General features: G+C 42.8%; 1 protein-coding gene across 1 annotated transcript; it reads right to left on the bottom strand.

The window, feature by feature from the left end:
- Positions 1–40,062: 40,062 nt before the first annotated feature.
- LOC136863326 (uncharacterized) lies at positions 40,063–71,477 on the bottom strand. The gene is made up of 2 exons (XM_067139713.2): positions 70,903–71,477; positions 40,063–40,225 (listed from the first exon to the last, which is right to left on the bottom strand). Exons 1-2 carry the CDS (start codon positions 71,460–71,462, stop codon positions 40,156–40,158), a joined length of 630 nt encoding a protein of 209 aa, XP_066995814.1. The 5' UTR covers positions 71,463–71,477; the 3' UTR covers positions 40,063–40,155.
- Between the last annotated feature and the right edge of the window lie 612 nt (positions 71,478–72,089).

The following is a 72,089-nucleotide window of genomic DNA, read 5'->3' as shown; positions in this document are numbered from 1 at the left end:
GTGCTGGCCGTTGTTCACTGGGGTCCCGGGTTGGATTCCCGGTAGGGTCGGGAATTTTACCCATCATTGGTTAATTTCTCTGCCACGGGGGCTGGGTGTATGTGTTGTCTTCATCATCATTTCATCATCATCACGATGCACAGATCGCCTACGGGAGTCAAACCAAAAGACCTGCACCTGGCGAGCCGAACCCGTCCTGGGATCTCCCTGCACTAAGATTCATACGCCATTTCATTTCAACTAAAATTGTTAAAGACGTGAACATTGGTATTTGGAATCTCGTTTAAAAATGAAGAAACACGCACCTTTGGGGAGGGGGAATCAACTTAACGGGTAGGAAGGGGGTGAAAAAGGTGTTGAATTACTTTTTATTTGCTCTTTGTTTTACGTCGCACCGACACAGATAGGTCTTTTGGCGACGATGGGATAGGAACGGCCCAGGAAGTGGAAGGAAGCTTTTTTTGTTTTGCTATTTGCTTTACGTCGCACCGACACAGATATGTCTTATGGCGACGGTGGGATAGGAAAGGCCTAGGAAGTGGAAGGAAGCGGCCGTGGCCTTAATTAAGGTACAACCCCGGCATTTGCCTGGCGTGGAAATGGGAAACCATGGAAAAACATCTCCAGGGATGCCGACAGTGGGGCTCGAACCCACTATCTCCCGATTACTGGATACTGGCCGAACGTAAGCGACTGCAGCTATCGAGCTCGGTAGTTGAATTACTTTTGTTGGTATAATTATATCTCAAAAACTGAAGATGTTACAGACGTGAAAATTAGTATTTGGAATCTCCTTTAAAAATAAAGAAACACGCATTTGTTTATTTTCGAAAAATCGACGTAAGGGGTGTGGGTTTGAAAATAAGTAAATAAAGCGTTGAAATATGTTTATGAGGATACTTTATCTCAAAAGGTAGGTAAAGGTTATTCTGCCCGAAGGCAGGTCCGAACCTCCGCAGAGGTGTTCCTGAACCGGAGTTCACGTGCGGTAGGGTGGCCAGTTCCTTTCCGCTCCTCCATTCCCTTACCCCCAACCAACAGCGCGTGGCAACCCATCCGACTCCTGACCACGCCCAATGTTGCTTAACTTCGGAGATCTCACGGGATCCGGTGTTTCAATACGGCTACGGCCGTTGGTCTTATCTCAAAAAATGCAGGTTTTAAAGACGTACAGGCATGAAACCTGGTATTTGAATATCCTTCAAAAATAATGAAACATGTATTTTTTCGGAAAATCCAATTGAGGGGCTGAAAAGAATTGGAAAAGCGGGTGAATTTTTAAAATGTGTACCGGTATATCTACATTATACCGTATGTCGTCCGGCTCCATGGCTAAATGGTTAGCATGCTGGCCTTTGGTCACAGGGGTCCCGGATTCGATTCCCGGCAGGGTCGGGAATTTTAACCATCATTGGTTAATTTCCCTGGCACGGAGGCTGGGTGTATGTGTTGTCTTCATCATCATATCATCCTCATCATCACCACGACGCGCAGGTCGGCTATGGGTGCCAAATCAAAAGACCTGCACCTCGCGAGCCGAACACGACCTGGGATCTCCCGGCACTAACAGCCATACGCCATTCCATTTTACATTATATGCCAAAACGTTAACATCCTAGAGACAAGAAACTTGGTATTTGGAAGGTCTTTTATAAATAGAGGAATCTGTACCTTTTTGTTTTCGGAGAGGGCACTTAACAGGGGGTGAAAGGTAGTGAAAAATAGTTTAATTATTTTTTATGAGGATACTCATATCTTAAAAACTGAAAATGTTACAGACGTGAAAAATTGATATTTGGAATCTCCTTTAAAAATAAGGAAACATGTATTTTTGTTTTCGTAAAATACACTTAGATGGGGGTAGGGGGAGTACTGATCAAGGGGTTGAATTCTTTCTATGGGGATGCTAATTTATATCTCAAAAACTGAATATGTTACAGATGTGGGAATAGGTATTTGGAATCTCCTTTAAAAATATAGAACCGAGCTCGATAACTGCAGTCGCTTAATTGCGGCTAGTATCCAGTATTCGGGAGATAGTAGGTTCGAACCCCACTGTCGGCAGCCCTGAAGATGGTTTTCCGTGGTTTCCTATTTTCACGCCAGGCAAATGCTGGGGCTGTACCTTAATTAAGGCCACGGTCACCTCCTTCCCAGTCCTAGCTCTTTCCTGTCCCATCATCGCCATAAGACATATCTGTGTCGCTGAGACGTAAAACCAATAGCAAAAAGGAAATATAGAAATATGTATTTATTTTTTGACTTAAGAGAAGACTGTTTCTCACATGTAGAGTTGTATGTCGCATGGTCGTCTTAGCCCCATTTCTGGGGTAAATGAAACTCAATTTTTGGGTGAGTTTTCATACTTTAGGAATTTTCAGATAGTCTCTTAGTACAATGCCGATGAGCGATTCCTCTGACCAAATTGCGAAATCCACGCGAGCAAAGCCGCGGGTAATTGCTAGTCTTCTAATATAATTAATAGTAGTGATTATTATTTTAATAGGAAGTACAACTGTACCTCTCTGTTTCTTTATTCTTACAATATGACATTCAATTAAGAACTGTGATGCGTGTTCACGTTCGAGCTTACATCTATCCACTATTAATGATGGTAGTGATTATTGTTTTCTTCAAAGGTAAGTGTATGTATATTTTCTTCAATATAATCTACGATTAAAATGTGTTCTATGATCGTAGTATTTTTCTGTGTTCTGTGCCTTTCGATTTATAGCCAGGTCAGAGCTGTTTTTCCACGGTATCCCTAAAGCGAATCGGCCACGTGGTTATGTGTTAATGCCATTGCAACACATCTATACCGAGCGCATTGGCTACGCGGTTAGGGATGTGTAGCTGTATGCTTTGCAATTAGAGTAATAAGAAACATATTTTTATAATGTAAAGTTCTAATAGCATTGTGTGTTAGTGCCAATCCAATACACTTATTTTAAGCGAATTGGCCACTCGGTTAGGGATGTGTAGATGTAATCTTTGCAATTAGAGTAATAATAAACCTATTTTATGCTGTACAGTTCTAGTAACATTATGTGTTAATGCCATTCCAACACACCTATACCGAGCGAATTGACCACGCGGTTAGGGATGTGTAGCTGTAAGCTTTACATTTAGAGTAATGATAAACATATTTTTATACGTAAAGTTCTAGTAGCATTATGTGATAATGTTGATAATTGGCTATGCGGTTAGGGACTTTTAGAAAATACTTTAACAAACACACGTCCATTCCTCTTCCTTTTCCGTTTAATTATGTTTTTATATAAAAACTAGATTATGAATATGTAAAAAATTGTGCTACACATATAAAATCCATCACCTCCTTCTGATCGAACCTTCTACACTCATCCTCCACTCCCTTCTCTTCTTTTGTCTGTTAAAAAAAGATAAATAGAAAAAAGGTAAGTAAAAAATCAATGCACATGTATAAACAGGAGGTGAAAAAGGACAAGAGGACATCTCTACACCATGCTCACCAGATTAATAACATAACAATAAAGTAAGTATATCAGGTATGAAAATTCCGAAAAACAAGAGCACGTAGTCTTGTTGACAACTCTGTTAAACAAGAGCACGTAGTCTGAGTAAAGGTAGACACGTTTTCTGTAAGGTTAGTCTTGCTCTCTTTTTCAAACAACACACCTGTCAAAAGCACATGGAGTGAGGTTCCCTCCAAGGTGGTGTCGGGGAAGGAGGGATGTTGAGAAGCGCAGCTAGCCTTAAACTATGGTCCTTAGGCGCCCTCCAAGATGGTAACGGGAAGGGGCATGTAGAGAAGGGCAGCTAGGAGGAGGAGGGATTAAGCTGTCCTCCGTGACGTCACGCTGTCGGATACAGAACTCTAAGGAGGAGGAGGGAGCCATAAAACTAAGGTCCTTAGGCCCCTCCAATATAGTATCGTGAGGGGCATCTTGCCATAAAACTACGACCCTGTGAGGTTATGCCCCTCCAAGATGGTGTCTAGCAGGGGATCTGGCAAGATGGCATTGGGAAGGAAATCTAGCTGTAAATCTAGATTAGGCCCCTCCAGTCGACATAGCTAAGTCCCTGTCAGGATAACAGTTGTGAGGTTTACTTTTTCAAAATTCCAAGCACGCGGCTAAGTCCCATCAAGATAACAGCCATAATGTTAGGGGTCGTTTCAAAATGTCGTGCCTGTACATGGTTAAGTCCTGTCAAGATAACTGCAGTAAGGTTAGATTCAAATTCCGTGCCTAACAACTGTCAAAAGCACGTGGTTAGCGTTAGCCACGTTCAAAATTCCACGCCTGCACGTGGCTAAGTCCCGTCAAGATGACAGCAGTGAGGTTAGGAATCGTCCAAACTTCCGCGCCACATAAAAGCACGTGGCTAAGTTCCGTCAAGATGACAGCAGCAAGGATAGAGTCGTTCTCTGTTTCAAAATTCCGCGCCGCATACCTGTTAAAAGCATGTGATGTGTGGCTAAGTCCCGTCAAGATGCGCGCGCATCGACATTCGAAAAAATGACGAAATGAGCTTACATTCTCTTTTACCAGAGTGTGCAACTATTGTTTTTTTTTTGTTTTGCTAGTTGTTTTACGTCGCACCGACACAGGTAGGTCTTATGGCGACGATGGGACAGGAAAGGGCTAGGAGTGGGAAGGACGCGGCCGTGGCCTTAATTAAGGTACAGCCCCAGCATTTGCCTGGTGTGAAAATGGGAAACCACGGAAAACCATTTTCAGGGCTGCCGACAGGCAACTATTGTTAGTCGATGCAATACAATCGAAAAATTTCGAGATGAGCTTATATTTTCTTTTATCAGAGTGCGCAGCTATCGTCAGTCGATGTACATGCATCGACAATCGAAACGTTTCGAGATGAGTTTATATTTCCTTTTACCAGAGTGCACAAAACTCGCCAGTCGATGAGCTTGCATCGACAATCGAAAAGTTTCGAGATGAGTTTATATTTTTTTTTACAGCTGTTAAAAGCACGTGAATTTTAAATTCCGCACCCCTACTTGGTTGAGATGGCAGCAGCGAGGTTAGGCCCCGTCAAGATGGCAACAGTGAGTTTAGCGACGTTCACTTGTTCAAAATTCCGCTGCCATCTTGACGGCTGTCACTTATTTCGAATTCCGCGCCCCCATGTAGTTAAGATGGCAGCAGTGAGGTTAGGGCCTGTCAAGTTGGCAGCAGTGAGGTTAGCGACGTTCTCTTGTCCAAAAAAGTGCGGTTAGGCTCCGTCAAGATGACAGCTGTCAAAATCACGTGGCTTTGTTTACAAACAAGGCCACGTGCTCGTGACGTCATGGGGTCAATGAATTTGGCCGGGGTCAAACACCTCGGGTGCTGACTCAGCACAAAATTTCTGACGCCAGTGATTTAGAACCCGTATAGCTCTACTACTGTCATGCGGACAGACGTCTAAGTTCTTCCGATTTGTTCGGAAATAGGCAGTCTCTTGCACGAACCGGATACTCTCAAAAGTGTCGTCAATCATTCCAAGAAATTCTTGGCAGTTCTAGCTAGGTGTCTTTACTTCTATCGTACTTCCTCAGCCTCATCCGTACGTAGTTTGCGAATGGCTGTATTGACGAAAGTTCGACAGCGAGTCCACATGTGTCGAAGGACTGGATAGTATTCATCTGTAAACCTAGCGATGAGTCCACAGATATCGAAGGACTGGATAGTATTCGTCTGTGAACCTAGGGATGAGTCCACATATATCGAAGGGCTGGATAGTATTCGTCTGTGAACCTAGGGATGAGTCCACGTATGTCGAAGGACTGGATAGTCTGTGGACCTAGGGATGAGTCCACATATGTCGAAGGACTGGATAGTATTAGTCTGTGAACCTAGGGATGAGTCCACGTATGTCGAAGGACTGGATAGTATTCATCTGTGAACCTAGGGATGAGTCCACATATGTCGAAGGCCTGGATAGTATTCGTCTGTGGATTTAGGGGTGAGTCCACATATGCCGAAGGACTGGATAGTATTCGTCTGTAAACCTGGGGATGAGTCCACATATGCGGATGGGCTGTACAGTTCGTCTGTGAACATATACATGAGTCCATACGAGCGAGTCCACATATGTGAATGAATGATGAGTCCATCCTGTACGCCATATTTTTTAACTTCTCACCCAGTGCGATGACAAAAAGGCAAGCGCTTCTGGTTACTCTGCTCTAATAAGTTTCAACCTGTCAAAAACACGCCAGTCTCTCTAGCACGTGCTCTTTGTTTGTCAGATTCAAAACGCGCGCTCTCACTCTTAAACGCATGACCATCTTATACTATATGTCATTTACAGAGCTCTCTTTTCCATGTGACAGATGTTAACATTCAAAACATGCGCTCTTATCTAAAAACATAAAACCTGTAACCACTGAGCGAGAGTGGTGGTCTCTATATTCCTAGCACTTTTCCTTACCGCCGTTTTGTACTAGTAGCACCATCTAATTAACCCCATCACGTCCCATGCCACCGTCCTGTTCTACTAGTGCCGTCTATATCCCTGCAATCTTCCAATTTCGCTGTCTTACACTAATATTGGCATCTATATCGCACCACTAGCTTGCCATACCGCCAACTTTTATTAGTAGCTCATCTCTATCCCTACCACTTACACATATTACCATGTTGTACTAGTAGTGCCATCTATATCCACATCAAATTCACATACCACCATGTTGTACTAGTAGCGCCATCTATATCCCTACCACTTTCGCATACCACCATGTTGTACTAGAAGCGCCATCTATGTTCCCACCACCTTCACATACCACCATGTTGTACTATTAGCGCCATCTATATCCACACCGCTTTCACATACCACGATGTTGTACTAGTAGCGCCATCTCTATCCCTACCACTTACGCATACCACCATGTTGTGCTAGTAGTGCCATCTATGTTCCCACCACCTTCTCATACCACCATGTTGTACTATTAGCGCCATCTATATCCACACCGCTTTCACATACCACGATGATGTACTAGTAGCGCCATCTCTATCCCTACCACTTACGCATACCACCATGTTGTACTAGTAGTGCCATCTATATCCACATCAAATTCACATACCACCATGTTGTACTAGTAGCGCCATCTATATCCCTACCACTTTCGCATACCACCATGTTGTACTAGTAGCGCCATTAATATCCCTACCACTTTCGCATACCACCATGTTGTACTAGTAGCGCCATCTATATCCACACCACCTTCACATACCACGATGTTTTACTAGTAGCGCCATGTATGTCCCTCCCACGATCTTCTAGATTCTTCACTAATTCTGTTCCTGGACCTGTTAGTAAGTCACTGTTCCTTGAGGCTGGTAACATATTATAACCTCTTCTGTTTCCATTCCATTGACCACATTAGAAGATTTTTTCCCTTTCTTGTTCTCCAGACAAAGAACATTTGAGCACTGATTTTTCTCTACTTGAACACTTACAACATTTTCCACTTTCGCGATCTTTCCTATTAACATCAAAGTTCCACTTTCAACCCTCTTTTCTTTTCCCTTTCAACGGATGCCCTATTTCACGAGCTTTCTTTTTGTCGTTTTATGTCCAGATTCTCTCATCTACATGATGCCGCTTTCTTCTAGTTCATTGTTTTTCCTGAGGTCGTCCGAATTCTTCCTGGTTAATCTATATATATATAAAATAAGAGTTTTGTTTGTACATTGCTCAGAATTTGAAAACAAGGGTATTTCTGTATCGGTCATGTCCATAGTAACAAGGAAATGCACTTTTTACTTTTCCGTAATGTCTGTCTGTCTGTCTGTCTGTCTGTATGTATGTATGTATGTATGTATGTACACGCATTACGAGAAAACGGTTGAAGAGAACTTAATGAAAGTCGGTATATAGAGTCGGGAAATAAGAAACTACAGTGTAAGTTATAAACAATTTTATTCGGCCTGTATGAAATTGTAGTTTAGGGGAAGGCGCCTAAAATGTAATTTTTAAATACCTTCGTTATTGGTCCTATCGAAAAGTTACATCACAAAAGTTATAGAGAATACAATTTCTGACCATTTATGTTTTATTCAATTTTACCGTACAGACTATGATAAGAGTGGTATTTCAGAGTCGGAATATACTAAATGTGAAGGCATACAATATTGAAAGCGCATAACATTGATCAACAATAACATTACATTGACCATTGTTTGTGGTGATGTTCTTTGTCTCTTATGCTGCCGCTCAACTCCGATAGATGGGATTACTGCTGAGTACCGAGTATAACAGCCTGACTGAATATTGGCGGGAAATAGCTGGGGAGTTAGAAAACTTTCTCCTTTAGGATGTCATTCCTCTGGTTCATACATTTTCTGATACCGTACTGCTGGTACGTAACTCACTGGTTCATCATAGTATTCCAGCTATTCGATCCCTACTCTGAAGCGCTGTTTTGAATGAGCAGTGTGCACTCTTAAGGCAGAGGCTCATTTAATAGTAGTAGTAGTAGCAGTAGTAGTAGACACCGAGCTCGATAGCTGCAGTCGCATAAGTGCGACCAGTATCCAGTAACCGGGAGATAGTGGGTTCGAGCCCCACTGTCGGCAGCTCTGAAGATGGTTTTCCGTGGCTTCCCATTTTCACACCAGACAAATGCCGATGATGTACCTTAATTAAGGCCACGGCCGCTTCCTTCCAATTGCTAGGCCTTTCCTATCCCACCGTCGCCATAAGACCTATCTGTGTCGGTGCGACGTAAAACAAATAGCAAAAATGTAGTAGTAGTAGTAGTAGTAGTAGTCGTAGTAGTAGTAGTATTAGTAGTAGTAGTAGTATGACCTGGTCTAGAATTACAATTTAGGCATATTCCAAATTATAGCACCACATTTCACTAAATAACTCAAATTTCAACCCTGAAAAGAGCCGTTTCTTAACACAATGCGGACCGATCCCGAGAAAACTCGTGTTTGCCTAGCCGAACGTTGCGGACCGGTTCCGAGTTATCTCGTGTTAGCAGCAGACCCAGCAGACTGAACTTTAGTGCCATCTTTTGAGATATACGGGAACTTTTTGGAGGTCAAGGGTGATAGAACTATGTTATGTATGCTTCTACAAAATCGATAGTCGCATTTCTTTTCGAGTATTCTTCATTTCATAGATTTTCTTTGCATTTCTTGACAACATGTTTACAAAGTTCGAAGAGCCATGCAAAATGGCAGAGCCCAGGGATCGCACGTGTTTAGACAAAGATGAAATTATTCGGGAATTATGTGCTGATACAGGCTCCGAATATCTAAGTGATGCTGAATATTTAGAGTTCGATGATGAAATATCTTCTAACGGAAATGTTTCAAGTGATGACGAGGATATAGCTTTATCTTCAAGGTGTGGAACTCAAGTAGCGCAGAACGAGTCTGATAATTGTGTTACGGGTGTAAATATTCTAAATATTGTAAATAATGTAGTGTTTTCTGACAACTGGGTTATGGACAACAGTGAGGTGCTCCTGGTATAAAGGTATGGCCTAATGAATCTGGAAACATAGTACAAGTAGCAGGACTTATGTTTGGTGAGGAATTTTTTCAGTATGTAGCTGAACAGACAAACATATACTATGAGCAGAATTCACATTCTCATAACGTATCCCGTAAAACACTAAAGTGGATTAATGTCACTAGCAGGGAAATTAAAAAAAAAATGCTCTGTGCATATTTTTAGGGCAGGTGAAGAAATTATGTCTGAAAGATTACTGGCCAACCGATGCCCTAATAAAACACCCATATTTCCGAAAACTATGAGCCGAAATAGATTTCAAGAAATACCCTGCATTTCAACAACTATGCAGGAAGGCCACTAGAAAAATACACAGTAGTCCTTCAAAAGCTAATGAAGTTCTGACAGTTTATTTGAATGCATGTACTCCAGCTTAGAGGTAGTTAGAAAGCGGCCGGGAACAGGGGTGTGCATGGGATGAAGGACACCCGGTCCGCAATGTGTGAAAGAGCTTCTACCTCCTCACTTTTATTAAATTTTACATTCATTTTATTCAAAATTAGCAGCGAAGAGGGGGTTTCTCCTCTGGCTTGGAGGAAAAAATTGCCTTTAAGTCACATTTTTCCGCCTCCAGTATAGTGAATTGAGATGTTCCGACTCACCGGGTACTCCTAGGAAACAGATTAGTAAAAGGGCACAGTTTCTGCCCTGGGACTCTCCACTGTTCGATCCACCCTCCTCCGAAGAAAGACTAAGAGTGTTCAAGAATCACGGCTGTCTGCGGCCTGGTTATTCCTGCTCTGGAACTTTGGACTGTTAAATCGGCAGCGTAGTACTGTTCGTTAAAAGTGAGAGAATGTGTGGCTTTTCATTTGACCGAGTATTTCATGTGAATCATTGCTTTTACTCGCACCATTCCTACTGACGTCATTGTAATGACCTAAGTTCATTTCAGCTGGAAAAACAACTAAGACAGTCTTTCTGAAGATGTAAAAACGCAGGTGGAGAGTGAGTGTCTGCCATTATAATGCAATTCCCCAACCTGATTGTGACTGATGGTAGTCAAGCGGGCCTAACATTACATTGAAAATTCCCTAACGCAGTCTTCATATGAGAAAAGACGTTTGGTGATTTATCCATCGGGTTTCCAAGGTAACGCTAAGAGCTATGCAATTTAATACAGTCTTGCTCACAACGTGTACTCTACCTAACCTACAATTCTGTATACAATATAGAATTCCGTAGCGAAGCACGGGTACATCAGCTAGTAGCTAATAAATCCGTATTTTCTGTTTCATTTATAGTTACCAAATTTTCATTTGCCGTCTCACTGTTCTGCTCAGTAGTTTTTCCAAATTCTTAAGCTCTCACAATATATTCTTCAGTTCTGTGAAGAGAGATTAATCTTCCTGTGTAATTTCATCATGATTTTGTCAACTACTACAATTGTTATCTTTCATGTCTAATAAGCTGTTTTCTAACCTGTCGAACTTATCTGGTTGCTATTAATTGATCAAGTAGGATCTGTGCAATCATTATATTATGGGACATTGTCACTTTGCCATCATGTTCCTCCGGAAGCTGTTTTAGCGCCAACTCAACAAGATTTTTCCCTCACGACGTTATTATCTGTAACACCCCACTGTAGTAATTAAAGTCAACTTCATTATATTCTTAGCTTTTCCTTTATTACTAAATGCAGTGAATTATGTCGTCTTATTAATTAATATTCAATTAGTATCAATGTACTTACAAAGAAAACTAAGACTTGATGCTAAACACACAAACTCCAACAATTAACTGACCAATAATTGCATTATTGCATTGTTAGAAAGTTACAAAGTTAAGCAAATTTCACATTCAACGTTTGCTAACGTATTTCTCCTAACAGGACTTACGAGGTAATCCAATCTAATGTTACTTACGAGGTTTGCTGTTATTGAAATTCATGGAGGGATTTATTTTTCTCGATTTTAAATAAATTACCAACAGGTATCCCTGTGTCTTTCAACCATGGCAAGAACACATTATATATTTTGAGACGACATCAAAATCTCAAAATTGACAAATAGTTTTGCGAATTAAGCCATCGATAAACTCTGCACCACACCCCTCCCTTACCGATCATATACTACATAATACAATGCGCACATCGGGAGATTCGAGGCGTGGACCGCAACTAGGAAAGGCTAAAACACAGCCCTGAACTGGGAACGTCCCTCATTAACAATGCACAATATGGATGAGACTAACTACTAGCAATAAAATTCAAATTAAATTTAAATGAGGGTTTTTTAATATAATAAGATTTCAAAGAAAAATAAAATGAAGCCAACAATAAAAAATAAAAAGGATACAAACTTGTGTTCATTTGGTTCAGTCGAAGTAGTAACATAAAAGCGTGAGCACGGCATTTATCCAACACCAAAATTAATATTTAATTTACGACGTGCTCACCGTCTCAATTATAATTACACTACATAATTAGTTAATCTGAAAAACAACCCACACTGATTTGTTTGGTCGTTCTTTCCACGAGATTAATTACATTGTTTTACATATGCGTCCATCAAACTCCATCATCATCTCGACAACAATAGCTATAGAAGGATAAGATCCCCCGAGCATCCGAGAGAAGAAACACAGAGCAGATATAACAAAGGAATGTAGGAATCGGGATGGCCGGGAGAGAAAACATCACTCGACCAAAGAACAATAGTCAAATCCAAAGAGAAACACAGGCATGCGCATCACCTGAATTTAAGTAAACGAATATGGCGGCCTCGTGGGCAAGCAAACGGTCAAAACAGAGACAAAGGCAAAATAATTAACCAAACCAAACCCCATGGCACTACAGCCCTTGAAGGGCCTTGGCCTACCAAGCGACCGCTGCTCAGCCCGAAGGCCTGCAGATTACGAGGTGTCGTGTGGTTAGCACGACGAACCCTCTCGGCCGTTATTCTTGGCTTTCTAGACCTCGGCCGCTATCTCACCGTCAGATAGCTCCTCAATTCTAATCACGTAGGCTGAGTGGACCTCGAACCAGCCCTTAGGTCCAGGTAAAAATCCCTGACCTGGCCGGGAATCGAACCCGGCGCCTCCGGGTAAGAGGCAGGTACGCTAAAATAATTAACACCGTACCGAAAAAACAAACACAAGGTACGGAAACAAGATCAAAAGGAAAAATTAAACTGACCGATACGTCATCTTTTTACTCCGCACACTCACGAACACACACCCAAACATTCAGACATTGCCGGTAACGGCCAACAATGTGAGCAGTAGCTCCATTCAATAAGTTGGTCACAAACTCATGTAGTATGACTCTCATGATCACAAAGAAAGGTCTCACATATGTCAGAATAACGTGCACGACGCAAATATTTCATCAGCAGGATAATAGGTACCCATTGGTCACGCATAAGTCCACCAGCATATGCACTCCGTACAACGCGAATGGATCTCCGCGTCGACACGCAGGGCATACATTCATTTGATGGCAAAATACATTAGAATGCAGTGCGCATAAATAGAATTGATCAGAGACCCAGTTACCCACATCTCACCATCACAACAACAGCAACAAACACGCGGTCCATTCAAGCCGCAGAGCAGAAAGGCGCATATCAATCAGCTATGATTAAAAGCACAAGAAAACCACGAGATAATCATGGGACCAATATAAATACAAGGATCACCATACCTGCAATATCAGCCGTCAAATTAAAAAGAAGGATGGCAGTATAGGCTGAGTTTAAATCGACTAAATACCCATCTGTAGCTCAGAAAAGCCACTCCGATCTGCGGGGAGTCCATTTTATATTCCTCTTTCATAACCACAACAAACATTCGAGTCAAAGAGATAAAGTTACAGACTTGCCGGAAAGAATGACCCTCCGTGTTCACAACTGAGGGTGCTGCCCTCTGTAGTACAAACTTGGAAGTAGTTAAGTCAATCAAGCTAAAGCTGATACAAGCTCTTAGCAATACGGGAAACATCGCTTTTTACGAACATGCAATATTAGCATATTTCAGTTCTTGGATTGAAAATGTGCTGAACAGTGCTTCACTTTATCTAGAAGCATCTAAACGTTACGAACACAAGAAAACTATCAGATCTCCATAAGTGTCTTGCAACGCCATTATGGTGGAAAGGAAATTCCCTCATGTTTCCTAACATGGACAGCAGACGAGGTATTAAAATAATCTCAAAACTCTGATTAATTAAAGCTTTTTGCTATTTGTTTTACGTCGCACCGAGACAGATAGGTCTTATAACGACGATCGGATAGAAAAAGCCTAAGAATGGGAAGGAAGCGGTCGTGGCCTAAATTAAGGTATAGTCTCAGTATTTGCCTGGTGTGAAAAAGGGAAACCACGGAAAACCATCTTCAGGGCAGCCGACAGTGGGGTTCGAACCCACTATCTCCCGGATGCAAGCTCACAGATGCGCACCCCTAACCTCACGGCCAACTCGCCCGGTAATCAAAGTTTTATTGAAGCCAATGACCGTATACATGGAGTGTTTAGTGACACAATGAACTATATAGATGTACAGATACTTGTGCACATATTTAATCTTTGCTTAGTTCAGTCAGAGAAAACTTCAATTTCTTGCTTCTAAGGCCATGGTCCCCGTGGTGTAGGAGTAGCGTGCCTGTCTCTCACCCGGAAGCCCCGGGTTCGATTCCCGATCAGGTCAGGGTTTTTACTTGGACCTGAGGGCTGGTTCGAGGTCCACTCAGCCTACGTGATTAGAATTGAGGAGCTATCTGTCGGTGAGATAGCAGTCCCGGTCTAGCAAGCTAAGAATAACGGCCGAGAGGACCACACACAACCTCGTAAACTGCAGGCCTTCGGGCTGAGCAGGGGTCGCTTGGTAGGCCAAGGCCCTTCAAGGGCTGTAGGGCCATGGAGGGAGAGAGGCCATGGCATCTGTCACACTGCCGATTACACCACATACATATACACTGACTGACAGAGCAAATGCAACACCAAGAAGGAGTGGTCAGAACTTTATGCCAATTGCAGGGTAGACTGACGTCACTGAGGTATGCTCATGATGTGAAATGCGCCGCTGTGCTGCGCACGTAGCGAACGATAAATGGGACACGGCGTTGGCGAATGGCCCACTTCGTACCGTGATTTCTCAGCCGACAGTCATTGTAGAACGTGTTGTCGTGTGCCACAGGACACGTGTATAGCTAAGAATGCCAGGCCGCCGTCAACGGAGGCATTTCCAGCAGACAGACGACTTTACGAGGGGTATGGTGATCGGGCTGAGAAGGGCAGGTTGGTCGCTTCGTCAAATCGCAGCCGATACCCATAGGGATGTGTCCACGGTGCAGCGCCTGTGGTGAAGATGGTTGGCGCAGGGACATGTGGCACGTGCGAGGGGTCCAGGCGCAGCCCGAGTGACGTCAGCACGCGAGGATCGGCGCATCCGCCGCCAAGCGGTGGCAGCCCCGCACGCCAAGTCAACCGCCATTCTTCAGCATGTGCAAGACACCCTGGCTGTTCCAATATCGACCAGAACAATTTCCCGTCGATTGGTTGAAGGAGGCCTACACTCCCGGCGTCCGCTCAGAAGACTACCATTGACTCCACAGCATAGACGTGCACGCCTGGCATGGTGCCGGGCTAGAGCGACTTGGATGAGGGAATGGCGGAACGTCGTGTTCTCCGATGAGTCACGCTTCTGTTCTGTCAGTGATAGTCACCGCAGACGAGTGTGGCGTCGGCGTGGAGAAAGGTCAAATCCGGCAGTAACTGTGGAGCGCCCTACCGCTAGACAACGCGGCATCATGGTTTGGGGAGCTATTGCATATGATTCCACGTCACCTCTAGTGCGTATTCAAGGCACGTTAAATGCCCACCGCTACGTGCAGCATGTGCTGCGGCCGGTGGCACTCCCGTATCTTCAGGGGCTGTCCAATGCTCTGTTTCAGCAGGATAATGCCCGCCCACACACTGCTCGCATCTCCCAACAGGCTCTACGAGGTGTACAGATGCTTCCGTGGCCAGCGTACTCTCCGGATCTCTCACCAATCGAACACGTGTGGGATCTCATTGGACGCCGTTTGCAAACTCTGCCCCAGCCTCGTACGGACGACCAACTGTGGCAAATGGTTGACAGAGAATGGAGAACCATCCCTCAGGACATCATCCGCACTCTTATTGACTCTGTACCTCGACGTGTTTCTGCGTGCATCACCGCTCGCGGTGGTCCTACATCCTACTGAGTCGATGCCGTGCGCATTGTGTAACCTGCATATCGGTTTGAAATAAACATCAATTATTCATCCGTGCCGTCTCTGTGTTTTCCCCAACTTTCATCCCTTTCGAACCACTCCTTCTTGGTGTTGCATTTGCTCTGTCAGTCAGTGTACTTTGTGAAACCGGTACTTGTGATGAAATCCATGTATGGCAAAACGAGTTACTGCGTGTCTCAGTTTGTATCCGCTATTTGTCCACTCCACCGTCTGTTAGAGCATCAGTGACATAAAAGTCATCCCATATTTCGTATTTCTTGCGCTTCATTGCATTCAAGAGTTCCCCATAGCCCGTTGTATAGAACAACGTTAGTTGAGTTCGTACGTTCAAATTTCACATACACGGTTTGCCAACTTATTTCGTAGGTCTTCAATAAAGTACGTCTCTTTTTCTATTTCATATAACAATCACTGCTGATCTTTCCGGCTCCATGGCTAAATGGTTAGCGTTCTGACCTTTGGTTACTGCAGTTCCGGGTTCGATTGCCGGCAGAGTCGGGCAGTCGCCCAGGTGGCAAATTCCCCATCTGTAGTTTTCCGACCCTTTTCTTAAACGATTTAAACAAAATTGGAAAATTATTCCAATCGCTAACTCCCCTTCCTAGAAACGAATATTTGCCCAAGTTTGTCCTCTCGAATTCCAACGTTATCTTCATACTGTGATCTTTCCTACTTTTAAAGACACCACTCAAACTTATTCGTCTGCTAATGGCATTCCACGCCATCTCTCCAGTGACACCTCGAAACATACCACTTAGTCGAGCAGCTCGTCTCCTTTTTCCCAAGTCTTCCCAACCCAAACTTTGCAACATTTTTGTAACGCTACTCTTCTTCTTCTTGTTTATCTGTTTACCCCCCAGGGTCGGTTCTTCCCTCGGACTCAGCGAGGGATCCCACCTCTACTACCTCAAGGGCAGTGTCCTGGAGCTGCAGACACTAGGTCGGGGATACAACTGAGGATGATGACCAGTACCTCGCCCAGGCGGCCTCACCTGCTATGCTGAACAGGGACATTGGGGGGGGGATGAGAAAGTTGGAAGGGCTAGACAAGGAAGAGGGAAGGAAGCGGCCGTGGCCTTAATTTAGGTACCATCCCGGCATTTGCCTGGAGGAGAAGTGAGAAACCACGGAAAACCACTTCAAGGATGGCTGAAGTGGAAATTGAACCCACCTCTACTCAGATGACCTACCGAGGATGAGTAAACCCCGTTCCAGCCCTCGTACCACTTTTCAAATTTCGTGGCAGAGCCGGGAATCGAACCCTGGACTCCGGGCGTGGCAGCTAACCACACTAACCACTACAGCACAGAGGCGGACGTAACGCTACTCTTTTGTCGGAAATCACCCAGAAAAAATCGAGCTGCTTTTCTTTGGATTTTTCCAGTTCATGAATCAAGTAATCCTGGTGAGGGTCCCATACACTGGAACCATACTCTAGTTGGGGTCTTACCAGCGACTTATATGCTCTCTGCCTTTACATCCTTACTACAACCCCTAAACACCCTCATTACCATGTGCAGAGATCTGTATCCTTTATTTACTGTTCCATTTATGTGATTACCCCAATGAAGATCTTTCCTTATATTAACACCTAGGTACTTCCAGTGATTCCCATAAGGACTTTCACCCCATCGACGCAGTAATTAAAACTGAGAGAACTTTTCCTAATTGTGAAACTCACAACCTGACTTTTAACCCCGTTTATCATCATACTATTGCCAGCTGTCCATCCCACAATATTATCGAGGTCATTTTGCAGTTTCCTATAATCTTGTAACTTATTTATTACTCTATACAGAATAACATAACCCGCAAAAAGCCTTATCTCTGATTCCACTTCTTTACTCATATCATTTATATGCCGGGTGGTGCACCAGCCCTTTGCGATCTAGTTTTATGCATCTCTTCATATGTACTACAATTCTGAAAGACATCGGTCCCCCTCCCTAAACCGGGGTAATATAACGTGATGTGTGTTTGACGGCTATTAGACAGCAGGACTCGTGAGCACCACTGTTAATTTATTGTGGGCACCTTGACTGAACCCGTAAAACGAGTACAGATACGCATAACACGTACTTTAAAACAGGAGGTGGACGCAGACACAGGGAGCACGGTAATGTATGTGCTGGGAAGAGGGCGCCGTTGGTCAAGTGTCGCAGTAGCGCACATGGCTAACGCGCCGTAGGATGTGTGATAGTTGACAGTGCTCGAGGGTTAGAAGGTTCAAGTCACATGCAAGTATTTCTTTTTAAGCCACTAACCTAGAATGTCGCAAGGTTGCATACTTAGTCATCATCATCATCATCTGTTTACCCTCCAGGTTCGGTTTTTCCCTCGGACTCGGCGAGGGATCCCACCTCTACCGCCTCAAGGGCAGTGTCCTGGAGCTTCAGACTCTTGGTCGGGAGGATACAATTGGGGAGAATGACCAGTACCTCGCCCAGGCGGCCTCACCTGCTATGCTGAACAGGGGCCTTGTGGAGGGATGGGAAGATTGGAAGGGATAGGCAAGGAAGAGGGAAGGAAGCGGCCGTGGCCTTAAGTTAGGTACCATCCCGGCATTCGCCTGGAGGAGAAGTGGGAAACCACGGAAAACCACTTCCAGGATGGCTGAGGTGGGAATCGAACCCACCTCTACTCAGTTGACCTCCGGAGGCTGAGTGGACCCCGTTCCAGCCCTCGTACCACTTTTCAAATTTCGTGGCAGAGCCAGGAATCGAACCCGGGCCTCCGGGGGTGGCAGTTAATCACGCTAACCACTACACCACAGAGGCGGACTTAATACTTAGTACTGGTATTTTTCGCAGGTCCGCCTCAGTGGTGTAGTGGTTAGTGTGATTAGCTGCCTCCCCCGGAGGCCCGGGTTTGATTCCCGGCTCTGCCCCGAAATTTGAAAAGTGTTACGAGGGCTGGAACGAGGTCCACTCAGCCTCGGGAGGTCAGCTGAGTAGAGGTGGGTTCGAACCCCACTGTCGGCAGCCGTGAAGATGGTTTTCCGTGGTTTCCCATTTGCACACCAGGCAAATGCTGGGGCTGTACCTTAATTAAGGCCACGGCCGCTTCCTTCCCATTCCTAGGCCTTTCCTGTCCCATCGTCACCATAAAACCTATCTGTGTCGGTGCGACGTAAAGCAACTAGCAAAAAAAAAAAAAAGATTCCCACCTCATCCATCCTGCAAGTGGTTTTCCGTGGTTTCCCACTTCTTCTCCAGGGAAATGCGGAGATGGTACCTAACTTAAGGCCACGGCCGCTTCCTTCCCTCTTCCTTGTCTGTCCCTTCCAATCTTCCCATACCCCACCAAGGCCCCTGTTCAGAATAGCAGGTGAGGCCACCTGGGCCAGTTGTATCCCCCGAACCAATGTCTCACGCTCCAGGATACTGCCCTAGAGGCGGTAGAGGTGGGATCCCTCGCTGAGTCCGAGGGAAAAACCAACCCTTAGGGTAAACAGATTAAGAAAGAAGAGAAGAAAGATTTTTCATGGACTGATTTGTTTATTTGGCCTGGAAAATGGCCGTTGGTATGGAGTTGGGTTGATAGAGGCTAGGAAACATGTGACAGGATTTCAGTTATCCACGTCATTTAACACAGCACCTGCTCGAACTGTCGACCTCCGTGGTGGATAGAGAGCTGCGCGCAATGTTGTAAGGACCTTCTGGCCCGTTGCAACATCTCTGGCTAAGGTGACATGGACAGGACGGCTCCTGTGCATACACCAGTTGTTTTACATGGCCCCACAGAAAAAACATTCCAGGGGAGTAAGATCGGGCGATCTGGTTGGCCAGGGGACAGGTCCTCCCCTTCCTATCCATTTATCAGGATACGTCGCATAGAGATGGTTCCGGACGACCACCGCCGCGTGCGGTGGAGCTCCGTCATGTTGAAACCACATCCTTCAGCGGTCAAGGAGTGGCACATGTTCCAAAAACGGTGGTAGTTCATCTTGGAGAAACTGCAAATAGTGTTGGCTGGTCAGATTGCCCTTAAAGAAATGGAGACCGATGAGGTGATCACCCATGATTCCACACCATACATTCACGCCCCACTGTACCTGAAAAGCTGGCTGTCGCACCCAATGGGGATTATCCACGCTCCAGTAATGTATATTATGGCTATTAACGGGTCCATTGTTGTGGAATCGTGCTTCGTCCGTAAATAAGAAAATCGCTATAAAAGCAGAATCAGTGTCCACATGCTGTAGGTCCCATTGATAGAACGCCACCGGGGCATCGAAATCATTACCATGGAGCTCCTGGTGTAAGTGCAGATGGTACGGGTGAAACAGGTGGGAATGCAATGTCCGCATAAGAGACGCTCGGCTGATGTTCATCTCCTGTACAATGACCCGTGTGCTAGTATGAGGGTTACGCCGGATAGCGTCAAACACGACCTCTTCATTGTCAGCTGACGTCACGGGATGATCTCGAATAGGCCGTGTCATTCCCAGGGTGCAGTATCTCGCAGGCGTCTTTCCACACTCCGAAATGTCATGCTCGTCGGTTGTCGTCTATCCGGATAGCCTTCTTGGTAGAGGCGTTGTGCCTGGTATGCTTTCTGTCTAGCTTCTCCATAGATAAGTAATATATCCACATACTCGTCTCTGGAATACGTCTCGAGGCAGTGAACAAACTTTGTGTTGTGAATTGCTTCGAAGGAAGGGAGTTCGCGCTCTACATACTTACCTGTCATCGCATGTTGTTATCGTTCCAATGGGGCATAGCTTGCCCTACCTGTGGTCTACGACGCTTGGAACATCTACGACGTAGCTAACTGGCCACAGACCACCATCTCCTCATCCTCGTCCAACCCAGCACCAAAACCAATGCAACGATACATACGGTTTTTTACAGGGTCAAATAAACAAATCCTTCCTTGGAAGCTACCAAGTATATAACCTTACCACATTCCAGGCAACTGGCTCTTAAAAGAAGTTCTTATGTGTGATTCGAACTTCCTACCTCGGGCACTGTACACTATCACATATTTGCCCACCCGCTTGCCATGTGAGCTACTGCGACGTTTGACTTACGGCACCCACTGCCCAGCATTATACAAAACCGTGCCCCCGGGCTGTGCGTCCACCTCCTCTTTTAAAGTACGTTTTATGCTTATCTGTTCTCAGTTTACGGGTTCATTCGAGGTACCCATAGTGATTTAGTGGCGCTCACGATTCCTGCTGTCTTCTAGCCCGTAAACACACATCTCGTTATATTACCCCGGTTTAGGGAGAGCGACCAATGTGTTTCAGAATCGTAGTAAACTTGAAGGGATGCATAAAACTGGATCGCAAGGGGCTGATAGACCACCTAGTATATAACAAAATACAGAGGTTCAATAATACCGCCTTTAGGAATTCCCCTTTTAATTATTATAGGGTCAGATAAAGCTTCGCCTAATCTAATTCTCTGAGATCTATTTTCCAGAATTATAGCAACCCATTCAATCACTCTCTTGAAGCCTCTGTGGCTCAGGCGGCAGCGCTTCGCGCTCTCAACGCTGGGTTCCCTGGTTCAAATCCCGGTCACTCCATGTGAGATTTGTGCTGGACAAAGCGGAGGCGGGACGGAACTTTCTTCGGGTACTCCGGTTTTCCTTGTCATCTTCCATTCCAGCAACATTCTCCTCTATCACTTTATTTCATCTGTCAGTCATTAATCATTGCCCCAGAGGAGTGCGACAGGCTTCGGCAGCCGGCACAATTCATATCCTCACCGCAAGATGGGGCTTCATTAATTCCATCCATGACCCAGTCACTGACTGGAAAACAGGTTGTTGGTTTTCTTTTTCAGTCACTCTTTTGTCTAGTCCAATTGCACTCATTTTTGCCAGTGGCCTCCCATGATCCACCCCATCAAATACTTTCGACAGGAGGTCAATCGCGATACAGTCCATTTGACCTCCTGAATCCTAGATATCAGCTATAACTTGCTGGAATCCTACAAGTTGAGCTTCAGTGGAATAACCTTTCTTAAACACGAACTGCCTTCTATCGAACTAGTTATTAAGTTTGCAAACATGTCTAATTTAATCAGAAATAATGCTTTCCCAAAGCTTACACACAATGCATGTCAAACTGACTGGCCTGTAATTTACAGGTTTTTTTTTTTTTTTGCTAATTGCTTTACGTCGCACCGACACACATAGGTCTTATGGCGACGATGGGACAGGAAAGGGCTAGGATTGGGAAGGAAGCGGCCGTGGCCTGAATTAAGGTACAGCCCCAGCATTCGCCTGGTGTGAAAATGGGAAACCACGGAAAACCATCTTCAGGGCTGCCGATAGTGGGGTTCGAACCTACTATCTCCCGAATACTGGATACTGGCCGCACTTAAGCGACTGCAGATATCGAGCTCGGTAATTTACAGGTTTATGTCTATCACACTTTCCTTTATACACAGGGGCTACTATAGCAACTCGCCATTCATTTGGTGTAGCTCATTCATGCAAACAATAGTGTAACGCGATGGAGCGAATTTGGACACACCCAACTCTCGTCTCAAGTAAGTTGTCTTGACCTTCTCTGGTTCCTTCAAGTCCTGTTTATGGAGATATTGCTAGATGAGGTCTAGTCCATAAGTAGCCATAAGTCATGGTTGTTTTTAGGAAATCTGGTTTATGTATCTTCTATCTATCTATCTTAATCTGTTTTCCCTCCAGGGTTGGCTTTTCCCTCGGACTCAGCGAGGGATCCCACCTCTACCGCCTCAAGGGCAGTGTCCTGGAGCTTCAGACTTTGGGTCGCTGGATACAACCGGGGAGAATGACCAGTACCTCGCCCAGGCGGCCTCACCTGCCATGCTGAGCAGGGGCCTTGCGGGGGGATGGGAAGAGTGGAAGGGATAGACAAGGAAGAGGGAAGGAAGCGGCCGTGGCCTTAAGTGAGGTACCATCCCGGAATTCGCCTGGAGGAGAAGTGGGAAACCACGGAAAACCACTTCCAGGATGGCTGAGATGGGAATCGAACCCACCTCTACTCAGTTGACCTCCCGAGGCTGAGTGGACCCCGTTCCAGCCCTCGTACCACTTTTCAAATTTCATGGCAGAGCCGGGAATCGAACCCGGACCTTCGGGGGTGGCAGCTAATCACGCTAACCACTACACCACAGAGGCGGACGGTTTATGTATCTAATGTCGTTAATTACCATTAATCCAGCTTTGCTTGTATCTTTAATGAGCTGCAAGGTAACTCCCAAATATTTACATTTGTTGACTATGTTAATGTTTATGTCATCACATGTGAAACTCTGATGGTATGGTCAAAATCGAATGACCGTAATGTTGTTTTGGTTGTTGACTGTGAGAGATTCCGCCTCTGTGGTGTACTGTGATTAACGGCCACCCGCGGAGGCTCTGCCGCGAAATTTGAAAAGTGGTACGAAGGCTGGAACGGGGTTCACTCACCCTCGGGAGGTCATCTGAGTAGAGGTGTGTTCGATTCCCACCTCAGTCATACTGGAAGTGGTTTTCCGTTGTTTCCCACTTCTCCTCCAATCAAATGCCGGGATGGTACCTAACTTAAGGCCACGGCCGCTTCCTTCCCTCTTTCTTGTCTATCCCTTCCAATCTTTCCATCCTCCACCAAGGCCCCTGTTCAGCACAGCAGGTGAGGCCGCCTGGGCGAGGTACTTGTCATTATCCCCGATTGTATCCCCCAACCCAAAGTCGCACGCTTTAGGACACTGCCCTTGAGGCAGTAGAGGTGGGATCCCTCGCTGAGTAGAAGGGAATAACCAACCCTGGAGGCTAAACAGACTAAGAAGAAGAAGAATAAGATTAAGCGAGAAAACCTGAAAGATAAACATTAAAATAAATACTTAAGTGCCACACGCGCTTGGAATTTGATAGCAAGTATAACGTAATGGATAGAACGACAAAGAAAAAAGTAGACGCGTAGAACGATTCGATAAATTTTGTCAAGCAAAGTCGATAAGACAGTACAGTGGTCTGAAGAAGAAGCTAACGGATTTTTCGAAATTTCAGCAGCCTTATTGTCAGTGTCTACTCCTTATTTATGAACAGCACACGGGGCTCTGATAGTTAAAATGTCAATTTTCTAAAACAGTTCACCTCCAAGTGCGAAGAGAGAATGTAGAGCATTACAACTGTAAATAATTTCTCTTATTTGTTCGAAGAAACAAACAATGCCAACTTAATTTACTTTTAAATATTATCAGAGTTCGAGTCCGACATCATGGCATTTAGTCCAAGGCGTCCCGAGTTCGATTTCCGGGTTGGTTGGGGATATTACCTTTCATTGATTAGTTCCTCTACTTCAAATATTAAATTTCATCTTAGGTAGGGCTCCATCATGACGCCTATAGGGCGTCAACTCAAAAGACCTGCAGGCCACTCACCATTGTTATCAGAGATCGAAAGAGACCCGTCAGTAAATTATTACAGTGGGCACCATAAGAATTGCGAGATTAGTTAGCAAACTTGCCGCACCAGAAGTAAATTGCTGACTTTCCCACTGAATTTAACATTTATGTTATGGACAGAAGTCTCAATGTCTTATTTAACGTTATTCTACGTTATTTATCTTTCTTTCTTAATCTGTTTACCCTCCAGGGCTGGTTTTTCCCTCGGACTCAGAGAGGGATCCCACCTTTACCGCATCAAGGGCAGTGACCTGGAGCTTCAGACTCTGGGTCGAGGGCTGAAACTGTGGAGGATGACCAGTACCTCGCCCAGGCGGCCTTACCTGCTATGCTGAACAGGAGCCTTGGTGGAGGATGGGAAGATTGGAAGAAATAGACAAGGAAGAGGGAAGGAAGCGGCCGTGGCCTTAAGTTAGGTACCATCCCGGCATTTGCCTGGAGGAGAAGTGGGAAACCACGGAAAACCACTTCCAGGATAGTTGAGGTGGGAATCAAACCCTCCTCTACTCAGTTGACCTCCCGAGGCTGAGTGGACCACGTTCCAGCCTTCGTACCACCTTTCAAATTTCGTGGCAGAGCCGGGAATCGAACCCGGGCCTCCGGGGGAGGCAGCTAACCACACTAACCACTACACCACAGAGGTGGACTACGTTATTTATCTTCTTCTTCTCTTCTTCTTAATCTGTTTACCCTCCAGGGTTGGCTTTTCCCTCGGACACGGCGAGGGATCCCACCTCTACCGCCTCAAGGGCAGTGTACTGGAGTTTCAGACTTTGGGTCGGGGATACAACTGGGGAGAATGACCAGTACCTTGCCCAGGCGGCCTCACCTGCTATGCTGAACAGGGGACTAGTGGAGGGATGGGAAGATTGGAAGGGATAGACAAGGAAGAGGGAAGGAAGCGGCCGTGGCCTTAAGTGAGGTACCATCCCGGCATTTGCCTGGAGGAGAAGTGGGAAACCACGGAAAACCACTTCCAGGATGGCTGAGGTGGGAATCGAACCCACCTCTACTCAGTTGACCTCCCGAGGCTGAGTGGACCCCGTTCCAGCCCTCGTACCACTTTTCAAATTTCATGGCAGAACCGGGAATCGAACCCGGACCTCCGGGGGTGGCAGCTAATCACGCTAACCACTACACCACAGAGGTGGACTACGTTATTTATCACCAGTGCATAACTTTGTAGTTATTATATTTGTATCAAGAACATATAGTTTAAAATTCTTTAACGAGTCATTGTATTAAATACATTTTATTTAATAGCAATGAAAACAGCATTTCGTCTGAAACATCTGAATTGGAGCATCTCCTGGGAGTTTCCCCATCCAAAGATGATACTTGGTGCATGTTTTGTGACAGCAATTTTTTTGGAGATTCCAAAGGGGAACTTTGGGTAATGTGCGTTATGTGCTCGCTGCAGGCCCATGTGGACTGTGCTGGGTATGAAAACGACGTGTGCATTTGCGATTTTTGTCGCTGAATGATTTAATTATGCTATATATTTTTTGTGGTCCGCCTCTGTGGTGTAGTGGTTAGCGTGATTAGCTGCCACCCCCGGAGGCCGGGGTTCGATTCCCGGCTCTGCCACGAAATTTGAAAAGTGGTATGAGGGCTGGAACGGGGTCCACTCAGCCTCGGGAGGTCAACTGATTAGAGGTGGGTTCGATTCCCACCTCAGCCATCCTGGAAGTGGTTTTCCGTGGTTTCCCACTTCTCCTCCAGGCGAATGCCGGGATGGTACCTAACATAAGGCCACGGCCGCTTCTTTCCCTCTTCCTTGCCTATCCCTTCCAATCTTCCCATCCCTCTACAAGGCCCCTGTTCAGCATAGCAGGTGAGGCCGCCTGGGCGAGGTACTGGTCATTCTCCCCAGTTGTATCCCCGACCAAGATTCTGAAGCTCCAGGACACTGCCCTTGAGGCGGCAGAGGTGGGATCCCTCGCTGAGTCCGAGGGAAAAGCCGACCCTGGAGGGTAAACAGATGATGATGATGATGATGATGATGATTTTTTGTGTCTATTTTGAATACATTATGCATATTTTATACTGAAATTTGTAATAGTTACATTATAATTTGAAAATTGATTAGGCTATGTTTAATACGTTTTCCTAATTTTTTAAATGTTATTTTGATTATTTTTTACAAGGGGTCCGACTTCGGCAACTTTTTTTCGAATCGCCAAAGTGTAGGATTTTAGGAAATATTTTTTAAATTATTAATTTTTAAGTTATATTTTCTAAAAGTAAAATGTAAATATTACATACCCTTAAAACATAATTTCTTAATATTTTCTATTTTTTCTTCATCAGAAACAAAATGGGAGTCCTGTTTTGGCACTTTCCTCTACTAATCACAAGTAGTCTCATGGTTCTAATTTCATCATTCCTTGGTCTCCATTACGACAGGCAGGGGGTTGGACATGAAGCAACATATCACTTACGATGCAATAGTTCTCGGGTAGAGATTTGTTTACAATTTTTTTACGTCGCTCCGACGATGGGATAGGAAAGGCATGGGATTGGGAAGGAAGCGACCATGGCCTTAATTAAGGTACAGTCCCAGCATTTGCCTAGTGTGAAAATGGGAAACCACGGAAAACCATGGTAGAGAATTATTTAGGCCACGGTCGATTCCGTCCTAGTCGCAGCCATCGTTGCCAAAAGGGAACCACCAATAAAATTACGTATTCTTCCCGGTCCACTCCTTACTTGGTTCTTGTACATATTTCTGAAAATTCTTTCTTCTTGATTCCAAGCACCTCCAGTATTTAGTGCAGGAAAGTATGTGGTTGAACTATTCTACGAAGAAGAAACGAACTTCCTGTTTGGTTTCCCAACAGGTTCTTGCTGTTGTGCCCTCTGGCGCGGATATCTTCACGGCCACGAACGGCAAAAACTTGCTCAGGGTCACGCTGCACCTCTATAGCTCACATCCTCTACGTACGAGGAACCTATTTCACTATGAGGTTGATTTCCGTTGAAAGCGACACATGCCATGTCGTGCTCTGGCTCCGTTCATACCAACACGCTCTCTTTTCAAAAAATGTACTTCTTGTTGTCAGTGGAAGTGCCCTAGAACTCCTTGTAATCAGTATCGAACGACAGGGGCGTACTCGGAGAGGGGGGGGGGGGCGGGGAATAAGTACGCCCTCCCAGAAATTTTGAAGTTTAGAACTAGTTATTAATTGTGGCAACCATGTAAATGAAGATTTTAGCCGGCTCATTTTGCTTTTAATTAGAACTACGTATTTGCCAACAATGTGTTGATGCTTCGATTAATAACTATAAATAAATACATGTCCACCTCTGTGGTGTAGTGGTTAGCGTGATTAGCTGCCACCCCTGAGGCACGGGTTCGATTCCCGGTGGTAGGAGGGGCTGGAACGCGGTCCAACCTCCTTCAGGCAAATGCCGGGATGGTACCTAACTTAAAGCCACGGCCGCTTCCTCCCGTCTTCCTTGTCTACCCCTTCCAATATTCACACCACCCCCACAAGGCCCCTGTTCAGCATAGCAGGTGAGGCCGCATGGGCGAGGTACTGGTCCTCCTCTCCAGTTCTTACCCCCGACCCGAAGTCTCATGCTCCAGGACACTGCCTTTGAGGCGGCAGAGGTGGGATTCTTCGCTGAGTCCAAGGGAAAACCAACCCTGGAGGGTAAACAGCTTAAGATAGAAAGAAAGAAATATATACGTTTTTCTTCTAAAAGCAACCATCCTGAAACATTGAACTTCATTTCTGCACTTCAAATTTTGCGACAGTGATATTTATTTTCCATACAATGGCTACACAGAGTACTAAAACTTTTTATTGTCTTACTGGTAACCACTGTCACATCAGAGCACTCTTTTTCATCCCTGAAATATTTTTTTGCTACTGGCTTTACGTCGCACCGACACAGACAGGTCTTATGGCGACGATGGGACAGGAAAGGGTTAGGAGTTGGAAGGAAGCGGCCGTGCCCTTAATTAAAGCACAGCCCCATCATTTGCCTGATGTGAAAATGGGAAACCACGGAGAACCATCTTCATGGCTACCGACAGTGGAAATCGAACCCACTATTTCCCGGATGCAAGCTCACAGCCGCGCGCCCCTAACCACTCGGAAAAATCGCCCGATCCCTGAAATATTTAAGAGGTTATTTGCAGAATTTGACTGCACAGGAAAGACTGAACGTGTTCGCTCTTTTGTATACATCAAAGAAGAATATGTGAACATAGAAAATATAATCCATGAGCTGGTAAAAAAACAGGAGACATCTGCTACTGTAAATATCAACATGAATACAAATTCGCTTAATTGAATAATTGTATTATTCTGAAAGTTTTAATTTAGTGTTTCTAATTACACAATATGTACCCCACATTTTTTTTTTGCTAGTTGCTTTACGTCGCACCGACACAGATAGGTCTTATGGCGACGATGGGACAGGGAAGGGCTAGGAGTGGGAAGTAAGCTTCCGTGGCCTTAATTAAGGTACAGCCCCATCATTTTCCTGGTGTGAAAATGGGAAACCACGGGAAACCTTCTTCAGGACTGCCGACAGTGGGGTTTGAACCCACCATCTCCCGTATACTGGATACTGGCCACACTTAAGCGACTATAGCTATCGGGCTCGGTCACCTGTGTTTTAGTGGGTACTCAAGGAAGATAAAGAAGTCTGGATATCATCAGTTCTAGATTTATTATGTTCTCATGCTCCATTCATATTAATTATGTAACTTTGTCGCATTAGCGCCAGACTAGATTTTCCTTTCTTAAATTTTATTATTTGTAAATGACCCTTATGCCAGGTGTGATCAAGGATATTAATAATCAAGTCCAAAGGACTGTGGATGACATTTGGTCATTACGGTGAATTACTTTCAAAATGAATAAAAATCAAATTTTGTTAATTATATGAAGATCTTAATTAATATTTAATACTAAATATTTCAGTTGGTTTCTGAGTGTGGAAGCGTATGAGGGCAATTCTAATATGAAGTTATTACATAAATGGCTACTTTTACGGTTTTCGGAGACGCCGAGTTGCCGGAATTTTGTCTCGTGGGAGTTCTTTTAAATGCCAGTATACAGTATTTCTGCTTTACAATGTGATGTACGACACATTCAGGGCCCGAGAATGTGATCGCTGGCAGTCTAAGACGAATATTTTCTGGTGGTTCTCCTTGTAATTTTGATCCTGAGGAGAGTACTCCCACGCTGTTTTCTGTAAATTCTATGATGAATGCCATTCTTTCCGATGCTCCTATTTTTATCATGATATCCTGAAGATCCTATGCTTGCTTCTATTATCAAGATCCTTTCTTCTGGGGAGCGTGTCGTCCGTTATGTTCTGAGGAATGGTGTTTTGTGTTGTCCTTCTCTTCATGATCAGATGATAAAAATTCCCATCCCCTCTTTATTAGTGCCCATGATTTTTAAATATTATCATGAAAGGCCACTCGGCGGGAATCTGGGTGTCTTCAAGACCAGAGAAAAGATCAGGGAGTTTTTTATCTGGAAGTCTATGGACGGCGACATTAAGGAACTTTGAAAAAGCGTGTAAGACTTGCTGGGTTACCAAGCCTCCGTTGAACACCAAGGCTGGTCTTTTGCCCTCTCATCAAGCCTCCTACCATATGGAGCGGGTGTATATTGACTACGTGGGACCATTTTCACAATCCGAAGAAAATGGAAAATTAGTTCATACTGGCGTGCGTAGACGGGTACACCCGTTTTTCTTGGTTATTCCCTACTAAACTTACCATTGCTCAAACTACTGTTTCTTGTTTAAATTCCATTTCCTCTTGTTTTGGACCTTGCCAATATTTAGCTCCCGATAACGCTATAGCTTTCACTTCTAATCTCCTTCGGAATTCTTTTTCAGCATTCTATTTCTCATGTCACCACTTCTGCCTACTATCCACAGCTTTCCTCGGATGAGCGTGTTAATCGCAATCTCCATTCGGAACTCATTTCCTTTCATCATGAGTACCATTCCCGCTAGGATACGTCACTTCACTGGTTGGCGTTTGCTTTAAACTCTGATGCTCAAGAATCCCACAAGTTTTCAACTCTCTCGTTAATGTTTAAGTTCATACCGAACTCCGGCTCTGGCTAACTGATGAACTATTAATGAAATTCTGCCCGAGACAATAGATCCTGAAAAGTCCACGATCTGTGGAAAAAGGCTAGGGATAATCTTAAGGCCTCTCATACGAGAGTGAAGGCGAGGTATGGTCGTGGACGGCGACCCACCAATTTGAAGTTTGGAGATCAGGTATATGTTAAGGACTTCGTTCCATCTGGTAAACATGCTCCTAGATTTCGTGGGCCATGCATTCTTTTAGATTTCCTTACTCATGTAACCTTATTGGTCAGTAATCCGGAGAATGAGATAATAGTTAGGGTTCACTTGTCTCAAGTGAAATCTGCTTAAGGTGATCTTTGCTGTCTCCATCGTCTTTCTTTTGGTCATATTATTGTCGTATCTTTCTCTCTGTGCGTCCTGTGCAGTTAGTTTTTGGATATTTTTTCTCTTGCCGTCCTCCCTTGCTTCTGAGATATGTTTGGTATCTTGTCTTCTGTAATGTTTTCTCCTCCGCCGGAGACCTCTTCATAAAATTTGTCATTGGTCATCCGTGTGTGGAGAGTGGTGTCTTTATTCTTACTTTGGTATAGGAACGCGTTGCCTGGATTTCTCCAGTGTTGTTTGATCTGCCCCTGCCTTCCTTTGCGAACCGTGGTTGTGGTTAAATGTCCCTTGTTTTCTGAGGATCCAGCGGATTTTAGCCTTATGTGTTGTTTTCTTGTTTGGTGGATCCTCGCGCTTTGTTGGTACTCATTTCGATTTTAATCTCTTGGTGTTTGTTTGGTTGAGCCCTACCCCTTTAGGGGACCTCGGGTTATCCCACTTCCGTGAGTTTTTGGCTCTTTCCGCCACTGTTCTTCTTCTACTCCTTTAGTCTTCTTTCTGGCTAGGGAATGTGTTCGGTCGTTGTTACTTTTACTTTTTTCCCTTTTCGAGCGTATTCATTCCACTTGTGTTCCGTGTGTTTTCCTCTTCTGACATATGACGATTGTCAGAGCTGGTTGTCCTTGTTTCCTCTTTTGTCTACTCCGCGGTCTTTTATTGTTTGTCTTATTGTGTGTCTTGGGGTATTTTTCTTTCCGCTCTTGGTTGGGCACGTGGTGTTTTGATATCTCCTTATCCTTGCCTGTATATTTTGGGTTTTTGGATTCTCTTATGATTCAGACGTGTGGGACCTAGCTCCGTATCTTTTTTACTCCTCTGAGATAGTGTTTGTCTACGTTGGACTCCAATTGTTCATCATTATTGGTGTCCGTCTTAGTCTTGGTTCAAGTGTTTAGCGGGAAGTGTTTTGTTCTATTAAATTTACGATAGGCCGCTTGTTTCGACGTTTTCTATGCGGCTGCGGAGTCTGAGCAACGAATATCAGTTTTACTCCTTTCTCTGCTTTGAGCTTCTTTTCTATATCGTCTGATGACGGTAATTGATTACCTTCTCAGGTAATCCTTGGAATATTTTCTCGTGTACCTTGTGAAATTATATCTATGAATAGACCATTCTGGGATTTCTGTTCTTCTTCGATGGTTCGCCTCTTCGATTCTTATGATGAACCTTTGGTGTCTCTTTTCCCTGTGGTTTTGCTGCGATGACCCTACTCTTCTTTTTCTAGTGGGATTTCCTTTTGGTTTTTCATCTACTTTCACTAAAACTTATGTATCTCCATCCTTAATACTATTTTATTTCTTTACTCAGATTGTAAATTTAAGTATATTTTTCTGAATGTGCTCGTACCTCTTTATATTCTAACTAGTTGAAGGCAAGTTAGCCGTTTTATTTTGTCATAGTCCTTGATTATTGTAAGTTCCTCCATCTATTCCGAGTTATTATGTACCGGGCGAGTTGGCCGTGCGGTTAGGGGCACGCAACTGTGAGCTTGCATCCGGGAGATTGTGGGTTCGAACCCCTCTGTCGGCAGCCCTGAAGATGGTTTTCCGTGGTTTCATATTTTCACACCAGGAAAATGCTGGGGCTGTACCTTAATTAAGACCACGGCTGTTTCCTTCCCACTCCTAACCCTTTCCTATCACATCCTCGCCATAAGGCCTATCTGTGTCGGTGCGACGTAAAGCAAATAATAAAAAAGTAAGAGTTAATATGTACCTAAGTTTTAAGGTCGATGTTTTGTTAATATTGTAAAATCTTCCTATTTTAATTTTTATGGTATTCTCTCTACGCCACCCCCCACCTCTCAATAGCGTTGTAAGACTCTCAGCAACATTCAATTATGCAGCTTCTCTCTCATTAAATAGTCACGATTACCACCACGAAATTTGCAACAACTATATATTGCCGTTAAGTGGTTTGTGTTTCATTTTCCACTTCAAAACCGGTGGTGGTGAAAATATCCATTTGGAAGTTATCAATCAGTCACTGTTTTGGGCCCAGTAGTTCCTGCTTCAGAACTCCAACTTGATGTCCACCCGGTTCCCATGATCGGGGAGCCGCTTGGAAACTTATATCAACACTACGACTCTATTGCTCTCTGATGCCCTAGTCGCTGTTGGTGACCAGCCTCCTGACTCTCTTCATCCTCAACGTATCGTGGGCCTGGTATCTCAGGGTACTTGGGAGTGGTCCTTCCTTCGACCCTGGACCGGTGACATCGGCCTCTCTGGCTGTCAAAAGCGAGCACCACTGGTAGGACTTAGACTTTCTTCGGTGAGCTGCCGAAACATCTCTTCAGTCTTACATCAAATTTAATACTGTAAACATTTTTACATTTTTACTACTTTTCAAGAAAATTTTCTAAACTTTCAAAAATTTCTGGTTTTGTTTCCGAGATCTTGAAGAACTGTAAACTTTAAGAGTGGGAGGTCTGAACAGTGAGATAGGCCTCTCCGGCTATTCAAATTTTCCGCCAATTCTACTGTTGTGTTCCCGAACTCAAATTTTTGAACTATCTGCTGGAAGAAGTTTGGACTTATGCAAGGAAATGTCACTACCGGTGGTTTACTAGCGAACTAGCAAAAACTTTGATAATGTGAAGAAATTTTGTACATGAGCGGTGATACTGTAAAGGGTTTTATTTTTATGTGCATGTTTCCACCACTGCTAGTAGAGTGTCATACAATCATGTTGCCCCTCCCCTGGTATCCTATCACCCTTGACTTTCTTTTTCCCTGGAATGTGCCGCCCGGTTGCTATTTAAGGGGCGGGTTTTGCTCTTGCCTTGGTTTTGACATGCGGCGGTACTACTTGAGTGGTGCTGCGGAGAGAAGAGTCCCTCTGAGAGGGAGAATGATGAGCTGGGTGTTCAGCTAGCCTATCAATGGACTGATAAGGCGGGGAGAATACCAAATATGTAATTGTCTTTCCAGGTGCAGTTAGGGAAGATTTCTACAACTCCTTTTAGCATGCAATTTTCTATTTCAATTCAAGTTTAATTTTACACGTAGGATGTTTTTGTAACTCTAACTTCTATCTAGGCTTCCTTTCTCCGTCTTCAGTGTCTGAAATTTGCCCTGATGGGTCTTTGTCAAATATAAGGAAGCAGGAGTGAGGTAACCTCGTTAACTTCCTCTTAACTTTGTATTTGGTAAGTAAATTTTATATAAACTTATAAATTTAATTTCCTTCGGCCTTTAAACTGTTCTTTAACTTGGTCACTTTGTAGAATGGATTAGGCGCTGCTTCCTGTGGTCCTAGGCCCACTTAGGTACTTCATGTAAGCTTTTCTGGAGTGTTTGGATTTTAGCCTCCATTCATTTGTTCTTGGCCTTTTCATAAATGTAACATTATTGTTTTTCCTCCATTTCGCGCCCGCGTAGTATGGGCTTTCTGTTTTTTCTAATTTTGGATCTTTCGATCTGTTTTATCTTGTAAATTAACTTGTAAATAAAGAGTGTACTTAGGTTTTAAGCAACAGATTGTTGTCCCTTGATCGTAATATTGCTTTCTAGGTCTTTTGTAATATTTTTTTTGTCAAATGAACAGTTGGGTTTGAGTCTGTGATGGTATGAGAAGCTACGGCTTCTTAACTTAATATTTCAGGAATAATTTGGTAAACTGTACAGGCCGGCCTAAATGTGACTGTGTATGATCTTGTAAAAGTCAAGATGAACTGATTATTATGATAGGTATCTAAGCTTCCTTATTTGCATTTTGCTCGGGGCTTCGCCCTCAGCTACTGTAAGGTACTCGACACTTCTGACCACTAAATATGGGATTTATTACCTCACTCCGAAGTGCTTTGGTGTAATGTGCTCACAGCTTTTGGGCTGTTCCTTGGATGTAAAGTTATTGAACTTTCGTTAAATATTGTTGTTACCCGAGCTCTTAGCTCAAGTGTTATATAGTCTATTCATTGTTATTGTAATTTTATATTGTTAATTATGTGAAAAGAGAAAGAAAGTAAAAAAATCTCAGATTATTAATCTGTTTCCCTGAACTTTATTTTTTCTTTATCCACCCATTCATCCTTCACGCTTCTTTCCCTCTTAGCTCCACGAGAAATCTGTACAGTTATTATATTCCTCCACATAGGGTTGGCGTCAGGAAAGGCATTCATCCGTAAAAAGGCCAAACCCATGTGTGTTACAGAGTTCGCACCAGTGTGGGAAGAAAGCGGTAGTAGAAGACGTACTGCACTAATGTGAGTTTTGAAATGCTGTCATTTTTTTTCAACATTCTGCATGTCTCCCCTCAGTAAATCATTAACACGCTGTGTTTAATCATCCTCGGCCTCCCTTTTCTTCTCTTATCCTTCACGGTGTGTCTAATATTCTCCTAAGTAACCTAGCTTCCTCAAATGATCGCACCACCGAAGCCGATTCATTTCCACTTAAACGAATGTCACTGAATGTTTGAAGTTAAACCAAAGCCGGGTTTTATCTGCTTGGGAGGTATTCTTTTGATAATTAAAATGAAGTGCCATAAAACATGAAATGCAAGAAACATATAATAGCTTTTCATTCCCACCAATGTTCCTACCTATTTGTGCCAGAAATCATTCTGTCTGCAGTCAATCAACCATGAATGATCCGCATTTACGACTGACGCCCAGGTGGTAGAGCTCCCATCAATTGTTTGCCAAGCCTTTTCTTCTATGATTTCAAAGAACTCGGAAATTTATCCAAAATTTCCCTTGATAATTTATTCCAATTCCTTACTCCTCATCATACAAATCACTATTTGCCCTAATTTACCCTCTTGAATTCCAAATTGGTCTGTCCTACTCAAGCTTATTTACCTAATAATGCCATTCCACGCCATCTCTCCACCGACAGCTCCGAACACATTTTCGTAACACTACTCTTTGGTCTGAAATCACCAAGATCAAATTGTGCTGCTCTCCTTTCGATCTTCACCAGTTCTCGTATCAAGTAATCTTGGTGAGGGTCCCGTACAGTGCAACCAAACTCAAATTGGGGTCTTACCAAAGACTTATAAACCCTCTCCTTTAAAACCTTACTACAACCCCTAAATACTCCCATAACTAGGGGCCGGGTGTTTATAAGGAGTAATAGGTTAGAATGCAAACTTACTGAAGCGATTAACAAGTATAGTCTATCAGCACAACAGTAATGCTATGAGGTTTGCATGAACATTAGGGGTTCTACTGGGCCAAACCCCCATTGTTTACGCAAACCTTATAGCACTACCGTCGTGCAGGTAGACTATACTTGTTACTCGCTTCAGTAAGTTTGCATTCTAACCTATTACTGCATAAACATCCGGGCCCTACTTATAACCATGCAAAAAGATCTGTAAACTTTCTTAACAACCTCGTTAATACGATCACCCCAAAGGGACTTACATTTTTCCACATCAACACAGTCAATAAAACTGAGAGGACTTTTCCTCTTGGTGAAACTTACAACCTGACTTTTCATCCCATTTACCATCATACCATTGTCTGCTGACCATCTCATAATGTTATCTAGATCTTCTTATAGTCACTCACAATCCTGCAACTCATTTATTACTCTATACAGTTTAACATCTTCCATATCCTTATCTGTGATTCCAGTTCTTTCCGCGTATCATATACATGTATACAGGGTGAAGCGAAATTCGCGCACTCGGGCGTCGCAGCGCGACTCCTCACATGCCAGCAATAAAAAAATATCTCTCACAAAAGTTCGTCCTGCGAGTATATCCGGGAGAAAAAGGACGTTGAAGAGTGGCAATCTGGCAACACTGTAACCACATGTAGGCTAACTACCTCTGTCAGCACACCATAGTCGTGCTGTACAGTTGGTGCAGTGGATAGAGTCCCGGTTAGCATGCAGGTGCTCGAGGCGGTCGATCCTGGATTGAGGCGTATGTTTTTTATTTCGTAAATGTAGTCCAGGTGGTATGGTATCTGGCACCTTAATTGTCAACAGCGATTGCAGCGTGTCCTATAGAAACCATTTGCACTTACATACTACGATCCTAGAAATGGACGAACATTCATTTTCATTGGTCAGTTTTGAAAGACGCCCTTTCAACGTCGTGGGCGTGAATTTGTTCGTACCTCTTCATCTACTAGATGCGTTGCAGCGTGTTCAGCTTTACTAAATTTTGTAAATGTAGGATACATGTGACCTAAGAAACGTTGTCTTACTGTATTACAGTACGTAGTGTCCGATGGAAATTAGCAAAAAAAAGTGCGCCTCGACCCTGGATCGAACCCTCGAGCTCCTGCATACTAACCAAAAAACTCTATCCACTGCACCAACTATATATCACGATTAGGCTGTGCTGACAGAGGTAGTTACCCTGCATGTGGTTACAGTGTTGCCAGATTGCCACTCTTCAACGTTCTTTTTCTTCCGGATATACTCGCAGGACGAACTTTTGTGAGATACATTTTTTTTTTTGCTGGCATGTGAGGAGTTGCGCTGCGACGCCGCCCGAGTGCGCGAATTTCGCTTCACTCTGTATATAAGAAAGCATAAAGGTCCAATAATACCGCCGTCTGGACCCCACACTTAATCATTACAGGATCAGATAACGCTTCACGCCACTCTAATTTTTTGAGATAATTATTTTTTAGAAATATCGATCCATTCAACCATTATTTTTCTAGTCCAATAGCCCACATTTTCTTCAGCAATCCCCCATTATCTACCTTAAAAACCTCGGAAAGGTCAATAGTGATACAGTCCATTTCACCTTCTGAATTTAAAATATCTGCTATATCTTGCTGGAATCCTTCCAGTTGAGCCTCACTGGAATAAACTTTCCTAAACCTGAACTGCCTTGTATTAGCTTAGTTAGTATTCCACAAACGTGTCTAATATAATCAGAAAGAATGTTTTCTCAGAGGTTACAAACAACACATGACAAATGACTGGTCTAAAATTACCCACTTTATGTTTAATACACTTTCCCTTGTATACTGGTGCTACTAGTTCAATTCTCCATTCATTTGGTATCGCTATTTCATGCAAACAGTAGTCAAAATTTTTAGATACGGCTATATCCCAACCCATTGCCTTTAATATATCCTCAGAAATCTTATCAATCCCAGCTGTCCTTCTAGCTTCACACTTTTGTATCTTTTTGTAAATGGTTTTAATATCCGAGGTCAATTTCAGTAATTCTCTGTAATTAATCGCCTCCGCTATCCAACTACCTTCACATACTGCAGATCGAATACTTCTGCCTTATGTAAGTCCTCACATATGCACTCCCCTTCTTCATTAATCATCCCTGGAATGTCCTTCCTGGAAAATGTTTCCGCCTTAAAGTACATATACATATCCTCCCATTGCTTGCTAAAATTCATATGCCTGCCATTTATGGTTTCCAACTTGTAAATTTATAAATCTATTAAATTACTTACCTGTCTGTTCATTTCCTTAAGATACATCTACAGGTTAACACTAAAAATGTTATGTCATCCTTGTTTAACTTTCTGCTTCATATAATGTCATCACCGCTCCCTAGTCCACCCCATTTCCCTGAATGTACCTTTCTATAACTCTTCTAAACAAACCCCCTGCCGGGCTGAGTGGCTCAGACGGTTGAGGCGCTGGCCTTCTGACCCCAACTTGGCAGGTTCGATCCTGGCTCAGTCCGGTGGTATTTGAAGGTGCTCAAATACGTCAGCCTCGTGTCGATAGATTTACTGGCAGGTAAAAGAACTCCCGCGGGACTAAATTCCGGCACTTCGGCGTCTCCGAAAACAGTAAAAGTAGTTAGTGGGACGTAAAGCAAAAAACATAATTACTAACAAACCCCCTAACTTATATGTAGGATTGGGGTTCAGGTGAAGGCCATCTGAACATAGATCCTTATCTCGTAGGCACCCATTAGGATCTGCATACTCACTCGTAATATCCCAGATACCCATTCCAAGGTCTCATTTAAATCCACAATCACACTCCAGTTACTATCCCTCCTACACTGAATCCCACTGATAACAATCTCTGCTTCCCTAAACATGTTCCATGTCACCGTAACCGCGTCCCACACCTCCCCAACTATGTTAGTACTTATTACTGCTTGCCTTACGTTATTGGTAACAACGTGGAAAATTATTTCTTTCTCCTTACCATACCCGTTCCCCTATAATTTCCTCAACTGTATAACACTCTACCCTGGTTCCATTTCCATCACACATGCGTAACAATTGAGTTATCCATGACTACCCACCTCATTAGACTCCATCCTCTCCCGGTCTCCTACTTCCTGCTCCCTATTCTCCCTCTCACTATCCTGTTCCACTTCCCCCTTCCTATCCTCTATTCTACGTTTCCCTTTCTTTTTGCCTCGCACCTCTTCTGTAACATTTCCCCCTGCTGATCTACCTGCAGTGATTCATACCGATTCCTCACCGAAACCCCTCCCTGAGGAAAACCTTTATCCCTCTTTCTCCTGCCCCTCTTCTCCATAACTTCTCCTTCTCCTCTTTTCCGCAACTTCTCCCCTTGCCTGCCTATTGCATCGTGTATATTGGTTTAATTACAAACATTCAGTGACATTCGTTCAAGTGGGAATGAATCGCCATGAAGGGTAAGATAAATAGAGGAAGGCCGAGTATGATTAAACCCAGTGTGTTTATGATTTAATGACGGGAGACATGGAGAATAATGAATAATAAATGACGGCATTTCAAAATTCACAATAGTGCAGTACCGCTTTCACCCCACACTGGTACGAACTGTGTGATACATGTGGATTAACACTGACTGAAGTACGGGGCATGGAGAATCATTGAGGTTTCAACTTTTAGTGTGTGCTTGGTATAACTTCTTTAGTATTTTTCCTTCAATTGCCAATACAAAATGAACAAATTTGTGACGAAACGAAGTGAATCAGTAAATAAAACAGGTACAATGACAGTTATGTAAAATACTGATTAATTTCATCACATGGTAAGCCACAGCAAGTCCTACCTGCCGAAAGTATGGAACCATCAAGGTTAGCACGGCATTTGGAAGCCAAACACTCGTTTTTAAAATACAATCCGTCGGACATTTTCGAATGAAAAGTACACGTTTTGAAAGGACAACAAACAACGAGAATCCACTCCGTGGATAAGCTGCCAGGGGACTGGCCTCCTGTTGACGGCGCCCCGCGTTCTATTCCTGGCCAGGTCGATATTCTTCTACATGCACAACTTCACAAATCACGCTCGGAAGGGCGACCCCAGAAAAGGAGGCAAAACTTGAAATAAGCCACGAAAGGTTGGATTAAACTCATAAAAGTAAGATTTTCGATTTAACTTTTAAAATTAAGATGTTCCTAGACATTGGTTTTTATGCGTTCTTATAATTTTGTGTCTAACAATTATGCCATATAGTTGTGTTTTGATATGTGTTTCTCTAATCCCTTCGTGCATGTTATTTTTATTTCGTGATCCCAATTTATATGAACACGAACACTTCTGGAAGTCGAGGCCCCCAGTTTGACTACGTTTCATAAACATGTGATTGGGTAGACAATGTAAAACGAACACATTATATAGATAGATATGTTTATTTTAGAAAAAACATTATAAATAATTGCTACTGACAGTTGTACAGAACTAAAAGTATTGATGGCAGCGTGTCTCAGTTAGCTGGAGACAGCCCAAACCGAAGAGACCTCAGCAACTCTTGACTTGGGAATCCTTTGCTGTTCCTGAAACAAAATGTAGAACTCGAATTAACTTTTGTGCACAACGAAACAACTACAGTATCTGTAGTACACCCGCCGTTGACGGGATAGACGTAACGCCATCCAGCGGATGGTAGCAGAAAAATCAGACACCACTGTAATGTTATTGTTCAGTGACAATAGTGTAATGCTTTTGTTAAGTGACAGTAGTGTAATGTTATTTTTCAGTGACAGCAGAGTAATGCTACTGTTAAGTGACAACAGTGTAACATTATGGTTTTGTTAGAGCAGTGTAATGTTATTGTTAAGTGACAGGAGTGTAATATTATTGTTAATTGACAGCAGTGTAAAATTATTGTTCAATGACAGGATTGCAATGTTATTGTTAAGTGACAGCAAAGCAACGGTATTTTAGTTACAGCAGTGTAATGTTATTATTGAGTGACAATAGTGTAATGGTATTGTTTAGTTACAGCAGTGTAATGTTATTGTTAAGTGAAAATAGTGTAATTTTATTGTTAAGTGACAGCAGTGTAATGTTATTGTTTAGCGAAAATAGTGTAACGGTATTGTTTAATTACAAAAGTGTAATGGTATTGTTTAGTTCAGCAAAGTAGTGTTATTTTTAAGTGACAGCAGTGTAATGTTATTGTTAAGTGACAACAGTGTAATATTATTGTTTATTTACAGCTACGTAAGGTTATTGATAAGTGACAGCAGTGTAATGTTATTGTTAAGTATATAATAATTTCGTGTGGCTATTTCTAGCCGGGTGCAGCCCTTGTAAGGCAGACCCTCCGATGAGGGTGGGCGGCATCTGCCATGTGTAGGTAACTGCGTGTTATTGTGGTGGAGGATAGTGTTATGTGTGGTGTGTGAGTTGCAGGAATGTTGGGGACAGCACAAACACCCAGCCCCCGAGCCATTGGAATTAACCAATGAAGGTTAAAATCCCCGACTCGGCCGGGAATCGAACCCGGGACCCTCTGAACCGAAGGCCAGTACGCTGACCATTCAGCCAAGGAGTCGGACGTATTGTTAAGTGACAATAGTGTAATGGTATTGTTGGTTACAGCAGTGTAATGTTATTGTTAAGTGACAATAGTGTAATGTATTGTTTAGTTATAGCAGTGTAAAGTTATTGTTAAGTGACAACAGTGCAATGTTATTGTTAAATGACAGGAGTGCAATGTTACTGTTAAGTGACAACAGTGTAATGTTATCGTTAACTGACAGGAGTGTGATTTTATTTTTATGTGACAGCAGTGTGATATTAATGTTAAATGACAGGAGTGTAATGTTATTGTTAAGTGAGAAAAATGAAATGGCGTATGGCTTTTAGTGCCGGAAGTGTCCGAGGACAAGTTCGGCTCGCCAGGTGCAGGTCTTTTCATTTGACGCCCGTAGGCACCCTGTGCGTCAAAATGAGGATGAAATGATGACGAAGACGACACGTACACCCAGCCCCCGTGCCAGGGAAATTAACCAATGATGGTTAAAATTCGCGACCTTGCCGGGAATCGAACCCGGGACCCCTGTGACCAAAGGCCAGCACGCTAATAATCACTTAGCCACGGAGCCGGACATTGTTAAGTGACAACAGTGTAATATTACTGTTTAGTTACAGCATTGCAGTCTTATTGTTAACTGACAGCAGTGTAATGTTATTGTTATGTGACAGCAGTGTAATATTGTTTAGTTACAGCAGTGTAATGGTATTGTTAAGTGACAGCAGTATAATATTATTGTTTAGTTAAAGCAGTGTACTGTCATTGTTAGCTGACAACAGTGTAATGTTATTGTTAAATGACAGGAGCATGGGCGCCCGCAAGGGGGGGGGGGGGCAAGGGGGGCGCTTGCCCCCCCCCCTGGAATTTTAAAAATTTGATGTTCAATTGTTTAATATCATACCAGATTATTTCATAAACTGAACTTACTGACAGTCATTTAGCATATGTTATATTCGCAAATTTCTGTAAACAATTTAATGTTGCTGACGTTATATTGGTATTTATATTCAAGAAAATTGTTAGTGTGCCCCCCCTTGGAAAAGATCCTGCGGGCGCCCATGGACAGGAGTGTAATGTTATTGTTAAGACAACAATATAATATTATTGTTAGGTGACTGCAGTGTAATGCTATTTTTAAGTCACAGCAGTGTAATATTATGGTTTAGTTGCAACAATGTAATGCTTCTGTTAAGTGACAACAGTGTAATATTATATTTTAGTTACAAAAGCGTAAGAGAAATGAGGGGTAGGGGAGGAGGTACAGAGGTGTGGCACGCGGCAGGCAGTGCGCCGGCTACCATTGGCCAGCCGGTATTCATTACTGTTCGCGCGGAACTTGAAATGTCGCAACTTTTAGACCCCTTAGTTAACGGCCTAATGAATGTCGGCACCCAAAATTGATGCTGACATCTTTTTACGTGTACCTCAATGTCTTTTCCAAGTTTCATCGCGATCGGAGACTTAACCATTGCCGATGTTCGCTCGGGAGTGTAACACAGCACAGCTGTAAACGATACCTGCCCTTGCCATCTCTCGCAATACCACGGCACTCTCCTCACAAAACACAAAACACCTGCACCAAATTATTGAAAAATTATCGTATTTTACTTAGAAAATGATATTTCGTTGATTTGCAGTGCACCAGACATTGTACTATGCATACATTTTTTTGAACATTTAACTTTCATCACACATTTATTCGACAACAATGTATAATGCCGCCGGGCTGAGTGACTCAGACGGTTGAGGCGCTGGCATTCTGACCCCAACTTGGCAGGTGGTATCTGAAGGTGCTCAAATACGTCAGGCTCGTGTCGGTAGATTTACTGGCACATAAAGGAACTCCTGCGGGACTAAATTTTGATGAACATTTTAGTTATTATTAGGTTGCAGTACACTTTCTAAATGTTCCGCTATAGTTTCGTAACATTGCAAGTTAATCTTTTCAACAAAGAATATTCGTTTGCATGCAGGTAATAGGGAAACGGAGCATGAAAAACAATACCAAGGACTTTTGGTGCCCACAACGTAGTGCAATCCAACACAGCCAATTCTTTAAATACAAATTTGTTCCCATTAACCTTAAAGCCTTGAACATCAACGATAAATGTTCTTGGCATCATGAAGTAAAAGCAGACCACTCACCAGAACAGAATATTATCAATTAAGTCGTGCCTTGCCTATACCTAATATCTTATTTAGAACTCATGTCCAACACACTTCTGTGAACGGGTTCGAGCATAATTTTATGTTATTGCGGTCATCTATATTAGCGCACTGTATCCAGTTGAGGTAAAACCAATCGCCAACCTGTACATAACGAAAGTTACAGGAAAGTTCACTCCCGATCATTTACTGTAAGTCTCATTCATTTTCACCGTAAGAGATATTGTGATTGATATATTCTCGAATTCAAACTTTTATGGCTATTCATCTCTTAAAGGACGTGGTTATATGTGCCGCCTAGCATCAAGTTGAGTTTTCCCATACATTATAACGATAATAATAGTCCGACTCCACGCCCGAATGGTCAGCATACTGCCCTTCGGTTCATAGTGTCCCGGGTTCGATTCCCGGCCGGGTGGGGTATTTTAATAGCTCGGGCTTGGGGATTGGGTGCTTGTGTTTGTCCCAACACTATGTATAGGTCTATTTGCTTGTTTTCACCACTAAAGAGTAGCAGGTTTTCGTTATTATTTCTATCAGTACCACGAGTAGAATCGTACCGTACATTATGTTAACTTATATTATGTTAACATAAATATGGAGTTAGATAATACAATTTTGTCTAGCCATCGGTTAACTAGTCATATTTTCTATCATCTGCGTGTATTAAGATTATATACATACCGATAAGCCATGTATAGAAAAGTACATTTCGATGTATATTTTGATGGTTCTGCGTTGCATATTCTGATATTTAAAACCATGCAGCCTGGGATAAAGTACTGTTAATTCTTTAATTTTAAATGTAGGCTAAGTTCACAGTCATCAAACACATTATACAATACAATACCTATACTATCTTATGCCATATGTATTACAATATAAATGTTATTATAGACTTACCTACCTACACAGAATTTCTAACCTGTTCAATAATTGTGACTTGTAGGCCTATACCACGTATAAATCTAAATTTTGTAGTCTTACGTCAGGAAGTACGACACTGAATATAAGAAAAACTGATAGGTATTTATACACACAGCGTAAACAAAATAAATAACATCTAAACACATTGAACCACTCTATTCTTAATTGAAACAACAATAATAATATCACTCTCCTTCATCCCTCAGCTGATTGAGAACTTGGCTAAAACATGGCGGCTGGACTGGACTTGGCAACACTGTACATATAAAGTCACTGTAGTTTCCTGACAAGGGGTCGGGAGATTGCATGAACAAATATAGCATCCAATAACCTACTTTACCTTAAGTTTCATTAATATTGTCCTGAGGTAGGTAAGGTCGGCGGATATAGAGTGGGACTCGGCCCACAAGTGGTCCGACAGCTCTGCACTCCGACCAGCCAACCGAGCAGAGGAGGGGTGGCTCTACGCCTCTGTATTCGGGAGACGGAGAGGGGCTGCTTCCCACCGTCGGCAGGCCTGAGAATGGTTTTTCATTCTCCTGCACTAAGGTGAATGCCGGGACAGTTCCTAGTATAGGCTGCGGCCGCATCCCCTCTCACCTGCATCGCACATCTCCTGGCCCGAGAGACGGCGTCACCGTCTAGAAAGCCCGCCTCCGCCTTCAGTTGAGGAATGAAACCATTTAGCAGTAGCGGGTAAATCTTCATTATTGCAATTACCATTGAGATCATGTTTATACTATTGGTAATGTTTAGTGACTTTTATTAGTAACTATTCGAGTTGGCACCGATGATGGCGAGGGGTAGAGAAGTTCCGCGATGTTTTTATTCAAAACGCTATAAAATGCTAAATTTGTGATTTCAAGACGCTCTTGACATTTTGAAAATTAATTATCTGTGAAAAAATGGAGTCGACTTTAGAGAATATGTCTATGCCTCTCTGTTCATATTAGTCACATAATAATAATAATAATAATAATAATAATAATAATAATAATAATTGTACCGGGCGGTACACCTCCACTCCGCTAATTTAAAATGTGCGCCTGTTGAAACTCCTCTGCGGGAGGAAGTCTGAACTTTATTGACGGTATTAATTTTCTATCTTCTCAGAAGATGTCACTACCTGTAAATTTTGGAGTTTTAGAACTGTGTCATTTTTGATGTGTTTTTGTTTCGCTTGAAGTAAGAAGTGTGAACTTTCTCTTCTAGAGGACACTACTGAAGATCTACAATAGTGCAACCTAGTGCGGAGTCAAAGAACTATTTTTTTGGAGAAAATTTAATTTCAAGAGTTTGTTCTTTGTTAAATTTCTTTCTGTCATTGTTTAAGTTGGCAATATTTACCCCTTTCTTCCCCTTGTTATGAATGTATCCAATCCCGAAATTCTTCTGGTGTATCTTCCCCCAACTTGTATCGGTTGCGGGGTCCTAGCCAATAAAATAATTGTGGGCGGGTGTTTTCATTCCCCTAACGCCTAGAACCTTCCACGAGAGGATATAAACTGCTGATTTTTGGGTCTCTGCGCCACTTTTGTTCCATCTTTCAGTGTGTTAAGTACATAGCAGGGGGCGGGAAGCGCCTCTTTCTTCGGCAGCGGTCAACAACAAGGTAATGGCCGATTAATAACTTCTTTCTTTGCTAGCTCAGCAGTTTAACTTTCGGGGCGGGTTCTAAGCGTTCAACCATGTAACCTTTTCCTAAAATGTAAAAACAACTGGTATCTATTCTATTTTCAAAAGACATATCGGGATAGAGAGTGCTTAACCCTCTCGAGCTCCCACTCACATCGTCTTGAGGTGAACTTATTTTTCTCAACCAATTCTTCCGTAATGTAATGTAAATTGCTATTAAGTCACCTCTGTAGTATGGGATTAGCCCTTGTATTAACGGCCTAGTGCCAAGTAGGTCTTAAGCAAAGTGTATTAGGAGTGCAAGTTCGCCTCCTCTCAAATTGTATTTTAGAGGTCATGCATTAACCTTCTTATCATTTAACAGACCTCAGTAGGTTGGGTATTTTACCCCTGTGTATATGTCCTTTGAGGACAGCTTAAAGGTGGAGTTCGGAGTGGCCTATGATAGGCTTGTATTTTAGGGGGAAGTTGCCCTTTCTTGAAAATTGTGTTTCTGCCTCAAGGAGGCTTTTGGGTGTAATTGGAAGCAAATGTTTCTGGCATGTTTGGGGGTTTTCGGCCCCTTTGTTGTATGGTGTTCATTGTAAGGTTGGGCTCATTGCTCAAGAATTATGTTTCTGACTTTTGAAGCCCCAAATGGGGTACCTATGTAAATGTATTTTTCAATCGTGTTTCGGCTACTAAGTACCTGTTCTATTTGTTGTTACCTAATTTTGAAAAGAAAATATAACCTTGTTAAATTTTAAAATTAATTTCACTTTAGTAGCTTGAGACCTATTCACCACCCAGCACCTTCTTTCATGCATAACTACCACAAAAACACGGTAACAAGTGGTAGCAGAGCGTGGTTGAATGGGTCTCAATTTAGCCCCTTTTGACGGATACACATTGTTTTGATCCGAACTCTAACCATTTTCTCAGTTGCTGGAATTTTTTGACTTTTTCAAAATTGTTCTGGCATCATGCCAGGCCCTCGCGATGTTCTCCATCTTAATTATTTGCGCAAAGAGGAGTTGATCTATGAATTAACTATCAGAAATGTGCAATCTGGAGGCACGGTTGCAGTAGACACTAACAAGCTTAGAGAGTCCCTAGATTTGCCCATTTCCATCCCCAATTTGGGAGAGAAAGAAATTGATGACTCTCTTTCCACGATCGTCGAGAATATTACTGGGCTAGCTTCTGTAGTTAGTTTTTTTGATGAAAATGATCCGTCTCCTAATCAAATTAAGCGTGTGCAAGGCAGGCTATATCATTTTTCGAATAGGGTTAACGATCTGTTGTCTCTAAAACTGAATGACGTTCAGAGGAAGGAAGCTAGTACGCTCCTGGAAAATATTTCCGAATTATCTAGTAAGGTCACTCTATTGTTGACTGGGGAAGTTCCTCCCAAATCTGATCAACCCACCATAGTGAATGCAGGTAGTGAGGAAGCGCCTCCCAAGGGAGAAGTTAATAGGATAACCGTTGCTGCTCAAACTATCTCTGCCCCATTGGACAACGAGCCTGAACGCCGTGCATCGTTGAGTAACATCCGTTCTGAATTAACTTCCTTGCCATTGAAACCTTTACCTACTATGTCACCCGGGTTTAGCAGCTTGCCTCATCCATTGGCAATGTTGCTCAGAGGTATCTCTAAGTTTTCGGTTAATACCACCAGTGAAGTAATTTCATTTTTAAGATTTCTGGTTGAATTTCAGGATCATGCCCTCGTGTTTTCTCTTTCTCCATGTCAAATTTTGCAAATCATCTATCCTTATGCTATTGGTATTCTCTCTGATAAAATCGTAAGAGCCATTGCCGAGCAATCATCTATCGAGGATTTCCATGCCCACTTGCTAGCTAACTTCATCCCGGCTAGGGCCAGGTCCTCCCTTATTCAGAAGTACTATTATCGTGTACAGCGCTTGGATGAAAACTTGGCTGATTTCATACAGGACATTAAGTTTTACACTAGGGTGTTTGCCCTTCATTTTCCTGAAGATCAGATTGTACAGGCTATTGTAGAAGGCATTTCACCATCTTATAGGTCATACTTGTGTTTCGCGGCGTGCCCGCAAACTTTCTCTGAACTTGAAGCATTGGCCGTCTCAGCGGAAGGAGTTAGGTACGCCGATTCCTTGCGTGTGGCAAAAGAACCCCCTCCTTCGTTTAGTAATACTCGGCCTCCACCTCGCCGACCAGTCACACCCCGTAAATGTTATGCTTGCGGGTCGCCTGACCATCTTCGCAATAAATGTCCATTGGTCAAAAGTAGTAGGGCAAATAATGGAGCTGGTTCAGCACAAGGCTGTTTTAAATGTGGGGCCTTCTCACATATCGCCAAGAATTGCCCAAACTCGAATAGCACCCCCTCCTGCTCAACTTCTGGTGCAAATTCTACCTATGCCAATAATAAAAAGTGACTAGTGGCTTCGGCTGAGTCGACTAATCCATCTTCCCGAGACTCAGCCCCTGGTAAACAGGTTGTAAATTCAGGGAACGAGCAATTTTCAAATTTATCTTTTGAAGGTCCCAAAGAGTGTCTTAGGATTGCGGCGGATTCCCCCGCACCGGTTCCTTTTCTTAAGATTGAGTTAAATAACGAGCCTATTACAGCTCTCTTAGATTCAGGCAGTGTTTGTTCGATTATTTCGGCTGAATGGTATTCTAAATTGAAATCTGTTTGTTAACTACCTGACTATGTCTCATCTCCTGTGCAATATGTCTCGGCTAATTCATCCCCATTAGAAATTCTAGGTTCCTTATTGGTCAAAATTCGTATTTTTAAATTCACTTGGAGAGTTAAATTGTTTGTGGCCAAGCTCTTGTCTTGCCCCATTATATTGGGAGCGGACTTTATTTCTCACACTGGTCTTGTGCTCGATCTGCAGAGTAGGTCTTGCACTTTCAAATTTGCCTCTAATTGTAACATCCCTTTATTAAAGTGTAACTCTGCATCATGTTCTTCTATTTCGCCTACCCAGGATGAGATGTTGTTAGACCTTAGACATCTACCTGAGGAGCAGGCTGATAGTATTCGCAAATTGTGTCAGTCGTTTCCCGAGGTGTTTTCTGATACTCTTGGTGTTACTGACCTGATCGAATACAAAATTGAGGTCACGGATTCGATTCCTGTCCGTTTTCCACCGTATAGGCTATCTCCACCTAAAATGAAGGCTCTGAAAGAAATTATCGATCAGATGTTGAAGGATGGTATTATTAGGCCCTCTAAGTCGGCGTATTCTTCGCCTATTTTTCTAGTTCCGAAACCCCAAGGAGGCTTCAGGCCTGTCATTGATTATAGGGCTCTCAATCGGAAGGTGGTGTTGCAATCTGTGCCCCTTCCTGACCTTCATTCTTGTTTTTCATGGTTTCGTAAGGCCAAGTTCTTTACTATCTTGGACTTAAATCAGGCCTACAATCAAATTCCCCTTGCCGAAGAGTCTAAACACCTTACAGCGTTTGCCACGGACTGGAATTTATATGAATACAACCGCGTGCCTTTCGGGCTCCCCACGGGAGCAGCTGTACTCACTAGGCTATTAGATAGGGTCTTCTCCGACATCAAATTTGAGTACCTATATCACTACTTGGATGATGTCGTCGTATTTTCAGAGACTTTTGAAGAGCATCTAGATCATCTGCGAGAAGTTCTCGATCGCCTTCGTAAGGCTGGGTTAACGGTTAAGTTGTCCAAGGTTGCCTTTGCTAAGCCCTCTATGTCTTTCCTAGGGCATATTGTGTCACCTGATGGTGTAGCTGTCGATCATTCTAGAACACAGGCCATCCGTGATTTTAAACCTCCCAAGGACATTAAAGGCATCGCCAGGTTCATTGGTATGGTAAATTTCTTCAGGAAGTTTATTCCTAATTTCGCTAATAGAGCGGCACCCTTAAATCTTCTTCGTAGAAAAGGCATCAAATTTGAGTGGGGACCTTCTCAACAAGCCGTTTTTGAAGACCTTAAATTAGCACTTTGTAATGCCCCTGTACTTGCTATGCCTGATTTCTCGAAGAAATTCATCGTCCAAACCGACGCGTCGTCGTCAGCTGTAGCGGCAGTCCTTCTTCAAGAGACTGAACTAGGGAGGCGACCCATCGCCTATGCATCTAGGACCTTGTCGGCTCAAGAAGCCAAGTATTCCATCTATGAGCTCGAAGGTTTGGCAGTCTTATTCGCCTTAGAGAAGTTCCGTCTCTATCTGGAACATGTTAAATTCGACCTGGAGACAGATAATCAAGCCTTAAGCTGGGTCTTAGGTAGGCCGCGTCGTACTGGTCGTATAGCCCGTTGGGCCATCCGTATTTCTGCCTTCCAATTCGATGTCAGGCATATCAGAGGTACTGAAAATGTTGTTGCTGATGGGCTCAGTCGTATGTTTTCAAACGACGTTGAGAACCATGAACCGGTCGACCGTTCATCACCTCCCGAGTCCACACTATTTGATGTTAATGCCATCTTAACTGATGCCCCCATGCTCTTTAGGGATATCGAGAAATACCAACATGAAGATCCGACGCTGGCTCCGATAATGGAAACCCTTTCTTCTGGGGAACATGTTGTCCCTTATGTTCTGAGGAATGGTGTTTTATGTTGCCCTTCGAGGCATGATAAGATGATGAAAGTTGTCGTTCCAGCTGTTCTTGTGCCTATGATCTTCAAGTATTATCATGAAACCCCATTAGGAGGGCATCTGGGTATCTTTAAAACTCGTGAAAAGATTCGTGAAATGTTCATCTGGAAAGGTATGGACGGTGAAATCCGTGAACTAGTAAAGGCTTGTAAATCCTGTTTGATTAGTAAACCAACCATGTCCACCAAGGTAGGCCTTTTGTCTTCGCATCAAGCATCGCGCCCCATGGAACCCCTGTATATTGATTATGTAGGACCCTTCCCCCAGTCGAAGGGAAATGCCAACAAATTCATCTTTGTATGTGTAGATTGTTTTACCAGATTTTCCTGGTTATTTCCGACTAAGCTGGCTACCGCTCAGTCCACCATTACTTGCCTAAATTCTATTTTTGCTTCTTTTGGTCCGTGCCAATATATTGTATCTGATAATGCTAAGGCTTTTACATCTAATTTATTTCGTAAATTCTGTTTTGACTTATCCATCTCTCATGTAACTACTTCGGCGTATTACCCTCAACCATCTCTGGCTGAACGGGTTAATCGTAATCTCAGGTCCGCACTGATTGCCTATCATCATGATGATCATTCCAGGTGGGACACGTCCCTGCATTGGTTAGCTTTTGCTTTGAATTCGGCGGTTCATGAATCACATAAATTCACTCCAGCTTCTTTGATGTTCAAGTTTGTTCCCAACTCGCCGCTCTCTAACCTCTGGTCTCTGAGTGACATTCTACCCGAGACAATAGATCCGGATAATATTAAAGATCTTTGGAAGAAGGCTAAAGCCAATCTTAAAGTGTCTCACGAAAAGGTCAGGGAAAGGTATGATCGTGGACGGAGACCCACCACTTTGAATGTAGGTGACCAGGTAATGGTCAAGAATTTTGTTCCCGCGGGCAAGCTTGCCCCCAGATTTCATGGGCCTTGTATCATTCTCGATTTTCTTACGCCAGTTACGTTGTTAGTAAGCAATCCAGCCACCGAGAGGATATTTAGGGTTCACCTGTCACAGGTGAAACCAGTGTAAATTTTGTATCAACTTGCTTCATATAATTTGAAAGGAATATGAAGGTTATTTTTTTTTTTGAGTTCAACTTTTAGGCTTTCTGCCCCTTCTATAATATTTTGGTCTTATATGTAAGCCTCTTGTAAAACCTTCCCCGATCCGTTAAACTGCCATTCTGTCCTTGCCTCGGCCATTACCACGCTCCCGTCTCCTGCTTCAATACACACTGTGGCTTGATTTGAGTAAATGCCATGGATATCTGCACGCCGCTGACCCCTCAACCTCCTCACCAAGCCTGTGCCCTCAAAACAATGATGATGGTCCAACACAATTCTGCCGCCTAGCTTTAATGTTTCAGTGCCCCCGCAGCCGCGCGGCGCTGTGCCGCGGTTGGGTTCGAGGACGGGCCCCCTCGGCCCCAGCGAGGACGACATGTGCACGGCGAGCCGGAGCTCTCCTCCCGGCCAAGGCTGATGTGCGGCGCACGACCAGCTACTTGCCCGCAGCCTGTATATGTTAACCGCGGGCGCGGCGTGTTTCAACACCTCTGCTCCCCTCATAGTGCGGGCGAGCGGTATCTCAGGGTACTTGAGGGGTCCGAGCGGCCTCCCTTTGGACGCAAGCTGCAACGGCCGGTCTGGCCATCCAACTTAGCCTACACCAACTACATAGACATTCCTGTTCAACCTTAATACCGTTTCATGGGAATTCAACAGCAATATTTGGTGGACATTGCAAATTTTCCTTCACTTTTAAGTATAAAAAGTTATCTTCAGTAATTCAACTTCTACAAATATAAAGACTTTACTTCATCTGCAACAACAAAATTTTGAAACTGAATCAAACCAAATTAAGAAATCTTATAAATGCTTCTGCAATCAATCTTCATATCTACAGCATAACTTGGACCTTGTTTCAAACTGACTTCATGTGTCATCCCTGGAGGAACTTTTGGTGGGGGGGAGGTCTGTACCGGGCGGTATACCTCCACTCCGCTAATTTAAAATGTGCGCCTGTTGAAACTCCTCTGCGGGAGGAAGTCTGAACTTTATTGACGGTATTAATTTTCTATCTTCTCAGAAGATGTCACTACCTGTAAATTTTGGAGTTTTAGAACTGTGTCATTTTTGATGTGTTTTTGTTTCGCTTGAAGTAAGAAGTGTGAACTTTCTCTTCTAGAGGACACTACTGAAGATCTACAATAGTGCAACCTAGTGCGGAGTCAAAGAACTATTTTTTTGGAGAAAATTTAATTTCAAGAGTTTGTTCTTTGTTAAATTTCTTTCTGTCATTGTTTAAGTTGGCAATATTTACCCCTTTCTTCCCCTTGTTATGAATGTATCCAATCCCGAAATTCTTCTGGTGTATCTTCCCCCAACTTGTATCGGTTGCGGGGTCCTAGCCAATAAAATAATTGTGGGCGGGTGTTTTCATTCCCCTAACGCCTAGAACCTTCCACGAGAGGATATAAACTGCTGATTTTTGGGTCTCTGCGCCACTTTTGTTCAATCTTTCAGTGTGTTAAGTACATAGCAGGGGGCGGGAAGCGCCTCTTTCTTCGGCAGCGGTCAACAACAAGGTAATGGCCGATTAATAACTTCTTTCTTTGCTAGCTCAGCAGTTTAACTTTCGGGGCGGGTTCTAAGCGTTCAACCATGTAACCTTTTCCTAAAATGTAAAAACAACTGGTATCTATTCTATTTTCAAAAGACATATCGGGATAGAGAGTGCTTAACCCTCTCGAGCTCCCACTCACATCGTCTTGAGGTGAACTTATTTTTCTCAACCAATTCTTCCGTAATGTAATGTAAATTGCTATTAAGTCACCTCTGTAGTATGGGATTAGCCCTTGTATTAACGGCCTAGTGCCAAGTAGGTCTTAAGCAAAGTGTATTAGGAGTGCAAGTTCGCCTCCTCTCAAATTGTATTTTAGAGGTCATGCATTAACCTTCTTATCATTTAACAGACCTCAGTAGGTTGGGTATTTTACCCCTGTGTATATGTCCTTTGAGGACAGCTTAAAGGTGGAGTTCGGAGTGGCCTATGATAGGCTTGTATTTTAGGGGGAAGTTGCCCTTTCTTGAAAATTGTGTTTCTGCCTCAAGGAGGCTTTTGGGTGTAATTGGAAGCAAATGTTTCTGGCATGTTTGGGGGTTTTCGGCCCCTTTGTTGTATGGTGTTCATTGTAAGGTTGGGCTCATTGCTCAAGAATTATGTTTCTGACTTTTGAAGCCCCAAATGGGGTACCTATGTAAATGTATTTTTCAATCGTGTTTCGGCTACTAAGTACCTGTTCTATTTGTTGTTACCTAATTTTGAAAAGAAAATATAACCTTGTTAAATTTTAAAATTAATTTCACTTTAGTAGCTTGAGACCTATTCACCACCCAGCACCTTCTTTCATGCATAACTACCACAAAAACACGGTAACAATAATAATAATAATAATAATAATAATAATAATAATAATAATAATAATAATAATAATAATAATAATAATAATGAGAAAAAGATGGCAACGACTTGGTTATTCTACCTATTGACATATTACACTTCGTTATTTCACGTACACACAGCCCACCACACTGCGAACATCTATAGAAACACGTAAAAGTGATTATATCCCTCCACTAATCCACGTCAAATGTTAACGCCAATAAATTGGGTAAAAGGTGAGAAAGATTATTATTATTATTATTATTATTATTATTATTATTATTATTATTATTATTATTATTATTATTATTATTTGCTTTACGTTGCACCGACACAGATAGGTCTTATGGCGACGTTGGGATAGGAAAGGGCTAGGACTGGGAAGGAAGCGGCCGTGGCCTTAATTAAGGTACAGCCCCAGCACTTGCCTGGTGTGAAAATGGTAAACCACGGAAAACCACCTTCATGGCTGCCGACAGTGGGGTTCGAACCTCACTATCTCCCGGTTGCAAACTCACAGCTGCGCGCCCCTAACCGCATGGCCAACTCGCCCGGCATTATTATTATTATTATTATTATTATTATTATTATTATTATTATTATTATTATTATTATACCGGGCGGTACACCTCCACGCCGCTAATTCAAATATTGCGCCAGTTGAAACTCCTCTACAGGAGAAAGCCTGAACTTTAACAAACTGAATTAACTCAACGGTTTCTCGGAAGATGTCACTTTGGTAATTTTGAAGTGTTCTGAACTGTGTCTATTTCGATTGGTGTTTGTTTGCTCCGTATCAAGAAGTTGGGACATTCTCTAACAGATGTCTCTACCAAAAACTGTGATAACGCACTCTGGTGTAAAGGAATGTATTCTCCGGAAGAAATATTGTATTCCTAAGTTTTGTTTTTACTAAATTTTGTTCTGTGGTTTGTGGGTTGGCAATATAAATCCTTTCTTTCCGCCCGTTTTGAATGTAACCAATCAGGAATTTATATAATTAATTTTCCACCAATAAGGTGTTTCCTCCTCGTCTTGTGTATTAGTTTTTGCTGTTATCCAATAAAAACGAAAGGGTGTGTCTACTCATTCCTGAAAGGTCTCGAATGTTCCACGAGGGCATATAAACTGCTGATTTTCTTGTCTCGGGGCCACTTCAGTAACATCTTTCTTAGTGTGTGAATATGTAGCAGGGGGCGGGAAGCGCCTCTTTCTTCTAGCAGCAGGTCTTCTAAAAGGTAATGGCCTGTTAACACCTTAATTTCTTGCTAGCTCAGCAGTTTAACTCTCGGGGAGGGTTCGAAACCTTTAGTATGTAACCCACCGTTTTAAAATGTAAATTCTTTTCTGTCTATGTAAAATCTATAAATTATAAATCTATAAATTACTGTAAAGCGGGGATAGAGAGTGCTTTACCCTCTCGAACTCCCCTTCATTTGGAAATTGAGGTGACTACGTTTTCATAACCGTTTCTTCTCTCCCTTAAAATATTAAAGTTTCTCATACGGGTCACCTCCATAGCTTGGGATTAGCCCCTGTGTTTCGGTCTAGAGCCACTTAGGTTTTAAAAGTGTATTTAGTAGTGCAAGTTCACGCCTCCAATCTCTTCTGTACTTTGGGTCAGTAACTTAACCTGATGTTTTGTTTTCTTCATGCGAAGGCCCCGTAGGTTGGGTATTAATTACCCCTGTTTCCTTGTGCGCATTAAGGGCAGATAGAAATGAAGTTTGTTGTAGCCTTTGATAGGCTTGTAAAATTGAGAGCGGGTCTGCTCTTTTTCTTAACATTGTAATCAGGAGCAAGTGCTCCTCGTACTTAGGGGTTTTCTGCCCTTTAGCAATTGTGGTGGTGAGCTGAGAGCTCAGAAATTAATCTTGGGGCTCGAAGCCCAAATCTTGTAACGAATTGTAATTTCTTAACTTGTTTTCCTGCTACTTGGTATCTGTTACTCTGTTGTTGTTATTTGTTGATTTTGAAAAGAAAATATAACCTTTGTTAAAGTTTTAAATTAACTTTAATTTTGTAGTTGAGACCTATTCCAGCCCGCACCTTCTTTCACCTCTAACTACCACGGATAACTCCGTAACAATTATTATTATTATTATTATTATTATTATTATTATTATTATTATTAACATAAACATCACTATTACACCTTGGCTAAGCAGTTATACCACGTATTAAATGTCCCTTAAACTGCTGTCGGTTTTTCGAACTGTGAGATTGCTGGAAATTCGCCATTAAACGTGGTTTTTAACGCGCCAGTAAATCTACGGCAGACATCTCTTGCATTTGAGCTGTTGTAAATGGGAACTCTTGAACATAAAAGGACCTATTTTCTCCAGTCCATCCGAGTTACTGGAGTGTCTTGGCCGATCCTTACGGTCCAATGCTCTCACTGCTACCTCAAGATTCTACAGTAGGATGCACTAGGATCCGAATGTCATTGAAACGCTCCCCGTATAAATACGAGATTACGAATCGTACGTACTCGGAAATGGACTCCTGTAGTTCAGTTCTGGGGTATGGTTCCAGTATATGCGACCCACACCAGGATTACATTATACGAGAGCTGGAAACGATCCAAAGAAAAGCAGCACGATTTGCACTGGGCGATTTCCAACAGAAGAGCAGTGTAACGAAAATGTTCCAAACTTAGGGTTGAGACGACTTGGGAGTAAGGAGAAAAGCTGCCCGACCAAGTGAGCCCAGCTGTAGGCAGTGAGATGGCGTAAAATGACGTTAGTAGACGAATGAGCTTGAGTGGAGCTTTTATGGGTATGGAAAATAGTAATATGAAGATAAAATTGTAATTAAATAGGACAAATTGGTGCAAATATCCATTTACAGGAAGAGGATGTAGTGATTATAATTTTTCAAGGAAAATGTTCGATGAATCTCCAACTCCTTTGAAATGATTTAGGAAAAGACTAAGTAAGCAACTGACAGGGAATCTGTCACCAGACCGACAGCCCTAAGTGCAGATCAGTGCTGAGTGATTGCTACATTTCTACTTTGTATTTTTTGACTTGGTCACCTGCCCATGTTATACGGACTGAAAACTCGGTACCTCAGCCCTGTTAGGTACCGTTACGAGATATAGCTTCTAGCTAATCTATGGGTAGAGTTAACGTGGCTGTTGATGCGAGATATAGCTTCTAGCTAATCTATGAGCAGAGTTAACGTGGCTGTTGATACGCGATATCGCTTCTAGCTAGTCCACGGGCAGAGTTAACGTGGCTGTTGATACGAGATATAGATTCCAGCTAACCTATGGGCAGAGTTAACGTGGCTGTTGATACGAGATATAGCTTCTAGCTAACCTATGGGCAGAGTTAACGTGGCTGTTGCTACGAGATATAGCTTCTAGCTAACCTATGGACAGAGTTAACGTGGCTGTTGATACGAGATATAGCTTCTAGATAACATATGGACAGAGTTACCATGGCTGTTGATACGAGATATAGCTTCTACCTAACCTATGGGCAGAGTTAACGTGGCTGCTGGTACGCGATATAGCTTCTAGATAACCTATGGGCAGAGTTACCGTGGCTGTTGATACGAGATATAGCTTCTAGATAATCTATGGGCAGAATTACCGTGGCTGTTGATACGAGATATAGCTTCTAGCTAACCTATGGGCAGAGTTAACGTGGCTGTTGGTACGCGATATAGCTTCTAGCTAGTCCATGGGCAGAGTTAACGTGGCTGTTGATACGAGATTTAGCTTCTAGCTAACCTATGGGCAGAGTTAACGTGGCTGTTGGTACGCGATATAGCTTCTAGCTAATCTATGGGCAGAATTAACGTAGCTGTTGATACGAGATTTAGCTTCTAGCTATTCTATGGGCAGAGTTAACGTGGCTGTTGTTACGAGATTTAGCTTCTAGCTCTTCTATGGGTAGAGTTAACGTGGCTGTTGATACGAGATTTAGCTTCTAGCTATTCTATGGGCAGAGTTAACGTGGCTGTTGTTACGAGATTTAGCTTCTAGCCAGTTCATAGGCAGAGTTAATGTGGCTGTTGATACGAGATATAGCTTCTAGCTAACCTATGGGCAGAGTTAACGTGGCTGTTGATACGAGATATAGCTTCTAGCTAACCTATAGGCAGAGTTAACGTGGCTGTTGCTACGAGATATAGCTTCTAGCTAACCTATGGGCAGAGTTAACGTGGCTGTTGATACGCGATATAGCTTCTAGCTAATCCATGGGCAGAGTTAACGTAGCTGTTGATACGAGATTTAGCTTCTAGCTATTCTATGGGCAGAGTTAACGTGTCTGTTGTTACGAGATTTAGCTTCTAGCTAATCTATGGGTAGAGTTAATGTGGCTGTTGATACGAGATATAGCTTCTAGCTATTCTATGGGCAGGATTAACGTGACTGTTGATACGAGATATAGCTTCTAGCTATTCTATGGGCAGGATTAACGTGACTGTTGATAGGAGATATAGCTTCTAGCTATTCGATGGGCAGGATTAACGTGACTATTGATACGAGATATAGCTTCTAGCTATTCGATGGGCAGGATTAACGTGACTATTGATACGAGATATAGCTTCTAGCTATTCTATGGGCAGGATTAACGTGACTGTTGATACAAGATATAGCTTCTAGCTATTCGATAGGCAGGATTAACGCGAATGTTGATACAAGATATAGCTTCTAGCTATTCGGTGGGCAGGATTAACGGGACTGTTGATACGAGATATAGCTTCTAGCTATTCTATGGGCAGGATTAACGTGACTGTTGATAGGAGATATAGCTTCTAGCTATTCGATGGGCAGGATTAACGTGACTGTTGATACTAGATATAGCTTCTAGCTATTAGATGGGCAGGATTAACGTGACTGTTGATACGAGATATAGCTTCTAGCTATTCGATGGGCAGGATTAACGTGACTGTTGATACGAGATATAGCTTCTAGCTATTCTATGGGCAGGATTAACGTTTTATACGAGATATAACTTCTAGGTATTCTATGGACAGAGTTAACGTGAGTGTTGATACGAGATGTAGCTTCTAGCTATTCTATGGGCAGGATTAACGTGACTGTTGATACGAGATATAGTTTCTAGCTGTTCTATGGGCAGAGTAATATGAGATATAGCTTCTAGCTATTTTATGGACAGGATTAACATGGCTGTTGATACATCGTATTCTAGTCACTCTTCTTTCATACAAGTTATTCAACATTTTTAAAAAATGATCTCTACAAGAACGAAATAAAAATAAAAAAGTAAGAAAAATTACTGTCAGAAGGAAAATCTTAGATATTCTGGAATATTATTTTCTACTAGCTGTGGTGCCCAGCTCCGCTCGAGCGAATAAGAAAATCCACAATCTGTTTCCAGTCATTCGACCGGGTCAGGGATGGAGTGAATGAAACCCCATCTAGTGACGTGGATAGGAACTGTGTCGGCTGCCGAATCCTGTCGCACTCCTCTGGGGCGATGACTAATGACTGGCAGATGAAATGAAATGATATTGGAGATGTTTGCTGGAATGAATGATGGCAGGGAAAACCGTAGAACTCGGAGAAAAGCCTGTCCCACTTCCGCATTGTCCAGCACAAATCTCACGTGGAGTGACCGGGATTTGAACCACGGAACACATGATTGGTGACAGTGCCAGTGCCAGTGCCAGTGTACATCATATCTATTGCGCAGCGTAAATACATAGAATTAACACTTACTTTTGAAAGGATCAACTACTTCCCAACCAATTTGGGGTACCACAAGGATGTAATTTAACGCGAAACTAAATAATCGCAAATTGAAACTTAAAATTATACACGTAACGGCATTTCTAAATCTACAAAAGAGTTCGAAAATTATCAATCAACGAGACAATAAAGAATTTCACCTCAATCAGGTACGAAAAATCCTTTTATTACCCCTACAGTATTATTTTTTGTAGACAGTGAGTTGTAAGTGTACCAAGTTCGGTTAAGTTGTGTACTGAAACATACACACATCCATCCATAATCTCGGTAATTTTGGACGTTCTTTTTCACAGTTCATCTAGGCGACTCCAATTACTCTGGATTCAACACTAACATAGGTCGTTTTCGTTTTTATTTTTTAGATTTCAGTCCTTCCGTAGGTGTGCTAGAGGTGTCTTACTCCCATAGTACTTTTCTGCAAATGTGAAGTCATATGTGTACCAAGTTTGGTTGATAGCTGGAACATACACACATAGCCTACATCCTTAATTTCGGACATATTCAACTAGTTCACTCTTTCTCACCCCCCATGCGGATGGGGCTGCACTTAAGCGACATCTGGAGTGTCACTGTTCATCTCAGCAACCCCAGAAACTATCACAATAATTATGCTGATAAGAATATGGAATGTGGTACCAGAAACAATTACTATAGGCTATCAGCCTATACTAATTAAACAATTACTATAGGCTATCAGCCTATACTAATTGTTGAAATTTCAAATCTCCCTTTGACCTTGCCTGCACTCACGCACTTTGCTGCTTCGAACACGAGGCCTGTGTTATTCCGTAGAATTCTTGAGCTGATGTTGCCATGGTTACAGTCAGTCATTTCTTCATCAGATTCCTAAAGCGGGGTAGTGTTTTAGGGCCTTAAAGCATGGTTTTCGGTCCCGTAGGGACTTACCGAGTGTTTTATTCGCGTCATGAGTCTTAAAATAAGCTTTTCCACGGCCTTGTACGACATATTCGACATTCTGCCAATATTGGCTTATGTTAAAGTGCTAATGAGCCTAAATCTAGGAAATGGAGAGGGCTGTTAAAGTTTCTTGCAGACAAAGTTACCCGCAGAGTCCTAAAAGTTAAGTATACAAAACTTAGTTCAGATTGCTGGAACGGTATAGATTTGTGTAAGGAGCAGTGGCGTATACTACGATCAAGACGTGGGCTACAACTAGACTTAGATTACTCCTTTTCGACAGTTGGTTTAGTGAATGTCAAGCCGTAAGTGTTTCGAGCCACCGGAGCTCTGTAGCTTGCTGTGCTGTCGATACTCTTTCAAAACTCACTGCCCTGGCCTCTGCCACTGCCAATACTCAACACCTGATCAATGGAAATGGTAGCTTCGGGTTTAACAAACTAAAGTCCATCTTTATGGATAAGTGGGTAGAATGTTTGCGTTTGGCCCGATGGCCCCGATCCAATTCTCGGAATCAACCTCCTAGTACTCTTTTATGACATTTTGAGTCATCACCAAGCCTTTCCAGAGACTATGCACCACATTATTATTATTATTACTATTATTATTATTATTATTATTATTATTATTATTATTATTATTATTATTATTATTATTATTACTATTATTATTATTAAATGAGGATGTGGAATTATTTTACAGCGTTACAAGCGGTCCTATACGTCGTTCACTGGTTTATTAACATTCTCGGTAGATCAGTGGTGTGTCCGACCCATGATCACGGGTTCGATTCCAACAACAAAAGATTAATACTAAAACCTGAAAGATTACATTTCATTTTAGCAGATTTACGTAAAAAGAAAATTGTATTACTCCTATAACAGCGGACATTGCGGTGTCTTCCTACAAGATGCAGAAGTAGACGGGAGTGAAATACTAGCACTCTGTTATCTATATGATTAAGTCAGAAGTATGAGGTTAGGAAGTATATGTGATATGGAACGCATGGTTGCTCTCTCGCCCTGGTTAGCAGTGGCGATCTGATGGACCGAAGCTTTGCATACCTATCCCCTCGGTCCCCTCATCCATTCGATATACAGAAGCAAGCCGCTCGAGGTGAGTCGAGGAGAGAGAGACGTACCGCCAGGGCTGCGATGTTGGTCTCCGATGCCTTGCAATCAGAATTACGAGGGACGTTTTTGCTCATTGCTTTCAAGTTTTGTAAATGGAACATTGTGTCAGGTGCTTACATTATAATGTGCTTTAAGATTTCCATTGTCTCATTTGATGCTTGGGCTTCACCGATAGCCTTGGTAGCCCTCAGTATATGCCACTGGTAAGGAGCGGACAGACAGACAGACAGACAGACAGACAGACAGACAGACAGACAGACATTCTGACATTCTGCTTTATATATATACAGATATAAGTCGTTAAATCAGTTAGGGACTTTTTAAAATGTTTTACGAATTTTAGTAGAGACTCCATCTAATGTGGAAGTTACTAGCCCTTTTAAACATTTGAACTGTATTTTATGAAGAGTGCCAACGGCCGTAGCCGTGTTGAAACACCGGATCCCGTGAGATCTCCGAAGTTAAGCAACATTGGGCGTGGTCGAGAAGTGGATGGGTTGCCACGCGCTGTTGGTGGGAGGTAAGGGAATGGAGGAGCGGAAAGGAACTGGCCACCCTGCCGCACGTAAACTCCGGCTCAGGCACACCTCTGCGGAGATTCGGACCTGCCTTCGGGCAGAACACACCCTTACCTTACCTTACCTTATGAAGAGTAGCATTTGAGGAGTATCGCTGCAAGGTGAACTTTTAAAAGAGAAATTAAAACTAACATAACCACACCGAGGAATCAAGGAAAATTACATCATTTCCGAAGAGGATTTTATGAAAATCGGAAAAACATTTTGGACATAATACCATTTGATTCGCACGGTATGGTAATAGGATATTGTTATAATTACACTGAAATACTTGAATTATGGAACTTCCTGTAACTGAAGGAAATTACGGATTTTACGAGAAATATTGTGTGTTATAAATAAAACATTCATGTTTAGTGTACTGAGATCTTGCTTGCTCCACAACTACTGCGCTTAGTCTGTCCTTTGATGTAAACGCATGAATATCCTGCAACGAACTTCCATCGTATCCAACGTAACAAAATATATCTGTGGACATAACACGGTTTATTCCGATCATATTCGTGGACCAAATATAATTCGAAAATTTCAAGCCTCCTTCACACAAGGAAAACACAATTTCACACAATTGCCCTTTGCTCCGGTCATTGCAGTTTGCGTCTCATACAGTTCCTGAGCTAGAAAAATGTTGACTTTTTTTCCTAAGTATAAGCCACTTGAGAGAGAGAGAGAGAGAGAGAGAGAGAGAGAGAGAGGTAGGCATTTATACCAACTCAACCTTCATTAGGTTTTAAAAGTAAAACCTCACATAATGTCCTTCTCCACGTCCGGCCTTTGGTCCAAAGAGTCCCCGATTCGATTCCCGCCGGGTTGGGGATTTTAACCTTAACTGGCTAATTTCGATGGTTCGGAGGATGTGTGTATGTCGGCGCCTTCTTTAGCATTAGAATTCGTCATCCTCACAGACGCTCAGACTTCCTGTAAGAGTGAAGCCGTAAACCAGCATTAGGTTTCTCTGGAGGCCATACGCCACTATATTATTATTATTATTATTATTATTATTATTATTATTATTATTATTATTATTATTATTATTATTATTATTATTATTATTACTATTACTATTATTATTATTATTATTATTATTATTATTATTATTATTATTATTATTACCTTGCATAATAATGACGTGATGACGACAGTTCATAGCGGGATATGTATCGTAGAAATCCGTTATTCCCGCAGTGGCGACCTCCCCCACTTACTTCATGGTCACTGACAATCAAAAGTCATGCTTTACCCCTTCCCCAACGCATATTATCTCCCAGTACGTTTTTAATTTTACCACTCTACAATTTTCCAAATCAATTTTATTACAAAAACAAACATTAACAATTATTAAACAAATTATCGTACGATAACGTATGATACTTAAGCTGTTAAAACTATTGAATAATTACAATATAATTTAAAAAATTAAAGTGTGATTTTTACTTTCTTTCTTTCTTTCTTTCTTTCTTTCTTAATCTGTTCACCTCCAGGGTTGGTTCTTCCCTCGGACTCAGCGAGGGATCCCAACTCTACCACCTCAAGGGCAGTGTCCTGGTTCGTGAGATTTTGAGTCGGGGGTAAAACTGGGGAGGAGGACCAGTACCTCTCCCAGGCTTCCTCACCTGCTATGCTGAACTGGGGCCTTGTGGGGGAGAATGGGAGGATTGGAAGGGATAAACAAGGAACAGGGAAGGAAGCGGCCGTGGTCTTAAGTTAGGTACCATCCTGGCATTTGCCTGGAGGAGAAGTGGGAAACCATAGAAAATCACTTCGATGATGGCTGAGGTGGGAATCGAACCCGGACCTCAGGGGGTGGCAGGTAATCACACTAACCACTACACCACAGAAGCGGACAAATATGGGTTTTATTAAATAAATGTTAATTAATCATCAACTATTTTTTATAATTTGCTTTACGTCACACCGACACAGATAGGTCTTATGGACAAGGTGTGATAGGAAAAGCATAAGAGTGGGAAGGAAGCTGTCGTGGCCTTAATTAAGGTTCAGCCCCAGCGTTTGCTCGGTGTGAAAGTGGGAAACCACGGAAAATCACTTACAGAGTTGCCGACGGTGGGGTTCCAAGCCATTATCTCGTGGATGCAAGCTCACAGCTGCGCGACCTTAACAGCACGGCCTCTTGCTCGGTATTACGGAACAAAAAAAAAAAGACAACAGCTTATAGAGTAATGAAAGGATGTGATTACGCATCGCAGCAATTGATAGGTAATTAAACAAAAAACAGAGCTGGAAAATGCGTATTTTATAAATCGATTAAGTCATCCAGAGAACAGTCCATGAGAGTATCCGACTCTTTGGTTGAATGTTCAGCGTACTGGCCTTCGGTTCAGAGGGTCCCGGGTTCGATTCCCGCTTCTGATTTATTCTTCTGGCTCGGGGTCTGGGTGTATGTGTCCGTCCTAACACTCTCCTCACCATATTCAGACAACACACCACACTACCAACCACCACAGAAACACGCAATAGTGATTACTTCCCTCCATATAGAGTTGGCGTCAGAAAGGGCATCCGGCCGTAAAACAGGGCCAATCCACATGTGCGACGCAGTCAGCACCCGCGACACCACAGGTATGGGAAAAGGTGGTAGGAAAAGAAGATGACGCTTGTTGTTTAAAGGGGCCTAACATAAGGTCATCGGCTCAGGAAAAGAAGAATAGGAATAAGAACAGTCCTTGCAGAATATCAATGAAATTTTTTTTTTTTTTTTGCTAGGGGCTTTACGTCGCACCGACACAGATAGGTCTTTTGGCGACGATGGGATAGGAAAGGCCTAGGAGTTGGAAGGAAGCGGCCGTGGCCTTAATTAAGGTACAGCCCCAGCATTTGCCTGGTGTGAAAATGGGAAACCACGGAAAACCATCTTCAGGGCTGCCGATAGTGGGATTCGAACCTACTATCTCCCGGATGCAAGCTCACAGCCGCGCGCCTCTACGCGCACGGCCAACTCGCCCGGTCAATGAAATCTTAACAATATATCTGTACCTGAGAGCTAAACAAACGTTAAGTCACATTTTATACCTTTTATGAACCTTACAGCCATATAAACATAAGTTAATTGTAATTTTATTTTTATGGCAATGAAATACCGTAACCATCAACCATTTTAAGTGTAAATACTTGTTCAAAGATCAAAATTTCACAAAATATATCAAGAACAATGATGAACATTTGACTAATTCACAATGCAGCAAAATGATCCACAGTTGACGTTTTTCCTCTGTTCTGTAGAATGCGACTTACGTCGGTTAAGCTCTCAGGTACAGAATGTACAGATCTGCCGACAGTGGGGTTTGTATTATAGCATTATAGGTACTAGAGTTGGGTAAAGTCCATACTCGAACGGAGAAGAGCAGTCATATTATTTCGGGAACTTACAGTTGTATGGCAGGCTGCCATTATTTGCTGAAAACACAAATATCTTTTACACAGAGAATTTGATTTATAATCTTTAAGAAAAGATGCAGCATGACATAACTTTAATTCAGACTTGGCCAACCGACCACAATTAACCACATCGGGAGACTTGGCCGTGCGGTTAGAGGCATGCTGTGAGCTTGCATCCGGGAGATAGTGGGTTCGAATCCCACTGTCGGCAGCCCTGAATATGGTTTTACGTGGTTTCCCATTTTCACACCAGGAAAATGCTGGGGTTGTACCTTAATTAAGGCCACGGCCGCTTGCTTCCCACTCCTAGGCCTTTCCGGTCCCATCGTCGCCATAAGACCTATCTGTGTCGGTGCGACGTAAAGCAAATACCAAAAAAACAAAGTTTCAGCTATTACATTGTATAAATTGAGAAATGGACAAGCTTATTCCAGCACTCAAAGCATCTTGAATTCTGATATACATTCATATGTACAAGAGGATCTACCAAAATACACTGCAAATCATCTATATCTGCTGAGTATGGCACTAATTCTTTGTGGCATTACTCTGTCAAGTTTTCCAATAGCCTTCCTGAGCATTTAACACCCAGAAGCTACTAAATTGTTAATATTTCAAACTAAGCTTGTTAATTATCTGAAGGAAAAATATCTAGTCTGAAAAGTTCTGCATTAATATATTATATTACTACTGTTCAAGAGCCTCCGTGGCTCAGGCGGCAGCCCGTCGGCCTCTCACCACCGGATACCGTGGTTCAAATTCCGGTCCCTCCATGTGAGATTTGTGCTGGACAAAGCGGAGGCGGGACAGGTTTTTCTCCGGGTACTCCGGTTTACCCTGTCATCTTTGATTCCAGCAACACTCTCCATCAACATTACATCTCATCTGTCAGCCATTTATCATTGCCCCAGAGGAGTGCGACAGGCTCCGGCAGCCGGCACATTTCCTATCCTCGCCGCTAGATGGGGACTTCATTCATTCCATTCCTGACCCGGTCGAATGATTGGAAACAGGCTGTGGATTTTCATTTCATTACTACTGTTCACATTTGGTTTCTATACTAGGATTCATTGTACAGTATATATGTTTGTCCTAGGTGCTGATGTTTTCTAATTTTCTCTCTGTTGTCAAATGTAAATAAATAATTGTACTGCGCCATTATGGGATTTGTCTCAGGTGCCTCTTTTGAAATAAATAATTTTAGAAAAACGAATACTTTAAACATTCTCTCTTCCAATTTCTTTAGTGGTGAAACCTTCCGAGATATGCTTGTAGTCTCTCTTCGTATTCAACTGCCATTATGGGCAGTGACCTGAGTTGTTCTTGTGTTATTGAAGAGACGAAGAGCAATGCCAGCCTGTTGTATATTATCAGTGTACTTTAAATTGTGAAAGGGACATTACAATGGCACATAATTGTCTCTATAGAGTCCTTAATGTAAAGTTTTCCATTTCTTTAAGTTGATTCGATTTTTTCTATCTTTTGAAAAAATTAAGAAAGATTGATTGTAAATTTGTTTCAAGATCAATTGAACGTTATTTTACTGCGTTGTCGTTGGAACCCTGGAAGGTGTGGGGCCACAGGCTGTGCTTACTCTGCCTATTTGGTAATCCGGCACTGTTAAGCCAGAAGTTGCATGTGGTGGCGTTCTTCAGCGAATCAACGGGACAAAGTACTGAACCTAACATGAGAAATCTCGTGAAACACATTGTTTTAGCAGGGATATTTGGCCTACAGAAACTTGTACCTGTTCTAATACACTGTATACAGGACTCGCTTCTGAAAGCATGCCACTCTTTATTGGAGTCGTACATAAATCAATAATAATAATAATAATAATAATGATAATAATAATAATAATAATAATAATAACTTGGAAATGCAGTAAGAAGTTTAGCCCATGCCGATGAGTTGGTCTTAATGGCAGACTGTGCTGAAAGCCTGCGTGGAACTTGAAAATAGGTGCAGTTCCAAGACTAGAGTGATATCAGTTGGGAAGAAACATAAGAAGATTGAACGTCAGGTCCGGAATACAAAACTGGAGCAGGTAGATCATTTCAAGTATTTAGGATGTGTATTCTCCCAGGATGGTTAGTACAGTAAGTGTTATTGAATTAAGGTGCAACAAAGCTAATGCAGTGCGCTCGCAGTTGTGATCAACAGTATTCTGTAAGAACGGAGACAGCTCTCGAACGAAACTCTCACTACAACGATCTGTTTTCAGACCCACTTCTTGCACGGGAGGGAGAGCCGAGCGGACTCGCTACATCTTACTGATATGTTGGAAGTAACAGATATGACGGTAGCGAGAAAGATTGCTGGTACTAACAGGTGGGAACAATGGCAGAGGGGTACACCGAATGAGGAGACAAAGATTGATTTAGGAATGAACTCGGTGGATTAATCGGTACTCATAAACCGGTAGGCATGCGAGGCGACTGGAGGAGAATAATGGACTTGGTCATGGAGGGTAAGAGAAGTAGAGGGAGACAAAGACGACGATGGTAAGATTCGGAGCTTGATGATTTCATGAGTAGAGATGTGGGTCAAAACGAGAGCGCAGAGCACGTTACAAATAGAGGAGACTTGTAGACATGGGAACATAATAATAATAATAATAATAATAATAATAATAATAATAATAATAATAATAATAATAATAATACATAAGAGGCAGGTCCTCTGTTCTCTGTCCAGACAAAAATTTCTCAAAGACTAAGAGGCCTATGAAGCAGCTAGTTTGCAATGAAAGTGGGCGGTGGGGGCGCGGGTGCGGGACAGGATTACTTAGTGACCGAATTTTCCCACAGGATTCCATCAAAGGGAAATTTTCGAAAGAAATAGAAATAACAAAGGGATGTCCTTTTCATTGCTACACTAACTTGCCTTTCACACACAGCGACTTTTGTTACGGGATACACTAAACGGACATAAGTAAAGCCGTTGATTTGTCGACGGGAATAATAATAATAATAATAATAATAATAATAATAATAATAATAATAATAATAATAATAATAATATTGTACTCTGTGGTGTAGTGGTTAGTGTGATTAGCTGGCACCCCCGCCCCCGGAGGCCCGGGTTCCATTCCCGGCCCACAAAATTTTAAAAATGGTACGAGGGCTGGAACGAGAGGTCAACTGAGTAGAGTAGGGTTTGATTTCCACCTCAGCCATCCTCCAAGTGGTTTTCCGTGGTTTTCCACTTCTCCTCACCGAGATCGATAGATGCAGTCGCTTAAGTGCGGCCAGTATCTAGTATTTGGGAGATAGTAGGTTCGAATCCCACTGTCGGCAGCCCTGAAGATGGTTTTCCGTGGTTTCCCATTTTCACACCAGGCAAATGCTGGGGCTGTACCTTCAATAAGGCCACGGTCGCTTCCTTCCCACTCCCAGCCCTTCCTTGTCCCATCGTCGCCATAAGACCTATCTGTGTCGGTGCGACGTAAAGCCAATTGTAAAAGAAGTGAGCAAGTTTGATTTATATATCATTAAAGTAATTGAATTGTCTGGGAAATAGCTAAATTCTTTGGATTTGCACTCATGGGGTTCACCCCCGGCAGAGGGGTGAAATGAATAGTCTACAAATCAATTTGCAAACATTTACGAAATGTTTATACCATGTCAATTTCCAGAGTAAATATTTCCTCAGTCCCGTTATTAATGGTCTTCAGCGCGTTTAGAATGCAGGAACACAATACATTTAGAGAAATGAAAGGGACGAATGTATGGTCTTGAGAGAATGTTCAAACTCCTATAGAACGAGATGTAAGGGTAATTCCTGCAATCCTGATGATTTCTTCTGAAGATGTTTGACTTAAAGCTCATGTTAGTGACTTCCACCTGCCTTCATATCAGTGTGTGCTAAGATGTATCCCGGCCATGCTGAGTAGTTTCCCAGTCGTGAGATACCTTTCCCCATACTAGAACTAAATAATTACAACACTGCAGATTAATACAGACCAGAAACAGACGCAGGCGACTGCGTTCGAATGTGCTCTGTGATGTTTGCAGGAGAACGGTGGGAAGGGACGTCACGAGCCACTTAGGTACCCTTGACTTCCTGGTTTTACGTTTTTACAAGGACCGCTAAGTAGGTAGATACAAACATAGGAACTAATGAAGTCATTATCCTGAGTTCCTGAATGTACGTGTCGTACGTAGAATTTTGTCAAGAATGGTTATCCAAGTGCAATTAATTAATTATGGGAAATTGAACATGTTTGTATTTCCAGTACTCAAAGACCCGCGTATTTGGAATGCTCAACTTTCTTCTTATTACTATTATTGCTATCATTATTTATGTCTGCTAGTGTATGTAACACTGCCTGCTGCCATTTCTTGATGGATACAGTACTTTTGCATCCATTTCTAGGCACAGGCCAGAGTAAAGTGTAGCTTCCGCCGAAGTCCCAGTCAACATCCATGGCTGTGACAATATGGAAGTTGCTGGGGTATGAGTGGTGCTGAGTATTGACTTTCAGAGCATGACTAGTGCATCTGAGTGTTATGAAGGGGCTGCTCTTTGGGTCAGTCGTGCTGCGATAGTACTTTCTGACCCAGTGAGGAAAGCAATGGCAAACTACCTCACTCCTCATCTTCTCTAGTACGCCTCATTTTGGTGCTGCCATTGGTTTTTGGGGTTTCCTTATAACCGCATAACCTTTGGTGGTGCTATTTGAGGATCCAATCAACCTCTGGGCTGATGACCTAACAGACAGTGTACGTAACTCTGAATATGAGAAGGCAACAAAGAGATGCAATAACTAATATTTCTTGTAAATTGTTTTATGCTCCAATGTCAAGAAATAGAAGTTGAAATGATAATCTGTCATTTAGAGAAGTCGCTATTATCGCACATAATAATAATAATGGCATATGGCCTACGGAGAGTCCTGGTGAGGGTCTTTTTCTCGTAGACGGCCTATTAGGCAACCTGCATGTCTGTTAAGATGAGGGCCCTACCTAGGATGGTTTCTAATGTTGAATACGCCACACACACCCAGCCTCCGAGCCTTTGGAATTAACCAATTAAGGTTAACCCCGACCCGACCGGGAATCGAACGCGGGAACGTCTGAGCCGAAGGCCAGTAAGCTGACCATTCAGCCAACGAGTCACACATAAAGAACGGGTACAGATTGTATACACACCTGTTGTGAAGTCGAGCAGACGCACAGCCGCCCGACCCATCCCTGGCAGGTAGACACTCCTCAAGACCCTCCCGAAGACGTTCGAGCTTGGCAGCCCTCGCCCTGGCCTCTGAAGATTCCTGGACTGGGACCTTGACTTGCTCCTTCTCGTTCGCAACAGTTGGCTCGTCTTTCGTCAAAGTAACAGACGGGGACTCTGCTACAACGACTTGAGGCTCTGCCGAGTCCTTGACCGGGGGCTCCATGTTTCTTGCAGGTGGAGATATTGGTTGGTTGTCTCCGGATATTTCTATAACCTCAGCGTCGGCGGGCGGTTTCTCCACGTGTTTTACATGGCTGTACCCATCACTGTGGCCTATAAGCCGTTTGATCTGGTTCAACTTGCCAGGGCTGGACTTGGCTGCGAAGTCCAGGAGACCACTGTTACCACTAGGAATGAGGACAATAATAAAATTTTCGAGGTGAGCGTGAACGTTGAAGTCTCCTTCCTGCCTTTGGTCGTAGGTGGTGAGTGGGGCCGCAAGCGCTGTGGCTAACAGGCAGAGAGCTACAAGGTACATGGTGTTTGGTACAAGGCTTGCCTACTACTGAGCCTTGCAGCCACCAGTCAATGGACATGAAGGTCAAACGTTCACTCCGCAGTTGTCGGATTTCCTTCGCTAGTTTAATGGAGCAATGCACCAATGGCATTCAAGTACAACAGATGGACATCCCAACCAATCCCATCGCATATCTTCTTAACACCTTCAGGTATTTTACACAACAAGGTTCAATGACTTGCGTGGTGGAGATATTTTGCGGTTCAAATTTTATAGTTTTATTTCAGACGAGTTCTTCTTCCGGGTTCACACTAAACCACGCGCAGCAACAAAACAATCTTATGTTTCGTTTTTACGACCGGCTGTGAGCTTTATTTACCGTAAATGACCATCTCTCCGATATGCCTGAAACAGGAATGATTTAGCAATAATTCTTACTTTATGATGCAAACTTCATGTCTAATGTATGCTGAAGTCAGATTGTTCATTTCAGGAGCTGTTTAGAAGCGGAATGCATTATTATTACTTCTCCTTTTTACTATTTACTTTAAGTCGCACCGACACAGAGAGGTCTTATGGCGACGATGGGATAGGAAAGGGCTAGGAGTGGGAAGGAAGCAGCCGTGACCTTAATTAAGGTACAGTCCC

The sequence above is a fragment of the Anabrus simplex genome, chromosome 2 (genome assembly GCF_040414725.1).
Source record: "Anabrus simplex isolate iqAnaSimp1 chromosome 2, ASM4041472v1, whole genome shotgun sequence".
NCBI classification, from domain to species: Eukaryota; Metazoa; Arthropoda; class Insecta; order Orthoptera; family Tettigoniidae; genus Anabrus; species Anabrus simplex.
The sequence above is the reverse complement of the archived record's forward strand: the minus strand, read 5'-3'. Positions and strand labels throughout refer to the sequence as shown.

What these genes read in the sequence shown, in the direction of transcription:
- LOC136863326 (XM_067139713.2), bottom strand. Translation starts at nt 71,462, where the DNA reads ATGTACCTTGTAGCTCTCTGCCTGTTAGCCACAGCGCTTGCGGCCCCA. An exon ending in TCTGCTCGACTTCACAACAG is followed by an intron (nt 40,226 to 70,902) that starts GTGTGTATACAA and finishes ATTTTGTTTCAG; the next exon opens with GAACAGCAAAGGATTCCCAA.